Source organism: Schistocerca americana, chromosome 5, assembly GCF_021461395.2.
Source record: "Schistocerca americana isolate TAMUIC-IGC-003095 chromosome 5, iqSchAmer2.1, whole genome shotgun sequence".
Classification (NCBI taxonomy): domain Eukaryota; kingdom Metazoa; phylum Arthropoda; class Insecta; order Orthoptera; family Acrididae; genus Schistocerca; species Schistocerca americana.
Window position 1 is genome coordinate 276,354,699 of NC_060123.1, and position 72,089 is coordinate 276,426,787.

The 72,089-nt window shown below is 43.7% G+C and overlaps 1 protein-coding gene across 1 annotated transcript; it reads left to right on the top strand.

Moving 5' to 3' along the window:
- Window positions 1-13,413: 13,413 nt before the first annotated feature.
- On the top strand, window positions 13,414-50,614 carry LOC124616310. The gene is made up of 2 exons (XM_047144616.1): window positions 13,414-14,034; window positions 50,261-50,614. Exons 1-2 carry the CDS (start codon window positions 13,414-13,416, stop codon window positions 50,612-50,614), a joined length of 975 nt encoding a protein of 324 aa, XP_047000572.1.
- The last annotated feature ends 21,475 nt before the right edge of the window (window positions 50,615-72,089 follow it).

A 72,089-nucleotide genomic window follows, 5' to 3' on the forward strand; every position in this document is an offset into this window, starting at 1 on the left:
ATTTGAGGGACGAGGCTAGAGCAAAAATGCAGGAAGTTATTAAAGACTGTAGTAGCTACAAGATATTTTGTGACTAGTTTTTAAAAGACTTCTGGCCGAAAAGTAAGCAGGACCAGGTTAAGCAAAGCATATTGACGATGCCAAACTGTAACGAAGGTAGTATAACAGATCCAGTGGCGTGCTGTCAGGAAATGCTGAGACGAAATAGGTATTTGGATGTGCCATACCAACCTGGGGAGCTCATTAGGATCTGTATAACGAAGTTGCCAGTGAGATTGCGCAGAGATATAGCGACAGCAGGCAGAGGCTTAGACGATTCTGCGTCATTTCAGCACTTGTTACAGGAACTGGGTAATGAGAAGAACATCGTGAATGGAGACACGACTCATTGGTCAGACAGAGTCGAGGATAGGAATGGCAGAAACTATCAGAATGGCAGGAGAGCATGGAATCAGAGGAATGACGGCAATGGAAGATGGCGAGGAAATAGGGGGCAGAATTCATGGGAATATCGACCGTCAAACCGGGAAAATAGAAGATGGGACAGAGAGGGAAGAAGAAGGGAAAATCAAAATGGCTGGCTCTGAGCACTATGCGACTTAACTTCTGAGGTCATCAGTCGCCTAGAACTTAGAACTAATTAAACCTAACTAACCTAAGGACATCACACACATCCATGCCCGAGGCAGGATTCTAACCTGCGACCGTAGCGGTCACGCGGTTCCAGACTGAAGCGCCTTTAACTGCACGGCCACACCGGCCGGCAAATCAAAATGATGGGCGAAGAGAGGATAGGCAGTCATTGCGTTCACGACAGGACAATCATTGTCACAATTGAGATGATCAAGGGAAAACAACCGTGTGGGCTTCGTCACATTTCTAACATCAAATTATGGAAAAGTTAAGGATAGATCGAAAGTAGGCAATTTATGGTAGATAGTCAGTGTATTTATTTGTGGTGTGTAACGTTGTGCAGGGTCAAATCGAACATAAGAATTTTCAGGCGGGATGTCAGGAAGTATGACGGAATAGACTGGTCGAATGAGTCATGAACAGGAGTCGACAGAGTGGTGTATGTACGTATTTTTTGTCATATGAATAAGGATCAAGCAGAAACGACGTGATGATTAATGAGTGGATAAAGATGGTAGATAGAGAAGCGACGTGATAAACAGTAGTGGATAAAGGTGATATTTAAGGAGAGAAGCGACGTGAAGCAGTGTGATTAGTAAAGAGAGATTCGACGTGATGAAACAGTGGTAAATAAAGGTGAGTAGAATTAATAATGTGGAGATGTCTTAGATGTATGTTTGCGAGGTGCCGGGGCAAGCAGTGTATTTAACACTAAATTCTTCTAGAATCTACATATGTAAATGATGCTCTAAGCCCCCCCTATTCTAACGCCGACTTTTGCTGTTGCACATGGATTAAAAAATATACGCGAACTGACTGTAATCAACCCTGCAAGTGGAGTAGAGAAGAGTTTGGCACCTGCAATAATTTAATTTCATAAATAAGTTAAATAAAGGGAGGTTTCATTAACGTAGTGAGAAATGATAGGTTGCTCTACCGATTAACAGAATGAAAGTTCTGTCCAAAATAACAATATGATTTATTAAGACTAAACACAAAATAATAAACAAAAACACATGAAACATTTATAATACATCAAATTGGCTCAAAGTGGATACTCAAACAAACGCTGTGAAGGTGAAGTTGTCCCTAAACTAGATTGTGAGGTTTATGACAAAGTGGTATGTGGAGCCAATTCCTTGCCACTCAAATCTTAAGAGAGACACACAGCTAACCCAACATTAATTGCTGCTACTCAAGACAGAACAAAGTTAGAAAAAGACGAACAGGCGCGCTCTGCTGAGCTCTGATTATCACCTAGGAAAATCCCTATCTGCCGGTGCTGCGGACATACATTACCAAACTGTCTTCTTAACTGCCAGAACACGATCTGGCGTACCGGAGGCGATGGCTGGTTGCTTCGACGTCCTCGACAGAAAGCCAAGAGCCGACTACCTAGAGCATCCGTACAGGCCGAACACACAACATTCCCGCCCCCACGATAGTGGCCGTGGCTAAACGTTCCAATCAGCAACTCGAAAACCGGCGGAAAATTCCACTCCAATGCCAGAGCACTACCATTCCACCAATGGAGATTCTTGGCGCCAATTTCTGCGCTGATTTTGCTACGTCACGGAGCTATGCCCTGAGCAAGCCAATCACAGTTACTATTTTGCAGAAAGCGCGGGAATTTTCCCGCCACAACTGCCTGGGTACACAAGTCATTCCCAGGCCTCGCTGGTAGCCCGCCAGAAAGTGTTTTCGCTAAGATTCTGCGAAGTAACGGAACCTCTAGCCCAGCCGCTACTTCAGGCCCCTCCGGGCGTGTCTTTTGACAATGTCGGCGTCTGCAAAGCATTCACTCGACTTCCTCACACCCATCGGCTTAACCCTTTCCAGATCAGCAGACCCCGCCTGTCACCGGACCACCCGGGTGACGAGAGACGCTGCGTGGGAAGTCCGCGTGTGAAGGCATAGCGACTTTTCACTGCATGCAATTAGAGAGGAAAATCGTAAGATAGAAATATGAGAGGGGGCTCATGCCACCTCTCATGTTACAGAGAGGCCTGTGTATGCTGCAATAGAGATTGATGCCAATGGCGAAGGAAGACCAGGAAATGATGGAGTAATGGACGGATGGAGAGCCGAAATACGAATGAAGAGATAAGAACAAATGTACAATGTGAAAGGACATAAAGGGAGTATGAGATCCAGATGGTGATCGTTGTGGAATACTGACGTAGGATGTAATATAAGTGTAAATCTAATTCTTACCATAAGATTTGCAATTTGGCAAAAATAATTTTTTTGTTGTTGTTGAAACCTGGTACCAGTATAACTAATCTTAACGGTACCAAGAATGTGTACAGTTATTTTGCAGGATGAATAATTTGTGTATTTTTTGTTCTTAGATGAAATGTCGCAATTCTAAAGTGATATTTAGCAGGATGAATAATCGCTAAAGTGAATGCATAGGTAAGCCGATGGAGAGAGGTGCCAGAGTGAAAGGACGAATTCGGAGACTGGAATGCTATCTCCGAAGCAGCTTCATGTGTTATGTGGTTGAGTATAAGGGAGCAAAGGTATGGTATGTTGTCGTGAGTGTAGTGGTGTTAAGGTTAGCTGACTTCTAGATCTATTCTGTTAGTGTATTAATGGATTGAATGAGAAGGAAAATGTGATGTCTGGTGAGTGAGAGTCGTAGAGTAGTGTGATCAATGCGCACACTCCTGTAAAGGAGATGCTACCGATCGGTAACTAAAACATTATTGTGTATTGTTTGATTTGGATGAACCTCGATGGCAGGGCAGGATCTGACATCATGTGGATGGTTCATACATGTCCTAGAAATGTTGTTATATACTATAAAAAGGTAAAATATATAAAAAGATACTAATTTCAGTCTGTCACAAGCACAAAGATGCATTGTGCGTTGTAGATCTAGAGTCATCAGTTTCTAAAATGATTATTGTGTTAGGATGTTAAAGTAGTTTACTATTTAACAACATGTGGTAGGTAATTGTGAGCTGTGTAGATTATTCCTTATTTTTTTGTTAGAACACTTTCAAGGGGTATAAATTTCAGTCTGTCACAAGCACAAAGGTTCAATGTATGCTGTAGTTTTAGAATAAACAGTTTCTAATATTTTCACTGTGATAGGATGTTAGAGTAGCCTACTATTTGATATTGTAATTATGAGCTGTATAGATCGTTTATTATTCCTTTTTTTTTTTTTTATACTTTCATGTTTTGTATGATGGACGACAGGTACAATCAATAGCACAAGTGTGGGCTGTATATAGAAAAGAGATAAATGTTGATGTTGTATGTGTAGAAAACTAGGGTGTATAATTTTATGTTTTTTAGAACAAAGATTCTTTTATTACCAATGTATCTAATAGATCATAAATGTAATCAATGAGTATTTAAATACTGTAAGAATATCCTTTTGTCTGTAATGTTGCGAGATGCACGGAAGGGTCTGACTGATTGGGTGTCGTAATGCCGATACCGCTAGCGGGGCCGAGCTGACCCCGCCATGGCGACGGGCGACTGAGCCGCGGCACTCCCCACTCCACTGCCGGTCGGGGTACACTCCACGCGCCCTCTACAGCAGGTCAACGGTCTGGAGCGACACGCACGTACCACTGGCCATTCATAAGTTCCGCCACCCTTACGACTGGGGAAAGTATCCTGCGGAGGCAACAGCGGGTGGTTTCTTCTACTCAACGGTTCGCGCGGCGGCGCCACGGCAGAATGAACGACGCGCGGCAGAGTCCGGTGGGAATTTGTTACCAGCAACTATTAACTAGTACTGGACTGTGGCGCCGTGAAGCAAGATGACTGCTCGTATGTCTCCATAAGGCGGAAAGTGAAAGACTGGTGTTACCACGTTGTGAGTGGTGGAAAAGATTTTGTCTTTAGCAGACAGGACGATCGTTTTGTTTTGCCTTGACCACTGAACAGTGGGATCCATAAACTTTTGGCAGTGACTTGTTAAGTGTGCTTTGTGAATTGCATGTGGGACGCTTGATATTCTTGAAGAGGACTGTTGTCGTTTGGTGACTAATTATTGTATGAATGCAAGAAACTAAAGTGGGACATTGACATTTGCGTTTGTAGTAGGAGACATTTCTTTAATTGGTGTGGGAATAAGTGCTGTTTGTTGGAACTTACGACTTATAATTACACCATGAACTGAATGGACAGAACCGTGGTTAATAGTAGTTGTAGGGCCATTTTTGGACGACCAGATTCGTCTGGATTGTACTCTCAGAGTGACTATGACATTTGTGTTTAATGTGAGACACAGTTTACTGTTCAGTGCGTGTTCAAAATGCCGATTTGAGTGACTTAAAGACTTTCGTCCGGGTAACCATAGGAGAGCTTTGACACCGAGACAGTGTTTCTAGGGAACCTGTCAGCAACTTTTTTGACCCCAAGAAACTCACAGAATGAAATGATTCCGTGTGACTCGCAAGATAGGGAATAATGTATTTGTACTTGTAATTGTGTAAATTTTTTTAATATGTTTCATTCCTGAAGGGACAGCAAGTGTAGTTGCATTTCAGTAACATTTGTGTTTACTCGCAAGATAGGGAATAATGTATTTGTGCTTGTAATTGTGTAAATTTTTTTTACATGTTTCATTCCTGAAGGGACAGCAAGTGTAATTGTATTTCAGTAACATTTGTGTTTAGAATAGTTAGTGTTTTTTTTTTTTGTTTGTCCTGGGTTATCAAGTTCACATAGCATGTTTATTAGAATATTTGGTACAATGATGCTTTAATTATTAGCCAGTGGCGTAATAGTAACGTAGCGGCTCTTGTTGCATTGGTCAGTAAGGTTGTCACAGGGGACAAGAGTTTGCATTGCACAACAAATATCGGAATTAACTGATGCATTTTGATGTCGTGGACAGTAATGATCTTGTTGGTGTGTTGACTGAAGCCACTTATTTTCATTATCACAGTGGAGATATTTCACATTAAAGTGTAACGAAGGCTAGTCGAAATGCAAGTTCTTGTCATCTAAATGTGTGACAACAGAGAAATGAGCAGTAGAGTAAGATACGAGAGCTACTGGTGGATTCAAGCACTTATTGCTGCTAAACTATTTACTGTGTGTATCGATCAAAGTTGATGGACTGACTGGCTCAGCAGCAGGTATTTGTACTGGTGGACAAGGATAAGGTTAAATTCACAGTCGAGTAGTGGTGGCAATTGCTTAAGTGATGATAGTTAATGAGGTATGACATGATGTCTTAGACGAACTATATTACGTAACCAGTATGTAACTTGTGGTATATTTCATTGTTTTTCTTCTCAGTTTTTTTTCTCTGTAGGTTTGATGTATATTTTAGAGTAATGGTATGGGGCCTGACATTCTACATGTAACTAGTGTACGCAATGTTTTTCTTTTGTTGATTTTGTTTTGTATTTAGACTTTGCTGTGTAAAGGGTTTTACCTCGCAATTTATGAGTGTCAGATTACTTGCTCTGTGTTTGGACGGTGAGCTATTTAAAATTTCATGAGTACAATTAGCATTTTTCTTATTTGTCATAGAATTAGTGAAGTTTGGATTACTCCTAAAAATAACGGAGATCCCGGTAACCAAGCAAATTTTTATCTCACCATTATTTTTTGTTTTCTGTACGATGTAATGTTTTATTTGTCATTTGGTTTGTTGTAAATTTGTATGTGTACGTTACTCTGGATTGGGGAGAGTACAATAATGCAACAACTGTGTCAATAATTTGGTAAAGTAACAGCATTTGGTCGTCTATTTGAGGTCACCAGGGGCTAAGGTCTCCTCCTGGTTATTTTGATGAATTGCTACGTTTGTTCTAATACAGTTTTCTTTAAAAAATTGTTCGGAACTACCCTCGCATTGCAAGGATAGTACCGTGCCATTTTTTTCTGCATGGGTAGCCGGTGGTGAAAAGGTACAATACCGCCCGACATTGAAAATAGGTACTTCATTATTCTTGTATGAACAACATATTTTTTCTAATAATAACTCAGTTTCAATTAATACAGCGAAGCCGGATACCAGTGTGGGAAAGAATGACAATTTATTTATTTAATTGGTCACATGTGCACTCCCACAAAATAAATCCCTACATCCAGTTTGGTGAGATCTGAGAAATGAATGAATGTATGGTCGTCTGCTAACCGCAGATAGTGAATGTGAGTATATGATCATCTTTGAGACGATCCTTTGGCCACCTTTGGTGGGACCAAACAGATGAAATTTACCTGAGCTTTGAGCGCCTGAAATGTGGCTGACCAATACGGTAGCAAGGTGCTCCCCCACTTCAGCAGAGGTGCGAGAGGACCTGGAGAACGGCCATGTTTCAGCACTCTGCCGCTGGATCTTGTGCTGTTAAGACCTGTTTCATTTGTGCTCCATAATGACAAAAGAGTGGAGACATGGTATGCATGTGGAACATTTAAGAGTAGTTTGAAATAATAATTTCTCTATTTCAGGAACTTTTGTGGGGAGAATTAACTGTTAGGCAGGTAATATTAATGGGATTGTAGTAATCTTCGGAAGTGACCAATGGTCACAATGAAACCACGTGTAGCAATAAGTTGAAATACTTCCGTGTGCTTAAGTTAAGCTGAATTACTAGCGTGTGTACAATAAGTTGAAATATTTAAGAAATAGCGTGTGTACCATAATTTGAAATATTTAAGAAATGGCGTGTGCAGGACTAGAAATTAGAGACGAGTACTTCCACGTGGTGAGTACTGTGTGAGTCTCAAACTGTGTATGAGACAAAAGATAAAGAGAAGTACTCGTCCATGGTATCAGTTGAGGACTCGCGTGTGTGATGAATACATTCTTAATATTACTTTGCGTGATATGATTCCGTGTGACGCTAGATTCAAACTCTGAGAGAGAAGCAAGGTGAGTCGGCCGTCTATCCAGCAACGCCACTTGGCTTGCATTGCACAGGAAGACGTGCGTATATCTCCAGAGTTCATAGTAGGAAAGTAGAATTATAAAGTGGGGCAGTGTCGTGTGAAACTGGGATAAATACTAATTGAAGTGGGAAAGCTGAAAGTGATAATGTTGTGACTATTTAGTGTTTTGTATTTCATGTCGTAGTGTGGTGTATGTCATGTAATTTGGGTATGTGTGGTTTGCATGGGAGAGTAACAAGGTAGTTTCAAAAGAATAGTGGGTTATGCTTGTTCCTTCTGTACTGCTCGGTCTGGAGGATAGTTTCGTGATGATGATTGTGAGAGTCGAAGTGTGAGAAATAATAAAAGATCCACCATCCTATCCAGAAAGTGCACGTAGCATTAAATAATTACGAGTCCATAATATAGAGATTCACCAACGTAAAGCCATGCCCACTGGGCGGAATTTCTCATGTGTTAATGTTGTAGGTTATAGAATTTGTGTGTTTAGGTTAGAGAATTTATCGGAATAAATAAGATAGTGAAAAAAAAAAGATTGGTGGACTTTTCCTTCGAATTGTATGTTGTCATAATGTCCCGAATTTATAATGTGTGCGCCATTCATTTTCAGTGCGGTGGCCACGTGTTGACAAAAGCCGTTAAATAAAAAAAAGAAAGAAAATGTGGTATTGCCAGTGCGTAGTGTACAGTCAGAGTTCTGTAAATTACTGATAGTGAGATGCGTGTTTCCGTTGCGTATTAATCATATAGGAGGATAACTTGTAACTTAAGTGTGAGTAGTAGAGTTCATGTTACTCGATAAATAAGAATGAATCCACTCGCTTGGCAGACCACTCATCTTGCAGGCCTGACTGCTTGATGCCACAGTATGAGCAAGGCATGTGGGTGCCTCTCAGTAGAAACATAATTTTACGAAGAAATAGCTTTATAAAACTTCCCCTGCAATAATATGAAGAAAATATGGCAGAAAACAAGTAAAAGAAAGAATAGTAAGAAAGAAAAAATCTATATCGTTCTGTAATGTTATGTTCACAGCGTGACGTTCCCACGGTCAGCAAAGGGCATGGTCCTGTGTGAATACAAACGATTGGTGGAGCTGTCAGTATCTCTCCTTGGCCAGATGGGTAACGATTCAGTGCAGCAAAGGAAGAGGCTACTGTATGTCAAAAAGAGCATTACCTGAGTGGTGGTTTTTTTGTAATATAGTGTGCACTGTGCTGTGTGTCAGCGGTGCATTGGTTGTATCCACTGGCGCACAACATTCTGCGCGTAAGTTTGTGGTTATCGTGTGACAGGTTGTAATCGTTACTTGACTGTATGAAGGGCATGCGGTCGTGTGTGCTGTGAACAAGAGCAGTGCAGTTTGTTATACTGCATTCTATGACCGTGATTAATTGTTCGCAATCGGAAGTGCTTCTGTCTGAACTACACTGCATGTGTAACAGAGTTGTCAGCGCAGTTTGTACTAAGAATTTATACAGTTATTTAGTCCATGTGAATGAACAATTTCGTGTGTTATTGTGTGAGAATTTATTAGGATGTATGCGTAGGCAGTTTTGTAGAGCGTTGTGGGTAGCTTTTGGTGGAGCTGTAGGCGACAGTAGTAATATAGTAGTAGTAGTAGAAGAAGAAGAAGAAGACTAATTTGTAGTTATGTGTGATGTAACTGATCCTATGTAAGTCTAATAGGTGTTTGGGATCATGTGTTTAATTGCATAAGTTAACGCCGTTATTATTACCTTTTATGAAGGTTCGTATGTTGTAAACTTTTAATTTTCTTCCTCAGTTGTTTATTTAGGACAAAGGTAAAACTATAATTCTGCTTATTGTATGAAAGATATTTTATTTTGTTGATTGAGTCCGGCTGAAGCATCTTTGTGGCCTACAGAAGGGTGTATCGTTTTACTGAAATGGTATTCCTGTTCGTTTTATGTTTAATGAACTAGTTTTCGAACTGAGCCCGACATCTGCGCAATTCCCAGCTCAGATACCTCTCCTCCCAAAATATACGCAACTCTAGTAAAAATGTTTAATTTGTAAGTGTACTGTCAGTGACATACGTAGTATTGGTGAGTAAGGTATTGGATTGGTAAATGTGGTACCTTCCTGCTGCCTGTCGTTGACAGCATATTGTAGAGCTATTTAACCATGTTACTGTCACGTGCTAGCGAATAAATGAAGCCCAGAAAGTTGCTCCACATTTCTCGCCATTACATGTGTTACTGGCAGCCTGCATAAATCTCTTTCGTTCGAGAATTACTGGCTGTTGTAGAAATATCTGCACTGAGTGGAACCACTTACTACATATTCATAGTGTATCTTGCAAGGCACGTGTGAACTATGCCTGATGGAAAGGGACTGATCATCTTCAAGTCTAGAACAGTAATCCGAGGTAATAAATTGCTTATGCTGCAATCTCTACACACAAGTGCACTGATGACCTGCTTTTGTTGCAGAGGGAGCCAGTTCAAGCCTCTGGGCCTCTATATGCTGGAAGAGCTGAGACTGGGGTGACGCATTTGGCATCTCTCATGCTGTGGAAAGTATTCCAGTCATTGATAGTGAAGACAATGAGATAGCCATTTGTCGAATACATATTGACAACATGTTACTGTTGGGGCAGGCTGTTCAGTGAGGTACACAGGTGACAGCTCCAGATGTTGAGCTTCCAAATATGTACTCATTTAATGAACTGAAAATAACTCCACCGTATAAACGCAAGCTCAGTGATGTTATTTTGTCTACTCACATAAGAGAACTGGACGGGAAATGATGGGGATGTATAATCTGTCCCTAAACTGAAAAGTCAGTAACGCTCGTGGCGGGAAAGTTTTGTTCAAAAGAACGACACTACAACTGTTGATCGGAATGATTAACAATCAGTTTTCCCCCGAAAAGTTTAGAACAGTGTGCGAAGATTTACGTAGAATCTAACCATATCTGTTTTTTACTTTAGAATTATTAGTAGGTCAATGCAAGGTGTGGAAAATAAACACCCCCTCCTCCAGGCGTGTTTGCACACTGCGTCGCCACTAATTCGTCAGACGAGCTGAAAAAATGTGGGTATAACATTGTATAGGAACTTGTAGTTTCATCTTGTATTGGTTCTACGCACTTAGATGTGGCACTCACATTAAATAGTTGCTATTGAACCACTTAAATTAAAAATAACATTAATATTACACCATTACAACACTATTTCTTAAATCTGCGACTTTCCAACCTCTCTAATGCGGAAACCCTCTGTCCTAGATAAAAATATGACTAGGACCTTCTTTGTAGAAAATTTAAGTACTTTAATTTTGTACTGGGAAACGTTTTCACTAGGAGCCGCGGTTTTCGAGGCGTTAAAAAAAACTAACCAGAAAGGGATCTTTAAAGTTTCTTCCCACCAACCTCTTCGCCTCACCCGTACTCTCATACCCCATCGGTCAGTATTTTTAGTATGTTGTTCACGAGTTTTTCCCTCTGATTTTCCTTCTTTGATCTTTACATGTAGCCAGCTGGTCGACTTCATATGAGTTAGGTCAGTTCGGACAGACTAAACCGCACAGGTCCTCCTTCCGCATGTTATCATTGCAATGGATCCGTCTTTTCTTCAACTGTATTACCGTCTGCTTATGGTCGTATTTATTGGGTGGTTTGTCGACCTGCCTTCAGTGATATCAAACACAATTACGGGTCGCACCAGAACGTTAGAAGGCACGTTTACCTCAAACCGTCAGCCGAGTTCACCGGCCCGTGATAATGGCTCTGCGTTTATCTAGCCGAAACCTCGAGCTGTGTTTCCTCTTCTATTTTTTTAGCCAGTACTTGCTGTTATGAATCTTCCAGATGTCCTTCCTTGCTTTAACGCCAGCCAACCTTCTTATATCTGCCAGCATTTACCACAGATAAGATTATCGATCTAGGTATCGTAAAGACAAAAAAATGTGGAGCCAGATTGCCTGGTATTGCAGACTTCCAACAAAAAAAAGAGACACCTGGTACACTATGTTAGCACATTTTATAAGCAAATGGCGTTTGTTTTGGACTATTCTCCATTTGATTCCCGTTGTCTGAAATACAATTCTCAAGGACCTAGCATTCCATCTCCAGTTTATCTGCATCTTCCGAGTTAGCAGGCATCTGGGCAGGATTTTTAAAACTGTATCAAAGTCTTCAATAATGCTTAGTATTCCCCACTGATTAACCTTCGCAGTACCAGGAGAGAGAGGGATGGGGGGGGGGGGGGGGCGAGGAACTTTATGCCTACCCTTTCAAAATACTGTAACGTAGTCATTTATTTTATATTTTAAAATTTAAAAAAATATAAATTGGTTTTAATGATTTCTTATTCCAGATCGTCCAGTTATTTTAAATTTTTATGTAAAACCTAATCCAAGCACCTATCTCTTAGTAGTGAATGTGACTTTTGACAACAAATTTGTTCATGAAACTTCCTGGCAGATTAAAACTGTGTGCCCGACCGAGACTCGAACTCGGGACCTTTGCCTTTCGCGGGCAAGTGCAAGAGCAGGAGAGCTTCTGTAAAGTTTGGAAGGTAGGAGACGAGATACTGGCAGAAGTAAAGCTGTGAGGACCGGGCGTGAGTCGTGCTTCGGTATCTCAGATGGTAGAGCACTTGCCCGCGAAAGGCAAAGGTCCCGAGTTCGAGGCTCGGTCGGGCACACAGTTTTAATCTGCCAGGAAGTTTCATATCAGCGCACACTCCGCTGCAGAGTGAAAATCTCATTCTGGAAACATCCCCCAGGCTGTGGCTAAGCCATGTCTCCGCAGTATCCTTTCTTTCAGGAGTGCTAGTACTGCAAGGTTCGCAGGAGAGCTTCTGTAAAGTTTGGAAGGTAGGAGACGAGATACTGGCAGAAGTAAAGCTGTGAGTACCGGGCGTGAGTCGTGTTTCGGTAGCCCAGCACAGTCAGCCTTCGGCGGCGCAGCGGTTCGGACGGTGTTTACGTCCCTGCCGCACGTCTGCGCGAGAGGTGTTTACGTTAAGTGTGTAGCGGTGTGTCGCGGTATACATAGAACAAATCATGGCCTTGTCGTTCCGCAAATCGACACTGAAATTTAGTTTTGTTAACGAATATGCTTGACCGAAGGCTTACGAGATCGAACGTTATTTACGGGACGAGGTGAAAATCGAACCTGACGTTCTAGTTGGAATACACGTATCTATACTCAGCAGCGTGGTCTATGTCAAGCTCATCAATGAAGCGGCATGTGACGAACTACTACTTCGACACCGACAAGGACTTCGTTTCTGTCATTCGGACGGGAATGTTGGAGCGGTAACAGTTGAACACGCCGGCATGGGCCTCTGAACGATCCGCGTCTTTGAGCTTCCACTCGAAGTGCCAGAAGAATTGGTTGGTTGGTTGTTTGGGGAAGGAGACCAGACAGCGTGGTCATCGGTCTCATCGAATTAGGGAAGGATGGGGAAGGAAGTCGGCCGTGCCCTTTCAGAGGAACCATCCTGGCATTTGCCTGGAGTGATTTAGGGAAATCACGGAAAACCTAAATCAGGATGGCCGGACGCGGGATTGAACCGTCGTCCTCCCGAATGCGAGTCCAGTGTCTAACCACTGCGCCACCTCGCTCGGTGAAGAATTGGTGACAGACGCCCTGCGTCCTTATGGAACTGTCCTATCCCACGTGGCTGCAAAATGGGCGAGTTTCAAGACGTATCCTGTCCTCAATGGTGTCAGACAAATACGGATCGAACTCCGAAAACACGTCCCGTCATACTTGTACATCGCCGGTTGTAGGGCGATTGTCATTTACGACGGACAACCAAGGACGTGCTCTGGATGTGGGAAGGAGGGACACGTACGTTCTGAGTGTGCTCAACGAAGGTTATTACAGCTGCCACGGGATGATCCACCCCTCACGCCGCATCCGACTGTGCTCCCCATGACTTACGTCGCCGCATTACGCGATGACGTGGGCCGCGAGACCGACGCGTACCAGAACACACCGACAGCGGCGGATCGTGGCGAGCCACAGAAAGACGACGTTGCGCTGGATCGCCTGCAGCAGTCACAGGACGCCCTCTCTTCGGTTCCGCTTGCAGCCCCTTCAGATAAGGCACTTGGAGACGTCGATAATACGACGGCGCACGATTCCGACGCCCCCCACGAACAGCTGGAGACCATACTGACCTCTGATTCCGAGGCTCGGCCACGTAAACAGCGATCACCAAAACGCCGGAAGAAGCGCCGCCTCACGGTGGGGAACGACCAATCTTATCTAGCAGACAATTCTGAGAAGTTTACGGGTACAGACCAGACGACCATGGATACAGAAGAACTGCCTAGCGTGGATGCAACGGTGGCTAGCGGGACGGCGGCACGATCTACCGCTGACGATGCTCCAGACACAGCGAAGGAGCTCGATAGACGGCAACGAGCTACTGAGGAGGCTACGGCGCCTGCACCGCATGACAACGATGGAACACTAGGGGACTGGTCAGAAGAGCCACCCCCGTGGGGAACAGATGATGCCGGAGGAACTGCTCCCACGCACTCTCCCTGTGTAAGACCGGCAGAGTGCACGGAATAATGATCATATGAGGGGACGGTGGTGGACGTTAGTCCGACAGCAGCCTATGTACGGCAAAATTAGCGACCGTACGGTACCCTATCTACGTTGAGCGCCATGCAACAAGCTTATCGGATAGGGTCTGTTAACATCAATAGCATTGGGACGCCGGTAAAAATTAAGATGCTCAGTGACATGATAAAGGCTGCGGATTTAGACATAGCACTATTACAAGAAGTTCGGGTACTTCCCCCTTCGGACTTCTACGGTTACGACATTTACTGTTACCCGTGTGACGAGAGAGGCGTTGGCACAGCTATACTATTAAAGGAAGGGATACGTGCAGACGAAGTAGAGTATTTGCCTTCTGCCCGTGGTACGGCCGTGACCATAGGTGGAATACGTTTGATCAACATATACGCACCGTCAGGCTCGGGTAAGCGAAGGGACAGAGCAGATTTTTACGCCCTTGAAGTTACACCGTTGTTCCAGGGACGATACGATTGTTGCATACTCGGCGGAGATTTTAATTGTGTGCTCGACAGAAAGGACCAACAACCTAACTATACAACTAGCCAAGAACTTAGGGAGCTGATCAACGGGATGGAATTAGTCGATACATGGGACGTGAAGTATCGCAACCAACCAGGATATACATTTTTTACTAGCCACTCCACGAGCCGTTTGGATCGGATCTACGTTTCAAGGGCGTCGGCAATGTCGATGTTGAACGCAGAAATATGGCCGACAGCGTTTACAGACCACGAGGCATATATTTGTACAGTTAACCTTGCTAGACAGCAGGTATGGAGACGGAGAGGTAATTGGAAGATGAACGTCTCTCACCTGCGTGTTGCAGAATGCCGACGCATGGTGGAGGACTCGTGGCATGGCTGCCTTATAGGTTACGGGGAGGAGGTTTCTCAATGGCAGCGCACGACTACTGAGTTTTACCTTACGGCTCTTCGGGAACTGTTAGCTCAACCACCTACACCAGAACGCCAGACGGCCGTCCACAGAGTTAAGGCGAAGCTGGTACAACTTGCGACGCAGAGGATGGCAGGTACGATGATACGCGCGAAGTCGCAGGATTTCCTGCCCAACGAGGTTCCCTCGATGCATTATGTGATAAAGGAAAGACGAAGAAGACGCAAGAATTTAATACATGAGATCGATCTCGGAGATGGCCGTCGTTTTACAACACAAAGGGGCATAGCACAGGCGTTCACGGATCATTTTAGCAGATTCTATGCGAGCAACGGAAAGGGTCAGAGGGAGCTGGGGAACGTCCTGGAAGAGATCCCAGACGCGACGAGTGTGAACGGGGAAGCGGACGGGTTATCTGAAATTACGTGTGAAGAGCTGAAGGAAGCGATTACACGAAGTGCTTGCAACATGTCCCCAGGTCCAGACGGATTCCCGTTGAATTTTACCGTGCCTTTGTGACCATTATGACACCGATGTAGCTATGTATGTTTAATGAGCTTCTGCGGTAAGAAGTACCGGTTCACATTCAATTCACGGAAGGGCTCATGATACCGATACCGAAGCCCCGTGGTGGCAAACGGCCTTGTGATTATCGCCCCTTGACTACAAGATCTTCATGCGCATCCTGGGGAGTCGTATCAAAAAGTCGCTGGAGAATCGAATACACTCCTGGAAATGGAAAAAAGAACACATTGACACCGGTGTGTCAGACCCACCATACTTGCTCCGGACACTGCGAGAGGGCTGTACAAGCAATGATCACACGCACGGCACAGCGGACACACCAGGAACCGCGGTGTTGGCCGTCGAATGGCGCTAGCTGCGCAGCATTTGTGCACCGCCGCCGTCAGTGTCAGCCAGTTTGCCGTGGCATACGGAGCTCCATCGCAGTCTTTAACACTGGTAGCATGCCGCGACAGCGTGGACGTGAACCGTATGTGCAGTTGATGGACTTTGAGCGAGGGCATATAGTGGGCATGCGGGAGGCCGGGTGGACGTACCGCCGAATTGCTCAACACGTGGGGCGTGAGGTCTCCACAGTACATCGATGTTGTCGCCAGTGGTCGGCGGAAGGTGCACGTGCCCGTCGACCTGGGACCGGACCGCAGCGACGCACGGATGCACGCCAAGACCGTAGGATCCTACGCAGTGCCGTAGGGGACCGCACCGCCACTTCCCAGCAAATTAGGGACACTGTTGCTCCTGGGGTATCGGCGAGGACAATTCGCAACAGTCTCCATGAAGCTGGGCTACGGTCCCGCACACCGTTAGGCCGTCTTCCGCTCACGCCCCAACATCGTGCAGCCCGCCTCCAGTGGTGTCGCGACAGGCGTGAATGGAGGGACGAATGGAGACGTGTCGTCTTCAGCGATGAGAGTCGCTTCTGCCTTGGTGCCAATGATGGTCGTATGCGTGTTTGGCGCCGTGCTGGTGAGCGCCACAATCAGGACTGCATACGACCGAGGCACACAGGGCCAACACCCGGCATCATGGTGTGGGGAGCGATCTCCTACACTGGCCGTACACCACTGGTGATCGTCGAGGGGACACTGAATAGTGCACGGTACATCCAAACCGTCATCGAACCCATCGTTCTACCATTCCTAGACCGGCAAGGGAACTTGCTGTTCCAACAGGACAATGCACGTCCGCATGTATCCCGTGCCACCCAAAGTGCTCTAGAAGGTGTAAGTCAACTATCCTGGCCAGCAAGATCTCCGGATCTGTCCCCCATTGAGCATGTTTGGGACTGGATGAAGCGTCGTCTCACGCGATCTGCACGTCCAGCACGAACGCTGGTCCAACTGAGGCGCCAGGTGGAAATGGCATGGCAAGTCGTTCCACAGGACTACATCCAGCATCTCTACGATCGTCTCCATGGGAGAATAGCAGCCTGCATTGCTGCGAAAGTTGGATATACACTGTACTAGTGCCGACATTGTGCATGCTCTGTTGCCTGTGTCTATGTGCCTGTGGTTCTGTCAGTGTGATCATGTGATGTATCTGACCCCAGGAATGTGTCAATAAAGTTTCCCCTTCCTGGAACAATGAATTCACGGTGTTCTTATTTCAATTTCCAGGAGTGTACATGCCGATCAGACTTGTCTTGGCGGCATCAGTAATATCCACACAGCCTTGGGAGACTATCGTGACGTCGTCGCCCTCGCGGCTGCATGCCGCCTCCGGGGGGCGATGGTTGCAGTAGATTTCGATCATGCTTTTGATCGCGTGGATCATGTGTACCTCGCAGCAGTGAGTGCTCTAGAAGGTGTAAGTCAACTATCCTGGCCAGCAAGATCTCCGGATCTGTCCCCCATTAAGCATGTTTGGGACTGGATGAAGCGTCGTCTCACGCGGTCTGCACGTCCAGCACGAACGCTGGTCCAACTGAGGCGCCAGGTGGAAATGGCATGGCAAGCCGTTCCACAGGACTACATCCAGCATCTCTACGATCGTCTCCATGGGAGAATAGCAGCCTGCATTGCTGCGAAAGTTGGATATACACTGTACTAGTGCCGACATTGTGCATGCTCTGTTGCCTGTGTCTATGTGCCTGTGGTTCTGTCAGTGTGATCATGTGATGTATCTGACCCCAGGAATGTGTCAATAAAGTTTCCCCTTCCTGGAACAATGAATTCACGGTGTTCTTATTCCAATTTCCAGGAGTGTACATGCCGATCAGACTTGTCTTGGCGGCATCAGTAATACCCACACAGCCTTGGGAGACTATCGTGACGTCGTCGCCCTCGCGGCTGCATGCCGCCTCCGGGGGGCGATGGTTGCAGTAGATTTCGATCATGCTTTTGATCGCGTGGATCATGTGTACCTCGCAGCGGTGATGAACAGGATGGGTGTCTCGCCATTATTGACCAATGCTGTGATGCGGCTGTTGCACGGCGCCAGATCAGCGATGGTGGTCAACGGAGGAAGAACTGAGTATTTTAAGATCTTAAGATCAGTGAGACAGGGTTGCCCCTCGTCGATCCTCCTTTATGCGATCGCCTTAGAACCGTGCCTCGCAGGCCTTCGCCGTCTTACCGGGATCTCCCTATGGCGTTTGTCATTCAAATGCAGAGCATACGCGGATGATATTGTGTTCCTCGTACGGAATGAGAGGGAGACTCAAACAGCACTGGATTGGCTACAGACGTATGGGATGGCAGCTGGAAGTGTGATCAACTACCGAAAATCACAATTCATGCATGTAGGGCGTGGACTAGAACCAGGAACGGAAGGACCCTTACCTGCGGTGGAAACCCTCCGCTGTTTGGGTATCACCTTTCATAAAGAGACAGCGAGAACGGCTGCGGACAACTACCGAAGACTGTTACTCAGAGTCCGCACGGCAGTACGGCTAAACCCTACGGTCGATGGATATGCTGCAGCGAGTGTTACTCGTCAACCTTTATCTCGCGCCCATGATGTGCCACCTGACACACCTTCTCCCCTTGACGCGCACGATGGCTATGAGGATTCAGGCGGCTTTTGGGTACTATGTGTGCCTGGGACAACTCTTTAAGGTACAGTACAACACGCTTACCCTCCCAGCGCGAGAGGGGGGCGTTGGTTTAGTGAACGTGCACGAGAAGGCGCGTATATTAATACTATGCTCAAACGGTGGCGCAACAGAAATCACTCGCTTACGGGGACGATCATCGAAGAACTCGTACCAACATCGCATCTTCCTCCAGTCAGTGTCGGCCATATATCGCCCCCTTTAACGTATGTGCGCACGTTCATCGTGGAACACAGTTACGTTCGAGAGCGTTTACCGACGACCCGACAGTCGACGTGTACCATCTGCTTCTTCGACAGATCGCCCGGAATAGGGTGGAACGCAAACATCCAGCTGTTAATTGGCACGTGGTGTGGCGCACGGTCCACCACCCCCACCTACCTACATCAGTCATATCAACATGGTACATTGTCGTGAACCGAAAATACCCTACAAATGATAAAAAGTACGCAATACATTTGGCGGATTCGCCCTTGTGTCACCAATGCGGCGTGCTGGATACGGACGACCATCGGCTGGTCTGCGGCGAGGCATTGGCTATCTGGACTCTCGCAAGAAAGTTAATAGCGTTCATGCGGCGCACTATCTATACAGCAGTCTGTTCTGACATAGTCTTTTTTTCCAGAGGAAACGTATTTTCCTCGTCATAAGACGAACGCAGTGGCGTGGATCACAGATATGACGGTCCATTACATCTATAGAGACACACGTACGGACTCACTGAGCGTCCTGGATTACTGGCAATACTTGCGAGATGGACACACAAAACTATTACGGCTACAAAAGTACAAGGATTGGTATGCCAATTTCCTAGTAACGGTTTTTGCGGACACGCCATATACTTCGGGTGTGCCGGGTGCGCAAAGATGAGCGGCGGTGCTTTCGTTGTGAAACCGACCAAGTAATGTGATCGACTAAGAACACTATGCGAGTATGCGACCTACGAAAAACACAGGCTTGAACAGTTAGCAAATGGATGTACTTCAAATTTTGTTTTCATATCCATAAGTACTTTTCTGTAGGGTGCCGGAGGTGGGCCCCACTTTGATTTTGTTGTTATTTCATGCTGCATGGTAGGACGGCAGCGAGGTTCCTTCCCGGACAGTTATCATGTGTCAGGACGTACTATGTTTATTTTTTGAATAATAAAAGTTTCTGTTTCTCCTAAAAAAAAAAAAGGCAAAGGTCCTGAGTTCGAGTCTCGGTCGGGCACACAGTTTTAATCTGCCAGGAAGTTTCATATCAGCGCACACTCCGCTGTAGAGTGAAAATCTCATTCTGGAAATTTGTTCATATTTCCAAGTTCCATATCCTTCTTAGACATCTGTGTCTGTTTAAAAGTAGCGGTATGTTTGAATAAAGGTCAATGACAACCAACAAAATTTGTACTTTTTTAAACTTTTTGTTATGGCTATAAAGTAATCTTCCTGTTAGTGTGCACATTATGGAAAATTCATTGGTATTTCCAATATTGTTCTAAAAGATACTTTCAAATTCTGCACCCTTGTTATACATCAGTACCTATTTAAAAATGTTTTGTCAATAACATTTCACAATAATTAACAAAATTTGTTTTTTTCTTCTTATTTTGGGCGTAAAATTCCCCCCTTGGTATTACACGTTATGGAAGATGCGTTGGGACTGCTAGGGTTAAAACCATCAATTGCATATTCAGGTTCGCCGTTTCTTCGCTTACGTAAAAGAAAAATGATTCATACAACGTTGGACTGCATTCTACAACGAATACCAATACATTTATAGTCCTTGGAGTATTCACTGAAGAGCCACAGAAGCCGGTACACCTGCCTAATACCATGTAGCGCCCCCACGAGCACGCAGAAGTGTTGGAACGCGACGTGGCATAGACTCGACTAAAGTCTGAAGTAGTGCTGTAGGGAATTGACACCACGAATCGTGCAGGGCTGTTCATAAATCCGTAAGAGTAAGAGAGGGTAGAGATCTCTTCCGAACACCACGTTGCAAGACATCCCAGATATGCTCAATAATGTTCATGTCTGCGGAGTTCGGTGGCCAGCGGAAGTGTTTAAATTCAGAAGAGATTTCCTGGAGCCACTCTGTAGCAATTCTGGACGTTTGGGGTGTTGCATTATCCTGCTGGAACTGCCGAAGTCCGTCGGCCTGCACAATGGACATGAATGCATGCAGGTGATCAGACAGGATGTTTATTACGTGTCCCCTGTCTGAGTCGTATCAGGAGTCCCATATCACTCCAACTGCACACGCCTGACACCGTTACAGAGATTCCACCAGCTTCAACAGTTCCTTGCTGACTTGCAGGGTCCATGGATTCATGAGGTTGTCTCCATACCCTTACAAGTCTATCCGCTCGATACACTTTGAAAGGCGGCTCGGTTGACCAGGCAACATGTTTCCACTCATCAACAGTCCAATGTCGGTGTTGACGGGCCCAGGCGAAGCGTAAAGCTTTGTATAGTGCCGTCATCGAGGGCACAAGAGTGGGCCTTCGGTTCCGAAAGCTCATATCGATGATGTTTCATTGAATGGTTCGCACGCTGACACTTGCTGACGGCCCAGCATTGAAATCTGCAGCAATCTGCATAAGGTTTGCTCTTCTGTCTCTTCAGTCGTCGTTGGTCCCGTTCCTGCAGGGTATTTTTCCGGCCGCAGCGAAGTCGGAAATTTGATGTTTTACCGGATTCCTGATATTCACACAGTACACTCGTGAAATGATCGTACGGGGAAATCCTCATTTCAACGCTACCTCAGAGGCGCACTGTCCCATCTTTTGTGCACCAACTATAAAACCACATTCAAACTCATTTAAATCTTGATAACCTGCCACTGTAGTAGCAGTAACCGATCTAACAACTGTGACAGAGACCTGTTGTCTTATATAGGCATGGCCAACAGCAGCGCCATGTTGTACCTGTTTACTTATCTTTGTACTGGAATACGCTTGCTTATACCAGTTTCTTTGGCGCTTCAGTGTATAAATAACAGCGTGCATATTTTAGAGCTGTTAACAAGTACACTACTGGCCAGTAAAATTTCTACTCGAGAAGAAATGGAGATGATAAACGGGTATTCATTGGACAAATATATTATACTAGAACTGACATGTGATTACATTTTCACGCAATTTGAGTGCATAGATGCTGAGAAATCAGTACCCAGAACAAACACCTCTGGCCGTAATAACGGCTTTGTTACGCCTGAGCATTGAGTCAAACGGACCTTGGATGGCGTGTACAGGTACAGCTGCCCATGCAGCTTCAACACGATACCATGGTTCATCAAGAGTAGTGACGCGTATTGTGTCGAGCCAGTTGCTCGGCCACCATTGACCAGACGTTTTCTGTTGGTGTTAGACCTGGAGAATGTGCTGGCCAGGGCAGCAGTCGAACATTTTCTGTATCCAGAAAGGCCCGTACAGGACCTGCAACATGCGGTCGTGCATTATCCTGCTGAAATGTAGGGTTTCGCAGGGATCGAATGAAGGGTAGAGCCACGGGTCGTAACACATCTGAAATGTAACGTCCACTGTTCAAAGTGCCGTCAATGTGAACAAGAGGTGACCGAGACGTGTAATCAATGGAACGGGCACCCCAAACCATCACGCCGGATGATACGCCAGTATGGCGATGACGAATACATGCTTCCAATGTGCGTTCACCGTGATGTCGCCAAACACGGATGCGACCATCATGATGCTCTAAACAGAAACTGGATTCAACCGAAAAAATGACGTTTTGCCATTCGTGAACCCAGGTTCGTCGTTGAGTACACCATCGCAGGCGCTCCTGTCTGTGATGCAGCGTCAAAGGTAACCGCAGCTATGGTCTCCGAGCTGATAGTCCATGCTGCTGCAAACGTCATCGAACTGTTCGTCCAGATGGTTGTTGTCTTGCAAACGTCCCCATGTGTTGACTCAGGGATCGAGACTTGGTTCCACGATCTGTTACAGCCATGCGGATAAGATGCGTGTCATCTCGACTGCTAGTGATACGAGGCCGTTGGGATCAAGCACGGCGTTCCGTATTACCCTCCTGAACCCACCGATTCAATGTTCTGCAAACACTCATTGGATCTCGACCAACGCGAGCAGCAATGTCGCGATACGATAAACCGCAATCGCGATAGGTTACAATCCGACCTTTATCAAAGTCGGAAACGTGATGGTACGCATTTCTCCTGCTTACACGAGCCATCACAACAACGTTTCACCAGGCAACGCCCGTCAGCTGCTGTTTGTGTATGAGAAATCGGTTGGAAACTCTCCTCATGTCAGCACGTTGTAGGTGTCGCCACCGGCGCCAACCTTGTGTGAATGCTCTAAAAAGCTAATCATTTGCATATCACAGCATTTTCTTCCTTTCGGTTAAATTTCGCGTCTTTAGCACGACATCTTCGTGGTGTAGCAATTTTAATGGCATTTTCGAGGAGGATGCTGAGACAGGGGGTAGGCAGATAGAAAGATTTTGGCACGATCACAAACGACAGTAACGTTAAACGCCATGTCTCGGAGAGAATGAGAACAGCCTTTCTGGTTTAAGTGGAACGGGTCCTCCCAGGTACTGTCGGTCTAGTAAGCTCGTCCGAGCCTCGTGGCCAGTGGTTTAGGAACAAGTAGGCGGGTCCCAGCTGGAGAGAGCCGCCCAGTGGACACGCGCAGCCAGCAGCCAGCGCGGCGCAGCACGTGCCGGCAGCATCGGCCCGGCCCTCCTGGTGCTCTTGTTGTGTCGCCGCCGGCTGGCCCACTTACTTCTGGAGATGAGAGACACTCCACGCGCCCGGCCGCCCATCTGCCACGCGGCAGTCCGACTCACGTTCTACATCGAACCTCGCATCAGGCACGTGCGTCCCCGCAGTGCGCGTGTCACGAGCGGCAACCAGCAGCTGCGCTGGTAACACACTATATTAGTGTGCAAAAGAGGGCATCAGTGTGATTCGTCCTCCACAATGGGCGGAGAATATTTTGAATATGGGCTGCGCTACTGCAACTGTTACAGCAGGTGTAATACACAGCCATAAATGGTGGTTTTCAAATGATGACGATGATGTCCCATACTCCGTGACGGAGCGTAGGGAAACGATGCGGGAGACCCGCACCGCCGTACTAGGCAAGGTCCTAGTGGAGGTGGTTTGCCATCCGACCGTAATGGGGATGAATTATGATGATGAAGACGACATAACAACAGCCATTCTTCTCGAGGCAGGAAAAATCCCTGACTCCGCCGGGAATCGAATCCGGGACCCTGTGCTCCGGAAGCGAGAGCGCTACCGCGAGACCATGAGCAGCGGACGGTTTTCAAATAACCTTTACGATTGTTTAGACAGGTATAAACCCGTCTTCCTTACAGGGGAACCTCCCCATCGCACCCCCCCCTCCCCTCAGATTTATTTATAAGTTGGCACAGTGGATAGGCCTTGAAAAACTGAACACTGATCAATCGAGAAAACAGGAAGAAGTTGTGTGGAACTATGAAAAAAATAAGCAAAATATACAAACTGAGTAGTCCATGCGCAAGATAGGCGATATCAAGGATAGTGTGAGCTCAGGAGAGCCGTGGTGCCGTGGTTATGCCGGCACGGTAGCTCAGCGTGTTCGGTCAGGGGGTTAGCTGCCCTCTGTAATAAAAAAACTGAGTGAATGGATTAATAACGAACTTCAACGGGCGTCTGGGGACTTCCGCCACGAACAGTTGCACCGAACTCTAAAGAACAAAATGAGATCACAAAAAAAAAAAATGTGATTAGCGTGAGCAGCTGCGGAACGAGAGGTCCTTGGTTCAAGTCTTCCCTTCTTTATTTCCGCAAAGTTATGATCTGTCCGTTCGTTCATTGACGTTTCTGTTCAATGTAATAAGTTTAGTATCTGTGTTTTGCGACCGCATCGCAAAACCGTGCTATTAGTAGACGAAAGGACGTGCCTCTCCAATGGGAACCGAAAACATTTGATCGCAAAGTCATAGGTCAACCGATTCCTCCACGTCTGATATATTCTATACGACACTGGTGACGTCATGTGCGTCACGTGACAGGAGTATGTTGTCGACCCACCTAACTTGTCTACTTGGCGAATGGGTTAAAAGATTCTTCTACCTTTCCCGATTTAGGTTTTCTTGTGGATGTGATAATCACCCCCAAAAAAGTGATGATAACATAAGAGTTTGTCACATAAACTGCAACAAATGAATGCAACTGCCAGCCAGGGAGCCTCGTTAGCAGCAATACTCTCTGTTCCGTGCGCTGTAGTCGACTGACGTCGTGTGTTTCGATGTTTGTTTAGGTGTAGCGTCCCCATACTACGGCGCAGTTACCTCGCATCGGACGGACGGACGGACGGACAGATAATAATTGTCTGAAAATAAAAAATTAAACTTTTCACTCGAGGGAAGACTTGAACCAAGGACTTCTCGTTCCGCAGCTGTTCACGCTAATCATGGAACTACGGCGCTCCTGCGCTCACACTTTCCTTGATGTTGCCTATCTTGCACATGGACTACTCCGTTTGTATATTTTGCTTCCTTTTTTCATAGTTCCACACAACTTCTTCCTGTTTTCTCGATTGATCTGTGTTCAGTTTTTCAAGGCCTATCCACTGTACCAACTTACAACTAAATCTGAGGGGGGTGCGATAGGGAGGTTCCCTTATTATAATTACAAACGAACTTCATTTTAGCAGTCAGTCAGTAAAGCTGTCTCTACATGATATGTGTCGGCTACGGCCTGTATGCCCATATGTAAAAGATAAGGCTTCAAGAATCAAGGGCTTGACGCTTCAGTAAAATCAATATCTTAAAATAACAGACAAACCGACATTCGTTTTTCTGATGTGGTAAGCCCATAATTCTAGGGACCTTAACTTTTACATATGGAAACAAAGCGTATGCCAACTGACTGCCAATATGAAGTTTGTTTGTCCTTCTGAGGAAGACAGGTTTAAATATGTCGAAACCATGGTGAAGATTACTTGAAAACCACAATTTATTCCAACTGGTTGGCTGTCTATTACACCTTCTGGGCGAAGAACACTTTACATCGGTATCTGTACCACTCAGCGTAGATGGTAGCTATGCAGAACCCGAGTTCGATTCCCGGTACTGCAAAGAACTTTTCCTTCTTGGGTGGACTGTACCGGGTGTACTCAGCCTCGTAATGCCAGGTGAGGAGCTAGGTAATGAGAAGTAGTGACTCCACGGTCTGGAAAGTCGCAAAAATGTCGCAAGAACGTTGTACTGGCCACATGCCCCTTCATACCGCACCTGCGTGGTGCCACAAGGCAGAGGGTGACGCGGTGGCCGGTTGACATCTCTTGGGCCTTCAATTTCTGGACAAGGAGCTCGTTAATCTGATGCACGAGTCACTGCCCAGACGTTGCCTACTCTGTTAACTGGCACTGCTGAGGTAGCCACATTGTGTCACTGTTTCTGCTGCTGGCTCTCCCTAGACATATTTGCATGCTCGCCTGGCGTTTTGTGTATGTGGGCTTGGTAATGTATGACTCTCTTTGTATCAGCTCCTTTATTAGGTTAGTACCTCCATTTTTATTCCACACAGTCCCACATTACGGTTCGAAGGCTATTTACATTCCGGTTGTAAGGCCCTCAAGTCAACTGATAACTCTGGAATATGAAACAAATAAATTAAATTTTGTAAGGGTCGCCTCTAGGCTTAACTGCTTATAAAATAAGGAATTTAAGTACTGCTCCTCTTTATGCCTAAGTCAGGACAACAAATCAACTTTCGTATCAACTGGAGGAGGTTTAGAACACTTACCGACAAGTTACGATTCTCTCCTATCATGACGGACAGTACACTCATTGACATTTAATTTAGTTTATTACCATATACTGATAAAAATACCTTACAAATAGTAAAAGATAAATTAATATTTTTTTCTAAGCAAATCCTTATTACTTCAGATCGTTCACTGCGCTAATAATTCGTAATTTAGGACTCGCTACTTCGCTCCGTAGCCTCTTCCCAAGATTTCTTTGTTCGTTCAAGAACACCTCGTCTTGAAAAATGTGGAGAAGGGCGATCCTTGTTGTGTAGCGGTTCCTTTGAGGAATAAAACACCTCTGTACGCTGTAAGTCAGACAGAAAATGAGGCATTGACATTGGAAAGGTAGTAACTGCCAAAAAGAAAATTTTTCAGGGGAACGAAAAAAAATTATGAATTGGTTTTCACTAACATTATTACATAAAATGCGTATAGTGTAAGGCATACACCCACGCTTTATGTTACATAAGACATCTGAAAAATGTGACATATTTTTGTCTATGATATCTCACTTGCTATTTATATAACGTTCACAATCACTCCTTATACAAAATCAGTATTACAGTTTTTTTGGATTTTATGCACCGATTTTGCTGTAAAATGCAAAATACTTCTCATCAAGACTTTTTTTTTACATTGGAATGAGTGGTCGCCTTTCAACGTTGCAGGCACCGCAAACTAGTGATTGACCTGAATGCCAGTCCTTTCTTAAACATTCTGTGCTCCGTTCAGATTTCAGTGTCATTCACTGACTGTCTTGTTTTTATGACGGGAAAATCATTTATTTACAGTATTAACCAGCTGAGCGAACTGATTTTTAAAGGTTTCAAAAACTTTTCACATTCTGCAGAAAATTCAAAGAAGTCCTCGTCCTTCATCATTATTACATTATTAGGCCTTACATCTTTAACACTTCGTTTTGTCCCTGCTACCTCTTCTGAAATCACTGTCTTGCATCTCTCTTTTCTTTACTCATTAACGCCAAATTCCCCATCACAAATCGTGTAGCAATGCCTTGAACCTACAAATTTCAGCCGGCCGGAGTGGCAGAGCGGTTCTAGGCACTACGGTCTGGAACCCTACGACCGCTACGGTCGCAAGTTCGAATCCTGCCTCGGGCATGGATGTGTTTGATGTCTTTAGGTTAGTTAGATTTGAGAAATTCTAAGTTCTACGCGACTGATGACCTCAGAAGTTAAGTACCATAGTGCTCAGAGCCTACAAATTTCAACTTGCCATTCTAAATGTGGAAGAGGTTTTAGCGGCATACTGATTTATAAACAAAGATCTGTGTCACTATAAACACTGCTACTTGTTACCGGTATGTCTAGATACGCTCTGTTGGCAAGACACTGCAAAAGGAGACATTACCTTGTCCGTGCCAACATCTCTCCACATGTATCTTACGCTATTTAGTGACTAAGTTTTCAGCTAAGTTTGATTTTACCTAGACATATTTCCTTCTCTGTGCCGCTGGTATGGCCACATACTACCTCCTCGGTACAAAACCTCAAAACTAGAATTTTTGGCAGTTACGATCTCTCCCAGGTCAGTGTCTAAATTACCCCGCGAAAGTCTACTTATAAAATTTTAAGAGCCAGTATTAATTGAAGAATCTAGGCATACACTTCGATCTCCTACCTATCTACCCCGTAGGGATCGCGAACTAATTACAGAGATATCCAGACGGTCATTACTCCCGCTCTCCAAACGTGAACAGAAACCCTAGAATATGTAGTACAGTGCGAAGAACCCTCTGCCACGCACTTCACAGCGTAGAGTACGCATAGTGAGCAGTATGCTACTGAGAGAGTACGATCGTAAAACTTTACGCACTTGGAGGTGGTCGGTAGGTCAAGGAAAGACGAAGATGAGAGAGAGGGAACGACAGTGTCTTTCCTTGTGCTCCACCATCTTCACACCTCTCCGACCTCTCATTCTAAGCATTCGATTCCCATTCCTTTAAAGTCTCTCAGGCTCCGTCACAGCGCAGCATTCCGATAGACATTCCAAGCAGTGTATCTCTTCGTCCGAGCCGCAGTGACGTTAATGAAGAATACAGTCCTAAAGTGGACGAGGCGAAGTTTACAGGCTGCTAAATGCTACGCGTTACGTGTTAATGCCTGCATCGCACGGGAAATTGCATACAGGAACTTCTCGAATGACAGAAAGACTTATACGTCCCCACCAAGTAAGGAGTCCCAGAGAATGTCTTTTACCAAGGTTGTCTCTCTTCTTTTGTAATTTCACACACGCTGATTATCAAGAACGCCGTTGGTACGTAACGCTGTTGCACCACGTCATGACATTCTACAAGTCTTTACTACGTAATTATAAGAATATGCAGGCCATTTTCTTTTTAAATGACGTATTGCCAGTTGAAATTATGCGACGTTTGTAAACGTTTCTATAATAATTTATTACGTCTCGATTGCTTCGATATATGAATAGACAGGGTGTATCAGAGTTCCACCGACAAAATTTCAGTGCTGCTAGTACAGATCAAATGAGAAAAAAATGTATGGTAAACATGGGCTCTAAACTGCATGCCTATGGCCGTTTCTACCTTAGGCTAGGGCGGCAAAATTTTACAGGGCGCAAAGGGCGGAAGAAAATTAATTTCAAATCACATACCGAAGAAATTGAGGTAATGGGGAGAAAAAAAATGAAAAGAGGAAAACTTAAAACATCGAAAGCCTTTACATAACTTGACGAAAGTAAATACATTGCCTCTACCTACTTCGAACGAGAGCAGTCGTTACGGATTATGAAACGGAAACAAATATGACTGATTCATCTCTGTCGAGCGCTGGAACAGGGTAGGTGCCCTGCCTTGCCGAAGGTTAGTAAGGAATTTATGATTATTTGCTTGCTTTGTTTGTGGACCGTGACTGTGTGGGACAATTATTTATTTCAAGTTTCTGCTACCAGTCACTTTTTATTTTATGTTATGCTTATCTTACATAATGCAACGCGTTTCGAATATGTTCTGTTCATTTTCAAGCGTTAATACATACATACATAGAGAAATGTTACTTAAAAATAAACAGTCTTAAACTAGATTAGTCTAGAACACTGTGCCCATTGTTTTTTTAATTTTTTAATGTGGCTGCTGGTGTGGCATTTGGGGGGAAATTTCCATGTCTTCCATGATATCCATTCTTTTACTTTTTCCTATTTTGTGTAAAATTTCGAGGTTGTCTTCGGTTTTCGGAGGGTGGTCTGTGTCTTTAATGTGAGTTGCTACTGCTGATTTGTTACATTTATCAAGCCTGTAGCAGTCTAAATGTTCTTTGAATCGGGTTCTGAAATTTGTGCCTGTTTGGCCGATATAGCAAGACTATTCAAAAACACAGAAGTAAAAAATTAGCTTCAGCACCGACAACAACCTTATTCACAATATAAAACCACCAGATACAAGTCTTGATGCATCTGGCATTTACAAAATTACCTGCAGCCAATGTAATAAATGTTATATCGGCCCGATTGTACTAAAAAAGAGGGAGCGTCGTTTTTTTAGTTCTCGTCTAGAGCGGCAAGACACCTGCCAAAGGGCCTGTACATACTTTAAGAGCTATGAGCACTTGTTCAATCTGTACAATTGGAACATATCTCTTTTACTGGAATATATTTGCTTTCCATAGTTTGGGAGGGGGATTATGGACCCTAACAAGATAAAATGTCGGGTAAACATGGGCTCTAAAATGCATCGCTTAAGAGCTACGAGCACTTGCTTAGTAGATCAGAGCAAATATGAACAAGTACCCATAGCTCTTAGGGTATACATTTTAGAGCGCTTGTTTACACCAAACGTTTTTCTTGTTTTGCTCCATACTACTCCCTCTGTAAGTTTATCGGTGAATTTCTGGTTCACCCTGTATATGAACTGACATATTTCCAATTGGAAGTGTACGACCTTTTTGAATGTTAGTGTAGTAATTTACTATGTCACTATCGCTTAGGTATATGACTATTTTCATATATCTCAGCGATCGTGACGTAGTAAATTAGTACACAAATATGGTGTCCAGGCGTAAGCCACTCAGCCACGTCACATTATACTGCAAAGCATTAAAACCACAACACTGGAACGGTAACAAATAACGAAAATTTTATGGGAGCGTTCAATAAGCAATGGAACGCTTTTTTCCGGAAGCAGGTTGGTTTCATTCAGGATTCCAATACCCCATAGTATTCCCCATTCTTTTGACTACAAAACCATATTTTCCAGCCGAGCGGTTCTAGGCGCTACAGTCTGGAACCGCGCGACCGCTACGTTCGCAGATGCGAATCCTGCCTGTGGCATGGATGTGTGTAATGTCCTTAGTTAGATTTAAGTAGTTCTAAGTTCTAGGGGACTGATGACCTCAGAATTTAAGTCCCATAGTGCTCAGAGACATTTTGAACATATTTCCCAAAATAATCTCCGATCAATGCGACGGCCTTACACCACCGCACTGAGGGTCTGTATGACCACCATCCCTTTCGTTGACATGGGAGCGAAAGTCTTGCTGCATGAATGACCTCTCCGTCATCTACGTACTGCTTGCCGCGCTGTGCATCCTTCATTGGGCCAAACACATGGAGTTCGGAAGGTGCGAGATGAGGGTGGGTGAGGAAGAACAGTCCCGTAAAGTGTTGTGAGCTCCACTCGAGCGCAAAGGCTTGTGCGAGGCCTTCCGTTGCCATTGGAGAAGGAGTCATTTGCATTTTTATCTCGACGAACATGCTGAAGTCTTTTCTTCAACTTCCTGAGGTAAGTACAATACACTTCATAGTTTATCGTTGCACCATGAGGAAGGAAATCAAACAGAATAACCTCTTCAGAATCCGAAAAGATCGTCGCCATGACTACCGATTGAGGGTGTGGCATTCGAGTTCTTCTTCCGAGGAGAAGTGGCGTGGCGCCACTCTATGGATTGCCGTTTTATTTCCGGTTCGAAGTTACGAATGTTTCGTCACTAGCGATAGCATTCGACAAAAAATTGTCACTGTCAGCCTCATAACGTGCAAGCAATTCCGTATAGATGATCCTTGTTGGTCTTTATGATCTTCTGTTGGGCTACGCACCTGACACAGGCCTCTGAGTACCCCAACTGGTGGACGAATGTGTCAGCACTACCAACAAAGATGTCCAGTTGAGCAGCGGGGTGTTTGATGGCGAACCGCCCTTCACCTCGCATGAGAGTGTCCGTACTGCAGAAGTTACAGCTGCGCTTTTGTTCACTGACAAATACCCGTAGATAATCTACAAGCGCCTATGACTGTCTGCGATACTCTGGTTTATCGCCAAAATAAACTCAGTGACATCTCTCTGCTTGGATCTCATCTCCGTTACATATGCCGGCCGAAGTGGCCGTGCGGTTAAAGGCGCTGCAGTCTGGAACTGCAAGACCGCTACGGTCGCCGGTTCGAATCCTGCCTCGGGCATGCATGTTTGTGTGTCCATAGCTTAGTTAGGTTTAACTAGTTCTAGGGGACTAATGACCTCAGCAGTTGAGTCCCATAGTGCTCAGAGCCATTTGAACCATTTGAGCCTCCGTTACAGATGCCACTTAGAAGGAACTTCATGAAACTGTAGGGCCCGAAGCGGGAATATTCCACAGTTCCCACAACAAGTTCCGCATTTTTTCAACCGGAAATGGCCGAGAAAAAAATAATTGTTCCATTACTTGTTGAACACCCCTCGTACACTACTGGCCATTAGAATTGCTACACCACGAAGATGACGTGCTACAGACACGAAATTTAACCGACAGAAAGAAGATGCTGTCATATGCAAATGATTAGCTTTTCAGAGCATTCACACAAGGTTGGCACCGGTGGCGACACAACGTGCTGACATGAGAAAAGTTTCCAACCGATTTCTCATACACAAACAGCAGTTGGCCGGCGTTGCCTGGTGAAACGTTGTTTTGATACCTCGTGTAAGGAGGAGAAATGCGTACCATAACGTTTCTCACTTTGATAAAGGTCGGATTGTAGCCCATCGCGATTGCGGTTTATCGTATCGCGACATTTCTGCACGCGTTGGTCGAGATCCAATGACTGTTAGCAGAATATGGAATCGGTAGGTTCAGGAGAATAATACGAAACGGCCTCGTATCACTAGCAGTCGAGATGACAGGCATCTTATCGGCATGGCTGTAACGGATCGTGGAAGCACGTCTCGATCCCTGAATCAACAGATGGGGACGTTTGCAAGACAACAACCATATGCACGAATAGTTCGACGACGTTTGCAGCAGTATGGACTATCAGCTCGGAGAACATGGCTGCGGTTACCCTTGACGCTGGATCACAGACAGGAGCGCTTGCGATGGTGTACTCATCGACGAACCTGGGTGCACGAATGGCGAAACGTCATTTTTTCGGGTGATTCCAGGTTCAGTTTACAGCATCATGATGGTCGCATCCGTGTTTGGCGACATCGCGGTGAACGCACATTGGAAGCGTGTATTTGTCGTCGCCATACTGGCGTATCACCCGGCGTGATGGTACGGGGGTGCCATTGGTTACACGTCTCGGTCATCTCTTGTTCGCACTGACGGCGCTTTGAACAGTGGACGTTACATTTCACATGTGTTACGACCCGTGGCTCTACCCTTCATTCCATCCCTGCGAAACCCTCCATTTCAGCAGGATGATGCACCATCGCATGTTGCAGGTCCTGTACGGGCCTTTCTGGATACAGAAAATGTTCGACTGCTGCCCTGGCCAGCACATTCCCCAGATCTCTCACCAATTAAAAACGTCTGGTCAATGGTGGCCGAGCAACAGGCTCGTCACAATACACCAGTCACTACTCTACATCTACATCTATACTCCGCGAGCCACCTTACGGTGTGTGGCGGAGGGTACTTATTGTACCACTATCTGATCCCCCCTTCCCTGTTCCATTCACGAATTGTGCGTGGGAAGAACGACTGCTTGTAAGTCTCCGTATTTGCTCTAATTTCTCGGATCTTTTCGTTGTGATCATTACGCGAGATATATGTGGGCGGTAGTAATATGTTGCCCATCTCTTCCCGGAATGTGCTTTCTCGTAATTTCGATAATAAACCTCTCCGTATTGCGTAACGCCTTTCTTGAAGTGTCCGCCACTGGAGCTTGTTCAGCATCTCCGTAACGCTCTCGCGCTGACTAAATGTCCCCATGACGAATCGCGCTGCTTTTCGCTGGATCATGTCTATCTCTTCTATTAATCCAACCTGGTAAGGGTCCCATACTGATGAGCAATACTCAAGAATCGGACGAACAAGCGTTTTGTAAGCTACGTCTTTCGTCGATGAGTCACATTTTCTTAGAATTCTTCCTATGAATCTCAACCTGGCGCCTGCTTTTCCCACTATTTGTTTTATGTGATCATTCCACTTCAGATCGCTCCGAATAGTAACTCCTAAGTATTTTACGGTCGTTACCGCTTCCAATGATTTACCACCTATGGCATAATCGTACTGGAATGGATTTCTGCCCCTATGTATGCGCATTATATTACATTTATCTACGTTTAGGGAAAGCTGCCAGCTGTCGCACCATGCATTAATCCTCTGCAGGTCCTCCTGGAGTACGTACGAGTCTTCTGATGTTGCTACTTTCTTGTAGACAACCGTGTCATCTGCAAATAGCCTCACGGAGCTACCGATGTTGTCAACTAAGTCATTTATGTATATTGTAAACAATCAAGGTCCTATCACGCTTCCCTGCGGTACTCCCGAAATTACCTCTACATCTGCAGATTTTGAACCGTTAAGAATGACATGTTGTGTTCTTTCTTCTAGGAAATCCTGAATCCAATCACAAACCTGGTCCGATATTCCGTAAGCTCGTATTTTTTTCACTAAACGTAAGTGCGGAACCGTATCAAATGCCTTCCTGAAGTCCAGGAATACGGCATCAATCTGCTCGCCAGTGTCTACGGCACTGTGAATTTCTTGGGCAAATAGGGCGAGCTGAGTTTCACATGATCTCTGTTTGCGGAATCCATGTTGGTTATGATGAAGGAGATTTGTATTATCTAAGAACGTCATAATACGAGAACACAAAACATGTTCCATTATTCTACAACAGATTGACGTAAGCGAAATAGGCCTATAATTATTCGCATCTGATTTACCACCCTTCTTGAAAATGGGAACGACCTGCGCTTTCTTCCAGTCGCTAGGTACTTTACGTTCTTCCAGCGATCTACGATAAATTGCTGATAGAAAGGGGGCAAGTTCTTTAGCATAATCACTGTAGAATCTTAAGGGTATCTCGTCTGGTCCGGATGCTTTTCCGCTACTAAGTGATAGCAGTTGTTTTTCAATTCCGATATCGTTTATTTCAATATTTTCCATTTTGGCGTCCGTGCGACGGCTGAAGTCAGGGACCGTGTTACGATTTTCCGCAGTGAAACAGTTTCGGAACACTGAATTCAGTATTTCTGCCTTTCTTCGGTCGTCCTCTGTTTCGGTGCCATCGTGGTCAACGAGTGACTGAATAGGGGATTTAGATCCGCTTACCGATTTTACATATGACCAAAACTTTTTAGGGTTCTTGTTTAGATTGTTTGCCAATGTTTTATGTTCGAATTCGTTGAATGCTTCTCTCATTGCTCTCTTTACGCTCTTTTTCGCTTCGTTCAGCTTTTCCTTATCAGCTATGATTCGACTAATCTGTGGTATCGTGTTGAAACTGCATGGGCAGCTGTACCTCTACACGCCCCGCAAGGTGCTTCCCCCCCCCCCCCCCCCCCCCCCGGCCAATAACTCCAAACGCTCATTTCCATTTTTTTCCTGTAGAGCGAGGAACTTTTGAGTGGATACCATGCGATCTGGTAGTGGAGCAGAGCGAGTCTCAGTTGAGGATACTTAGAAGCGGGTTCCTAGTTCCGGCATTTGCACTACAATCGCGGGAAAACTCCATAAAACCTTGATTGGGGATGGGAACTATCTTTAATTCTGGAACAATATGCCCCATAAATCTGGAATACGCGAAAGAGTATTTCTTTACAAGTATACAGAGTAAGGTCGACGATTTACGCGATACATACAGTGGGTTTATGTCGCTACCAACGGCAGTCGATGTTTTGCAGTCACTTTGTTATTTGTTTCCCATGCTCTACAGCGGGCTATTTGAGATCCGGCCCAATGCAGACTTGCGGTTCTTTTACCAAATTACCAGGCCAGCTGGTAGTTGTACAGAGGGGTATCTAACAGATACATCTTTTTCTTTGATTTGAACTGCGATAGTGGAATAACCAGTACGCAATATCAAATATCAAATTTCACTGAAACCTAACAGACATATCTTCTGAAGTAATAACGAAAGAAGAGCTCTAAGAACGGGTGTATTAACGCAATTCAGATATATTCGACTGAACGCAAGGAGTATCGAAAGTCACCAAACTCACTCTTATCCGTTTCATTATAATCATTTCTACACAGAGAAAGGAAAAACTGAGTGTAATAGTGGACAGCGATTTGCTCCACACAGGTTCAAGACGTAAAAAAAAAAAGTCTTTCGAAGTCACCTTCCTCGCAGCAACTATTTTCGGTTTGAAACGTGACAGACGGTTATCTTGATAAACAACGCGCACGCTTTCTGTTCCTATCCTGCGTCCCACAAACATCGGGCTATTTGAAGAAGATACAGCAGTTTACCGCAGAGGCAACGACCTCTTACCCACTCGTAACAAAATCCGACTCGTATTTGTGAAGCAAAGATGGCTAACACATGGAAGGAGGCACGAGGCCCCTTGTATGTCAAAACTGTTACAGCGCAAAAACTGTTATCACCTCGCCCACACGCCCCACGTGTTCAGCTGAAATGTTTCATTATCGGGCGCGTGCTGGTGTAGGTGTTTAATAGCACATAAACATCGGGAAGTACACGCAAGTAGTTACAACAGGGAGTTACTAACCGAACAGCTCATAAAGCTATACGTCTTCAATGGGCCAAACAACACAAAAACTGTGCAGTAACTGGCTGAAGGCACGTGTAATATCGTCCGACATGTCATAGTTTTGCCTGTGCATAACGATACCTATTGTCACTTGCTTTTAAAATGAATTTTTGTTGTTGTTTCTAACAAAAGACATTTTAGTCATCTTCAGTCGTCTGCAAAGAAATATAGCCCGCAGCTCGTGGTCGTGCGGTAGCGTTCTCGCTTCCCACGCCCGGGTTCCCGGGTTCGATTCCCGGCGGGGTCAGGGATTTTCTCTGCCTCGTGATGGCTGGGTGTTGTGTGATGTCCTTAGGTTAGTTAGGTTTAAGTAGTTCTAAGTTCTAGGGGACTGATGACCAGAGATGTTAAGTCCCATAGTGCTCGGAGCCATTTTTTTGCAAAGAAATAAAAGAAATATTTGTTTCGCTATAAATACCTTGTTTTTAAGCTACAAAGTGTTTCCATGAAACAGTATGTAGTTCCAAAAAAAAGAATCTCTAGCTTAGCAAAAATTATTTATTTTATTTTCTGTAGAGCTCGGAAGGTGCTACAACAGTTATGTGAAACGCTTTTGGTTGGAATAATAATAATAATAACACAGCTAAAAAAGGTGAATAAATTATTATTCTAACCTACAAAATGAACACCATTAAAATAAAGAGATGAATAGAGAATGAGGATCAGGATTTATGTAGCTTATTCTACCACAGAGAGTATATTCATTACATTTTAAGAAGACTCGATTTATTAAATACGTAGCGGAAGCATCACATCAAGGAAAAGATAATAACCCGTACAAAGAGTGGTGAAGAGTAAACTATTCACCTGTTGACCGCTGACAAGAATTTTGAAACTCCGTCTTTGCAAGACAATTGTGCAACCAGTCGTAACATATGGGGCCGAGACATGGGCACCGAGCAAGAACATGAAAAAAAAGTATTACCTGTGAAAAGTACGTGCTTAAAAGTATTTTTAGACCAGTCTTTGAGCGTGGAAGCTTGAAACGAAGAAGAGACACAGAAATCCATGCACTGCACAATGAGCCGTACGTAACAGGTAATATGAAGCAGGAGAATTGAATGGGTTTCCTAAAAGGAAAACCACAACAAACATTAACAGTAATTTGGGAGATAAAGATTGGTAGAACAATAGGGGTGAAATGGGTTGGTGTATAAGAAGAAAATGAATAGTTTTAGTACTGAATCCTGCAGAAGACGTCACATTGCAGTGCTCTTGTCGGGTAGTAGGTGATTTCCTGAAATGTGAGAATGTAAGTCGACATACAGCTCAGGTAAGACTGAAATCAACTGAATGGCATTCCCTTGATTCCATAACTCCTAGTCAATTTAACAACATATCGTGGCATACACATTCTAAAGCCGTTTTGTCACAGAAAATAGGAAGCTGACACAGGTTTTTCAATACCGTCAACCATCTCGTGCAAGAATACACTACTGGCCATTAAAATTGCTACACCACGAAGATGATGTGCTACAGACGCGAAATTTAACCGACAGGAAGAAGATGCTGTGATATGCAAATGATTAGCTTTTCAGAGCATTCACACAAGGTTGGCGCCGGTGGCAACACCTACAACGTGCTAACATGAGGAACGTTTCCAACCGATTTCCCGGCGTTGCCTGGTGAATCATTGTTGTGATGCCTCGTGTAAGGAGGGGAAATGCGTACCATCACGTTTCCGACTTTGATAAACGTCGGATTGTACGACTAGCCCATCGCGATTGCGGTTTATCGTATCGTGACATTGCTGCTCGCGTTGGTCGAGATCCAATGACTGTTAGCAGAATATGGAATCGGTGGGTTTAGGAGGGTAATACGGCCTCGTATCACTAGCAGTCGAGATGACAGGCATCTTATCCGCATGGCTGTAACGGACCGTGCAGCCACGTCTCGATCCCTGAGTCAACAGATGGGGACGTTTGCAAGACAACAACCATCTGCACGAACAGTTCGACGACGTTTGCAGCAGCATCGACTATCAGCTCGGAGACCATGGCTGCGGTTACCTCTGACGCTGCATCACAGATAGGAGCGCCTGCGATGGTGTACTCAACGACGAACCTGGGTGCACGAATGGCGAAACGTCATTTTTTCGGATGAATTAAGGTTCTGTTTACAGCATCATGATGGTCGCATCCGTGTTTGGCGACATCGCGGTGAACGCACATTGGAAGAGTGTATTTGTCGTCGCCGTACTGGCGTATTACCCGGCGTGATGGTACGGGGTGCCATTGGTTACACGTCTCGGTCACCTCTTGTTCGCATTGGCCGCACCTTGAACAGTGGGCGTTACATTTCAGATGTGTTATGACCAGTGGCTCTACCCTTCATTCGAGCCCTGCGAAACCCCTTCATTTCAGCAGGATAATGCACGATCGCATGTTGCAGGTCCTGTACGGGCCTTTCCGGATACAGAAAATGTTCGACTGCTGCCCTGGCCAGCACATTCTCCAGATCTCTCACCAATTAAAAACGTCTGGTCAATGGTGGCCGAGGAACTGGCTCGTCACAATACGCCAGTCTACTCTTGTTGAACTGTGATATCGCATTGAAGCTGCATGGGCAGCTGTACCTGTACACGCCATCCTAACTCTGTTTGACTCAATGTCCAGGTGTATCGAGGCCGTTATTACGGCCAGAGGTGGTTGTTCTGGCTACTGATTTCTCAGCATCTATGCACCCAAATTGGGTGAAAATCTAATCACATGTCAGTTCTAGTATAATACATTTGTCCAATGAATACCCGTTTGTCATCTGCATTTCTTGGAGTAGCAATTTTAGTGGCCAGTAGTTGTTGTTGTCTGCACGACTAAAATTGATCTGTGAATGCACAAGGGTCTGCTAAGAAGAAATACCTGTCAATTTTTCACATGGAAACTCTTCAATCTTTTTTAAACAATACAAACGTTATTAACATTCTACATCTTTCTCCTTCATGGCTACATATTTGCAACCTTCTGCTTCTAGAGGTCTCCGAATTGTAGCGTGTAACATTGCGATGTGTAACGTAACTATGTCGGCGAGCTGTAATCGAGTTTCGAATTAGAAGAGTTCTCCTCCAGCATGACAACGCTGGACTGCCAGGCCACACACGAGCGGTGTGACATCTATGACAATCGGACGCCTTGTGTTCATTGTCATCGATCATCCTCTATACAGTCGCCACTTGGCCTCATCCGATTTTCATTTGTTTACAAACTTTAAAGAACACCTTAGAGGACTCCACTTTGATAGTGACGAGAGCGGTACAAGCAGACATCGGTTTGTGACCCGACAGTAAGTTAGAAATTCCTACAGTGACGGTAACAACAAACTCGTCTCTCGTCGGGAGAAATGCGTTCGTCACCAGGGTGACTATCATGAGAAATAAATACGTGACACGAAGAATAAAGATGTAGAATGTTAATAGCGTTCGTTTTACTTAAAAAGCTTTAAGAGTTGTAGTACTAAAAATTCGAAGGCATTACTTGTCAGCACGCTTTCGTATTAGATAGGATGAATCTTACTTACGTTTAAGAACTCCGAAGCGAAGTAATTTAATAGAAGACTCATGGAACCGCAAATGTCTGGAAATATGTACCCCAAAGGGCATGTGACGTCACCAGATGATGTACCTCGCTGCAGGTTCAGCGGTGGAGCCTATCCGTCTGTCACACCTGATCATCCCAACCCAGGTCAAGTAAGTATTCACGTCGATGTGTGGCTCCTGCCGTAAGAGAGCAACATCAGCACGTGAGGCTCAGGTTTCGAGGCTTGCATCTGGCAGGCAGTATTTTTTTAGATTGCGTTAGGTAATTACGCCTTCACACGGAGGTAATATTTATTATTTTATTTAGCAGCTCCCGGTCTCCACCGGCTAATCGCAATGTACAGTGCAACAGAAACCTGCTATAATGCGTCATAAGTTAATTGCATCGCTACCAGTAAATGACCTATGTATCTTTTACTAAAAAAAAGTATGTAGACAACAAAAAGAAGAAACAAAAGGAAAGAAACACAAAATAAGAACAGATTTTGCTTGGTTATAGTAACGTTTACGACAGATCACATTTAAAAAAAGATCCTTGGAAACAGAGTAGCCTAGCGAAGGGATGTGTAGCACTGCCCCGTACCGGCGAGGGTACGATCAGCAAACCCAGTCGCTGCACGTACGGTGGTGTATGTCACCCGCTGACGTCACATGTTCAACATTTGCTGCCAAGGTTTTGCATTTGCAGTTCCATGAGCCTTGTATTAAATTACTTGTTTCAGTGTCATCTACGTCGCTTCACGCGTTTTTAACTCTTAATAAGTATCACCCTATACATCGTTCCCGGAGAATTCGCAGCAACCCTAGTGCATACATCGTTCGAAAAATCTAAAACCACAATAAACATTATCTCTCTCTCTCTCTCTCTCTCTCTCTGTCTGTCTCTCTCTCTCCCTCTCCCTGTCTCTCTCCTCCTCCTTTAACACTGAGCGAGGTGACGCAATCCAAAGGCACTGGACTTGCTCTCAGGAGAACTGTGGTTGAATCTCCCTTCTAGGCATCCAGCTTTAAGATTCCTCTAAACGAGTTACATTAGATGCAGGGAGAGCACCTTTGAACAAGAAGAGATCATTGTCTAATCCAAATTGATGCCAAGTCACTAACGACTTCATCGTGACGAGACGTTGAACGTTAATCCTTATTCACTTTCCTAAAATGTAGCTTCTGCAGAAGAGTTCAGCTACAATGTGCGCTTGAGACACACTTATCGAGAACTTCGTAAAAAGTTAAAAATGTCGAAAGGGTGGAAGCAAAGCACAGATCAGTCAGGGATGTGTTAGCATTTATGTTCCAGTCTATGAGATTACGCCAGATAAGGTCGATGAATACCACGTTATATACGACTGCATTTCACGTCAAATTCTTTTGCGCTGTCACTGATATCTGGCTTTAGCGTCACGGATGTGAACTTCTTGATACTAGCGCTTGTGCAGCTGGAGTCAAGTCAAATGAGAAATGTCCCCAACGTTGTCAGATGACCGTATATAACACAATTTTTTGTAGCGTCATGTCAAAGACCACGAGCGCAACCAGAGAGAACAACTAGATGAAGACGATGTGACGGACGTAACACTGATGAGGAACTTTTGAATGAAGTGTCGGGAAAAGTTTGAGACGTGGAAGCTGTTTCATTGGGCGTAGGCTCTACCTCACAACCAGCTGCTTGTAAAACGTTTATTATCTATTTGACAAAATAGCTATGGTGAATTTTAACATCATAAGCAGAACGGACAAGCCTTCAAGGACGGTTCGGTTACGAGTGACTGCAGTGGCACCGAAGCAAAAGGAGGCAGAAAAGACAAATTTTCCCACTATGCGTAGAGGGCCGCGGAGAGAGAGGAAGACAAAAAATACCGAATAACACATCTGACTTTTATCACAAAAATATATTTCTGAAATAACGTTTTCAAAGAAAATAAGTAGTCTCAGACTTGTTAACTAAGCAACTTCATACTCTTAACATAAAAAAACTACGAAGAAGGTTGTCGTTACATATGTTGCAAAAAAACGTAAGAAGATAGTCCTCTTTGAAATTTCAAAATACCGTGTTTTTGACTTAATACGTTCTCTGGTATGTCTGCTTTATTTCCAAGTACGCCAGAAATTCCGTTATCGAGCAGCGAGCGGAGCAGCGGATGACAAAAGCTGCCAAGTGACCCACAGGATCACCATGGCCATGAAGAAGATGGAGGGGGAACTCCTTTTGGACCTGGAAGGACTGCTGTGTGGTCCAAGGATTCCTGACCGGAGGTATGTTTAACTACAAATTAAGTGACCCAAGATTTGAAACACATTTGTCTCGAAGCCGTATTTTTCACGCTGGCGGGAAACAACTTCAGAACGGTACACACGATTTTGATCGGAATTCGATGCCGATGTTGTAAACTGAAATCTCTATAAGCGATGACTTCAAAAGCCTATTTCCGGTGCATTCTTTTGTCTGGATGTTGTGAGCGCAGAAAACGACGTTTGTTTCATAGTTGGAACAATATTTTTCAGTTATCTTATGTATGCTGATTGAAAGTACACTCCTGGAAATGGAAAAAAGAACACATTGACACTGGTGTGTCAGACCCACCATACTTGCTCCGGACACTGCGAGAGGGCTGTACAAGCAATGATCACACGCACGGCACAGCGGACACACCAGGAACCGCGGTGTTGGCCGTCGAATGGCGCTAGCTGCGCAGCATTTGTGCACCGCCGCCGTCAGTGTCAGCCAGTTTGCCGTGGCATACGGAGCTCCATCGCAGTCTTTAACACTGGTAGCATGCCGCGACAGCGTGGACGTGAACCGTATGTGCAGTTGACGGACTTTGAGCGAGGGCGTATAGTGGGCATGCGGGAGGCCGGGTGGACGTACCGCCGAATTGCTCAACACGTGGGGCGTGGGGTCTCCACAGTACATCGATGTTGTCGCCAGTGGTCGGCGGAAGGTGCACGTGCCCGTCGACCTGGGACCGGACCGCAGCGACGCACGGATGCACGCCAAGACCGTAGGATCCTACGCAGTGCCGTAGGGGACCGCACCGCCACTTCCCAGCAAATTAGGGACACTGTTGCTCCTGGGGTATCGGCGAGGACCATTCGCAACCGTCTCCATGAAGCTGGGCTACGGTCCCGCACACCGTTAGGCCGTCTTCCGCTCACGCCCCAACATCGTGCAGCCCGCCTCCAGTGGTGTCGCGACAGGCGTGAATGGAGGGACGAATGGAGACGTGTCGTCTTCAGCGATGAGAGTCGCTTCTGCCTTGGTGCCAATGATGGTCGTATGCGTGTTTGGCGCCGTGCAGGTGAGCGCCACAATCAGGACTGCATACGACCGAGGCACACAGGGCCAACACCCGGCATCATGGTGTGGGGAGCGATCTCCTACACTGGCCGTACACCACTGGTGATCGTCGAGGGGACACTGAATAGTGCACGGTACATCCAAACCGTCATCGAACCCATCGTTCTACCATTCCTAGACCGGCAAGGGAACTTGCTGTTCCAACAGGACAATGCACGTCCGCATGTATCCCGTGCCACCCAACGTGCTCTAGAAGGTGTAAGTCAACTACCCTGGCCAGCAAGATCTCCGGATCTGTCCCCCATTGAGCATGGTTGGGACTGGATGAAGCGTCGTCTCACGCGGTCTGCACGTCCAGCACGAACACTGGTCCAACTGAGGCGCCAGGTGGAAATGGCATGGCAAGCCGTTCCACAGGACTACATCCAGCATCTCTACGATCGTCTCCATGGGAGAATAGCAGCCTGCATTGCTGCGAAAAGTGGATATACACTGTACTAGTGCCGACATTGTGCATGCTCTGTTGCCTGTGTCTATGTGCCTGTGGTTCTGTCAGTGTGATCATGTGACGTATCTGACCCCAGGAATGTGTCAATAAAGTTTCCCCTTCCTGGGACAATGAATTCACGGTGTTCTTATTTCAATTTCCAGGAGTGTATGTTGAAGCTGACTTCTGCAAAATTATTTTCTTACGGTCAAATGGCAGGGCTTCGGGTTGGCCCATGTTCCGACTCCAAGGGGTCCTTCCACCTAGTGCAGCACTCACAGGGAGAGTGTGGACACCGAAATTATTATTTAAGGGCAAACTGCAAGGAATGAGATTTGGCGTTATTTTTTATTTTACTTGAAAAAAATTAAGAAACTCATCTATTTTTCATGCGTTCAAAGAAGACTCCCCCTCAAATGAACCTCCTCCTCACATTCTGTAACATGTATACCCCTATCTTTAATCGTCTAAAGGACTGAAATACCTTTTGTGTATCTACAGTATCGAAATCTGGCTGATTTACAATAAGCCTATTCCATGTATGTGACTCACACCAGGCTGCACAAATTCCCATTCTGACTCACATTTAGTTATTCGCAGTTTCAAAGAACATATATGCTAAAATTTTTCCCTAATTCACTCGCAGTTTCAAAGAACACACATACTAAAACTTTTCCCTAATTCACTCACGCAGCAATAAATCCAAGATAATATTATCAAACTTGTTGAAAAAGTAATTACGTTTTGGTAGCTGAAATCGTTGCTTTACACTGTTAAACAAAATGGTGTTTCATTAATTACTGTCAACAGATATTGAATTTAAGTTGTTGTATGATATATTTATAAAATCATTGAAGCGTATGAATGTTGAATGTAACGGGAAGTTATAACCTTTAGTTTTTCAGGTAATTTGAAATATTTCCTAAATTTCTTCTTCAAATAGTTGTAAAATAGTTGATTATTGTTGTTCTGAAAGACTCCATAAAATTTTATGTCGGTTGGTGTGAGAAAAGTCTGTATTCATTCCCAAGCTGATGTGTAATTTAAACAATCTGCAAAGCGTACGTCACCAGCCTAGGTCTGCAACAGCAAGTGATAGTGCCAAAGAATATGGCTACGCCATAAATGCCAATAATCTCTCTCTCTGTAATCTTATTCGGCTCCTACGTCTCTGCACTATGTGCAGCGCTACTGTGAACAATGTATTTATAGTCGGTAAGTACCGTCTTTTTTATGTTCCTATTACAGAGATCAGAGTAGAGTTGTATTACATTTTTCCCTTGGCCATTTTAGCTATTAATATATCAAATGTGTTTCTGGCATTGGATGACAGCAATACTAGATACTGTACCTGCACTGAGGTAACAAAAGTCATGGGATAACTCCTAATATCGGGTCCTCCTTTTGCCAGGCGTAGTGTAGCATCTCGACATGGCATGGACTTAACATGTCGTCGGACGTCCCATGGAGAAATATTCAATCATGCTGCCTACCTCTATACCTGTCCACAATTGTGGAACTGTTGCCCTGTGTAGGAGTTTGTGCGCGGACTGACCTCTCGATAATGTACTATAAATGTTCGATGGGATTCGTGTCGGGCGATCTGGGTGTCCAAATCATCTGCTTGATGTGTTCAGAATGATCTTTATACCAATCGTGAACAACTGCGGCCTGGTGACATGGGCAATTTCATCCAAAAAACACAATCGTTATTTGGGTCCATTAAGTCCGCAAACTCCTCCAAATGGTCTCCATGTGGCCGAGCATAACTATTTCCAGCCAATGATCGTTTCAGTTGGACCAAAGGACCCAGTCCATACAATGTAAATGCAGCCCACACCGTTGTGGGGCTACCACCAGCTTGCTCATTGCCTTGCTGACAGCTTGGGTGCATGGCTTCGTTGGGTCTGAGCCACACTCAAACCCCATTATCAGCTCTTACCAATCAGGACTCGTGTGATCAGACCACGGTTTTCCAGTCGTCTAGGGTCGGTCGTCTGCTGCCATAGCCTATTAACGCCAAATTTCGGAGCACGTCGCACGTCCCACATTGATTTCTGCATTGTTGCTTGTCTGTCAGCAATGACAACTTGCGTAGGTTACATGTGTTTCGTCACGCGCTCATAACTGAATTTCCATGTTTTGGAATCAGCGCAAAGCCTCTGGGGTTGCTAGCAGTACCTTCTTCAGTACCGTGATATACTCCCGACAGTTGCTGACATTGTAATCTATAATCTGGCTTGAAGCTCCACAGCCACAATCTGGGTTGGGAACCCCTTTTTCCATCTGTGGAGTGCCTCTTTGCAGCTGCTGTGGCCCTTCTGGATTCTATTCACGTGAGTCTAGGTCTCGCACGGTAGATGAGATCCGCTTGCAAGATAAAGTTGTTCACGTCCGTCGCAGTCTTTAAAGTACACATGTCTCCCAGATAGTGCTAAATGGACAACACAGTACATGCAGTCGAACCATGTACTGGATCTGCTGGCAGTCGCACACAGTGTCTCATCAACCAAACAGCAGAAACAGTTCTTCTCAGAGTTCATTAAGCAGCGGCAAAGGACCAGCTATCCGACTTCTCCAGCAGAATGTCGAAAGCGTCAGTAAGGGAGATTTTGACTACTTGTCAAATGTAGCCATGTACTGCAATCGTACGAAAAGTGAACGTAATCGTACATCCACTCAATGTATGTGTTGTGTACATGCTTCCGCGTAGTCAGCGCGTACTCAATTTTCCCACTAGAGCGCGCCCCGCTAAGCACAACAGCGCAGGCGCAGCGCTCGTCCGTCTCCGCACTACGAGATGGCGCTGCCATAGAGACGGACCAAATTCTGCTTCCGACGATCCGCGTATTAATATGTAACGCGGCCAATGAGATTGCTGCTAATGTAGAACCTTTTCTCCTCGCAGATCACACTCACGCAGTGATACATGAACGCACGAGGTATTATAACGAGTGTACAAACCTCCAATTAGTCAGTCTGCATTTGCCTGCACCAGTCTGTACCAGTCTGCATTTGTCTGCAACAGTCTGTACGAGTTCTACATTTGTCTGTACCAGTCTATAGCCAAGTTTCAGTCTGCGCCTGATAAGATTACCATATTCCTGTACATAGCCATGAAGATAAATGTATAGACACTTTTGTCAAGTATCAGAGATATATGTGAGAATAAGATTAACGTACCAACACCAAAGGAACTTCAGATTGTCAATTGTAAATAGCATCCAGAACCAAGTTAAGTAATTTTTATGCTTGTTATTATTTTAACAAATGTGTGTGAAAATTAATCAAGTTCTGTTTAAAGTTGGTCACCGTCAATCTGCTACTCTAAGCGTGCAAGTTGCATTTCTATCGTCTGACCTAACAGCAGAAGATAAACACACCATGATAAGACCACGAGACATACTGCCGACACTCTCCTGCTTCGTTAGAGCGACAAGTCAAATAATCTGCTGGTGTGTGTACTGAAGGTCGTACGGTATGCACACCACAGTATGCTTCCCGTGAAAAATGTAAAGGGCCAGCTGTGACCCACGCTGCTTCAGGTCAGCTTATTAATCATCTGAGCTATGTCTGATAAAGCTGACTTTGGACCCCTCAATAGTATGCCTGTATCATAAGAAACCATTATGGTTTCTGAACCGTCTGCTTCATCTGCCCCTACGAAACTACCATGAGCTGCCCCCTTCCTCCATCCCCTCTTAGGTCAAAAAGCGTCCACATGGCACTCGGATTTTTTCAATTCTTTTTTTTATATTTACTGTCGTGTACCAAGTCATATACAACAATAAGGAGAGGTGGGCTACAGAATGGAACAACAACAGTTGTCGTAAAAAAGCTTGACAGGACCAGAAATGATTAGTGAACAAGTTACTTAACTTGTATTTTTCCAAATACTCATTACAAAAGATGCAACAATAAATAGAGTCCAGCTGATACAATGGCAACAATGAAGATGTAGGAGCCGCCGGTCATCCTGTATCACAGCAGCAGAGAGCGCTCGTGGTACCGAGCCACTAGAGGTGGGCGTGCTCCATTGGGTCCGACGGATCCCGCACGGCCACTACCAGCGTCTCACAGAAACTTGCAGTTCCGTTGTTACGACGCCGATTTGGTGGTATCGATACATGACACACATTTACAGTACGTGATATTCACCATTCAAATGTCAACCACTTCAAGCCGTTTAACGCAACTCTCAAAAATTCTAGAACACATCGACTTCGAAATTTTCCGAGCGTCCTCAGTACCTTGGAGTGAAGGCAGTACTCCGAATGGTAGCGTGGCGCTGTTTCAGAATGTTCACTACCGTGTAGGCGGCATGGATTGAGTTCCTGGCTATAGTAAACTTTTAAAGAAAACTGCATCTTCCACGAGCATATCTGTGAAGATTAAGATGAAAGAAAAAATTTAATCTTTATTTTTTTGAATTCAAACAGGCCATATTAACAATCTTTTATAAACGATTGGTAATTAAGAATTTATATTTAAAATGAATACTGAATTTTTAGTTCCATTTGTAATTATTAATAAAAAGATGTGCATTTTTCACGAAAATAACAATTAGAAATTTTTTGAAGGATATCATCTTTACGCCAGTGACTGTTATAAGTTCACATAACACAATTGCAGTTTCGGCCTTAGGCCATTATCAAGTGCTGATATTATGGCTTTAAGCCATGTCAATGTAAGCTGACACATTTGTATGTCGTTGTCAATACCGTTAAATACAAATGTGTCAGCTTACATTACGTTGATATGGCTTAAAGTCATAATATCAGCACTTGATAATGGCCTAAGGGTGAAATTGCTGTATGTAATAAAAACTTATAACAGTCACTGGCGTAAAGATGATGTCCTTAAAAAAAAATTTCATGACTGTGAATCCCAGCTACACGCTTATTCAACAATTACATACTCGTTAATTAGCCTGTAATTGAAGGAATTCGTATTTAAATGATGTAGGTATTAGAACAACGCAAAGCACGAAAAAAATAATGACCGAAGGAAGACTCGAACCAGCTTTGTTTTCTTGCATTTTACCCTTCTCGGAAATACTGGTAGACCATCCATCTTTGTTCAGTAGCTGCGTCGGCTGAGAATCGAACTCCACCACGAAGCAAGTGAGCATTCTAGCATAGCGCTACGCTGCATTTTCCTTGACTTCCGAAAGGCGTTCGATACAGTTCGGCACTGTTGCCTGATAAACAAAGTAAGGGCCTACGGTACATCAGACCAGCTTTGTGGGTAGATTGAAGGGTTTTTAGCAAACAGAACACAGCATGTTGTTCTCAATGGAGAGACGTCTACAGATTTTAAAGTAACCTCTGGCGTGCCACAGGGGAGTGTTATGGGACCATTGCTTTTCACAATATATATAAATGACCTAGTAGATAGTGTCGGAAGTTCCATGCGGCTTTTCGCGGATGATGCTATAGCATACAGAGAAGTTCCAGCATTAGAAAATTGCAGCGATATGCAGGAAGATCTACAGCGGATAGGCACTTGGTGCAGGCGTGGAAACTGACCATTAACATAGACAAATCTAATGTATTGCGAATACATATAAAGAAGGATCGTTTATTGCATGATTATATGATAGCGGAACAAACACTGGTAGTAGTTACTTCTGTAAAATATCTGGGAGTATGCGTACGGAACGATTTGAAGTGGAATGATCATATAAAATTAATTGTTGGTAAGGCGGGTGCCAGGTTGAGATTCGTTGGGAGAGTCCTTAGAAAATGTAGTCCATCAACAAAGGAGGTGGCTTACAAATCACTCGTTCGACCTATACTTGGGTATTGCGCATCAGTGTGGGATCCGTACCAGGTTGGGTTGACAGAGGAGATACAGAAGATCCAAAGAAGACCGGTGCGTTTCGTCACAGGATTATTTGGTAAATGTGATAGCGATACGGAGATGTTTAGCAAACTCAAGTGGCAGGCTCTGCAAGATAGGCGCTCTGCATCGCGGTGTAGCTTGCTGTCCAGGTTTCGAGAGGATACGTTTCTGGATGAGGCATCGAATATATTGTTTCCCCCTACTTATACCTCACGAGCAGATCACCAATGTAAAATTAAGAGAGATTCGAGCGCCCACGGAGGCTTTCCGGCAGTCGTTCTTCCCACGAGCCATACGTAACTGGAACAGGAAACGGAGGTAATGTCCGTTCAAAAAAAAAATGGCTCTGAGTACTATGGGACTTAACTTCTGAGGTCATCAGTCCCCTAGAACTTAGAACTACTTAAACCTAACTAACCTAAGCACATCACACACATCCATGCCCGATGCAGGATTCGAACCTGCGACCGTAGCGGTCGCGCGGTTCCAACTGTAGCGCCTAGAACCGCTCGGCCACTCCGGCCGGCGCGGTAATGACTGTGGCACGTAAAGTGCCCTCCGCCACACACCGTTGGGTGGCTTGCGGAGTATAAATGTAGATGCAGAAATAGTGGTCTTAGTTTACATTATGTAAAACACTCGGAAAACTTGAAGGTCGATTTTCGGTAGAATTTTTGAAAGTTGCATGGAACTGCTTTGGGAAATTGATATTTGAGATCTGAACTTCACGTACAATGCAAGCAAAAAGTTAAAAAATTCCAACTACCGTGTCGTCTCCTTGTCAGATCCTCGGTGCGCTCTCGGTGCCTAGCGAGTGCTGTGATCGACTGATCGATCTGATTTGCAGTGCTCGGCACCGTGTCCACGAGCAGTAGCAGTTACAGTGTACTGCCCTCACTTGCCGGTGCTGCGTTCATCCGAAACGCAAGACGCGCAGTCTGCCGCCTTATCTGCGGCACCTGATAGTCCGCCGCCGGCGATAGCAGGCCACGTGTCGAGGTCACGCTCGGCCGCCGCCGTCAGCTGCCCGCTGGCCCACTCGTCACCTTCGGCGACCCCTGGGCCGCCTCCCAGCGGTAGCAACGACAGCTCGGTTGATCAACAGCGGGAGGCACCCACGCGCCCTCCGAGCTCACAGATCACGCACGAAGTAAAAGCTGATGGACGGTTGAGCTGCGCGGGCGTATCACATCGGCGATAAGCGATGGCTCTCCGTCCTGATTAGCAGCGCTCCATCTGCCGAGCGCGTGTAAGGCGCCCTCAAATAAACTGCGCGAGCGCCTGTTGAGATAGCTCGATGTCATTGATCTCTCGAGAGTGCTGTTGACCGTTCATGCTTTCGAGTGTTGTGACATTGTCGCTGGAGATTTAAGGTCTACCTACACTACTGGCCATTAAAACTGCTATACAGAGCAGAAATGCAGATGATAAACGGTATTCATTGGACAAATATATTATACTAGAACTGACATGTGATTACATTTTCACGCAATATGTGTGCATAGATCCTGAGAAATCAGTACCCAGAACAACCACCTCTGGCCGTAATAACGGCCTTGATACGCCTCGGCATTGGGTGAAACAGAGCTTGGATGCCGTGTACAGGTACAGCTGCCCATGTAGCTTCAACACGATACCACAGTAGTGACTGGCGTATTGTGACGAGGCAGTTGCTCGGCCACCATTGACCAGACGTTTTCAGTTGGTGAGAAATCTGGATAATGTGCTAGCCACGGCAGCAGTACAGGGTCGTGCGTTATCCTGCTGAAATGTAGGGTTGCACAGGGATCGAATGAAGGGTAGAGCCACGGGTCGTAACACATCTGAAATGTAACGTCCCCTGTTCAAACTGCTGTCAATGCGAACAGGAGGTGACCGAGACGTGAAACCAACGGCACCCCAAACCATCACGCCGGGTGATACGCCAGTATGGCGATGACGAATACACGCTTCCAACGTGCGTTCACCACGATGTCGCCAAACACGGATGTGACCATCATGATGCTGTAAACAGAACCTGGATTCATCCGAAAAAATGACGTGCCATTCGAGCACCCAGGTTCGTCGTTGGGTACACCATCGCAGGCGCTCCTGTCTGTGATGCAGCATCAAGGGTAACCGCAGCCATGGTCTCCGAGCTGATAGTCCACACTGCTGCAAACGTCGTCGAACTGTTCGTGCAGGTGGTTGTTGTCTTGCAAAAGTCCCCATCTGTTGACTCAGGGATCGAGACGTGGCTGCACGGTCCGTTACAGCCATGCGGATAAGATGCCTGCCATCTTGACTGTTAGTGATAGGAGGCCGTTGGGATCCAGCACGCCGTTCCGTATTACCCTCCTGAACCCACCGATTCCATATTCTGCTAAAAGTCATTGGATCTCGACCAATGCGAGCAGCAATGTCGCGATACGATAAACCGCAATCGCGATATGTTGCAATCCGACGTTTATCAAAGTCGTAAACGTGATGGTACGCATTTCTCCTCCTTACACACGGCATCACAACAACGTTTCGCCAGGCAACGCCTGTCAACTGCTGTCTGTGTATGAGAAATCGGTTGGAAACTTTGCTCATGTCAGCACGTTGTAGGTGTCGCCACCGGCGCCAACCTTTCGTGAATGCTCCTGTCGGTTAAATTTCGTTTCTGTAGCACGTCATCTTCGTGGTGTAGTGATTTTAATGGCCAGTAGTGTAGTTCATGGCAACAAATGCGCTTTCTGACATTCTACGGAACTTCTACGTTTTTAGGTTCTATCTTTTGAATCATGTCTTCTGTGTGGTTTGATGCGCCCCACCACGGATTCTTCTCCTGTGACAACCGCTTCATTGCAGAACAGCACTTGCACCCTACGTCCTCAATTATCAGCGGGATGTATTCCGATCTCTGTCTGCCCCTACAGATTTTATTTTCTAAACATACCTCTAGTAGGTTACTCCCTGATGCCTCAATACATGTCCTATTATCCTGTCCCTTCTTCTCGTCGGTGTTTCCCATATGTCCTCTTCTTCGCTGATTCTGCGGAGAACCTCCTCATATCTTATCAGTCCACCTAATTTTCAACTGTAGCACATCTTAAATGCATCGATTCTCATCTGTTCGTTTTTTCCCACAGTCCATGTTTCACAACCATACAATGTCGTGTTCCACAGGTTCAATCTCAGAAATTTCTTCCTCAAATTACGGGCTATGCTTGATAACAGAACACTTACCTAGCCTGGAAATTCCGTCTTTGCTTGTAATAGTCTGCTTCCCTTGTCCTCCTTTCTTCGATTGTCATCGGTTATTTTGGTTTTAAGGTTCCAAAATTCATTACTTCGTGACCAATTTTGATGTTAGGTTACTCGCTGTTCTCATTCCTTCTACTTCTCATTACTTTTGTCTTTTTCCGTTTACTCTCAATCCGTATTCTGTGCACATTAGACTGTTCATTTCATTCAAAAATCCTGTAATTGTTCTTCACTTTCACTGAGGATAGTAACATCATCAGCAAATCTTATCGTCGATACTATTTCATCCTCATTTTTAATCCCAGTCTTGAACCTTTCTTTTATTTCCGTCATTGCTTCCTCAAAGTGTAGACTGAACGGTATGGGTAAAAGACCGTGTACCTTACACGACTTTTAATCGAAACACTTCTTTCCTGGTATTCTCTTGCGTCTTTTAACATTTGTTTCTTTACAGTCAATGTGATGATGACCCACCGCATCAAACCTCAATCTGGAGGACCAGGTAATTTTTATTCACGGTTGTCTTCCTTTAGGTTTTCATTAGCAAGTACAAGGTTGGAACTTTAATAGTGGCAACTATTTATTTACAGCTTTTACAAAATGGATACGTGTTTCAAAGTTTTACTGACCTTCAGAGTAGTCACCAGCATTGTGTGTAACCCGTTGCCAGAGATGTGGAAGTCGTAGGATACTCCTAACAGTGCCAGCTGTTCTGACAGTTCGAGCGGCGCGGTCTATTGCCCGACGAATTTGTAGCAGTTCTGAAGCGAAGGCCGTGAACTGTTTCCTTCAATTTAGAAATCGATTTGAACTCACGAGGGCTTAAGTCAGGGGAGTGCAGTAGGTGGTATAAGACTTAACTGCACCATCAGTCAAACAAATCAGTAACAGCTTGCACTGTACGTGCTTGAACATTGTCCTGCAAAATGATGGTCAGGTCCTGCAGAAAGTGTCATCACTTCTGTCTCTATGCTGTTCATTTTTGGAACACAACCTACGACCAGCTTCACGACATTCGCTTCAGAACTGCTACAATTTCGTCGGGCAATAGACCACGCCGCTCTAACTGTCAACACAACTGGCACTGCTAAGGATCCTACAACTTCCACATCGCTGGCAACGGGTTATAGACAATGCTGGTGACTACTTTGAAGGTCAGACAAACTTTGAAACACGTATCTATTTTGCGCGAGCTGTAAATAAATATTTGTCACTATTAAAATTCCAACCCTCGTATCTAACTACAAGGTAGCAACTAATATTAATCCTATCACAATTCAAGCAATTCAAAAACTATGTGAAAACTCTATATCAAGAATAAAAATACAAAATCATCTCTCAACTAGATTTAAAGCAGCTTATTAAATGGCTCTGAGCACTATGGGACTCAACTTCTGAGGTCATCAGTCCCCTAGAACTTAGAACTACTTAAACCTAACTAACCTAAGGACATCACACACATCCATGCCCGAGGCAGGATTCGAACCTGCGACCGTAGCGGTCTCGCGGTTCCAGACTGTAGCGCCTAAAACCGCACGTCCACTCCGGCCGGCAAGCAGCTTATTACCGACACTTTATAAAATACAAACAGATAAAGCGTTGGAAAACTGGGAGAAAAAATGTAACAACACGGGAATTCCGATAAATGATAGAACTATATATTCGCTACAATTTGGTGATGACCACCTAGTTTTGTCAGCAGGAAATTAATAGAGGAGTACAAAAAATGTCTTTAGGTCAGCGTGAATAAAACAAAATACACGATAGCGGACGGGACAAATCAAGATTTGTCACTGGAAGGGACGGGAACGATCGCATATACAAAAGAATAAAAATATTTAGGAGTAAAAATCACCCGAGATGGTCAAGAAAGTAAGGAAATTAATTCAAATATAAATGATAGGATGTTCACTATTGGAATATTAAATGGTGTTTTATGGGATCAACAGATTAGAGAGTAAACAAATGAAAAAAATTCAATAAAATTGTTCTGGGTTTGTGACCGTGTTGCCGATACATATAAAACTACCGACGTTTCGGTCACTGTTGCAAGCGTCCACACTGAAGATCTGTTGTAACAGGGACCGAAATGTTGGTAGTTTTATATATATCGACAGTGCGGCTACAAACGCAGAAAAATTGTATTGAATGTGACAGTGGCCGCGGTGGTCTAGCGGTTCTAGGCGCTCAGTCCGGAACCGCGCGACTGCTACGGTCGCAGGTTCGAATCCTGCCTCGGGCACGGATGTGTGTGATGTCCTTAGGTTAGTTAGGTTTAAGTAGTTCTAAGTTCTAGGGAACTGATGACCACAGATGTTAAGTCCCATAGTGCTCAGAGCCATTTGAACCATTTGACAGTGGCCGCGGAAGCCTACGTTTATAAATAATCTTCAAAATAATTATTAGAACCATTACGACAAGTGGGTCAGAAGTATTGATAGTCGAATCGTAATTAATGAAAAGATTAATGACAACTGAGATGGACTTTTCGACACGATGTGGGGGAATATCCAGACAGAGAAGGTGAGAAATGAAGTCATCAGGGAGAAAATGGCTGTCACAACGCCGATTATTGATTTTGTGAAAGAGAAACAGCTCACGTAGTATGGATGTACGAAAAGGATTTCAAAAGAGAGAGTGTCACGATGGATCGTGGTTTGGAAACCACAAGGAAGGAAGAAAGAAGGCACAACACCGGATACAAGAAATTCAGACTTTAGAAGAAGTAATATGACAGCCTATTTACTGAAAATGAGAATCTAATTTCTTGTGTAGTCTTAGGTTACCAGAAAATGTAAATTTACTGTGTAAAATATGGACTAATAATAATAATATGTAACACTACTGCTGAGTGGCACTTATTATGCGAATAAAGATTACCGTCCTATATCCTATTAAATTTTTAATAGGGTAGGTTTCACTGACACGAAAAAAATTTTGGTACTCATCTCGTTTTTGGGTGGCAATGGGAAAATTATTCGGTTTTTGTTATTATGTTTTTCTTCTTCGTTTAAAATTTAAGTAATTTTAAACAAATCAGTAGTATCCGTGTCTTGTCACTGCGATAGGTAGGTGCAAAGTTCTGTCTCCCAGTCTGTTATGTGCAGATAGTTAGGAAAGCGAAATATTAAAATTTTACGTTCAGTTTCGTATGTAGTTGCGTGTGGTTCTCAACAATGAATAAAAGACGGAAATAAAGTTATTTGTAGGGGTATTTTTTTGTAAGAGGAAAGAAACAAAGCATAAAACTGCCTTACTTGCGGCCAACCTTTAGGTTTTTAGAAGACTGTGAGAAACCTGAGCAAACATTTGGAGCAAAGGCATCCAATTGTAAAAGTACTATATCACAACTAACGACGTATCTGCTTAAACAGGAAACGTATAACGAGTTTATGTGTCTTAAATGCGATTTGTTATTTTACGAAGAAAACATGACTACGTTGTTTAGAAGTAGACTACACTCCCTTAGTGTTACTGAGATCGTTGGGAGAGTCAGCCACGACAAAACCATTCCACTTGGTGTACGAAATACATGAACCAGGCGAAATACCCTAGGACTTCAAGATGAATACAATACTCCAATATCCAAGGAAGGCAGATGCTGACAGGTGTGAATACTGCGGAACCATCACTTTAATATTCATGGCTGCAAAACTCTAACACGACTGATTTACAGAAGACTGGAAGAACTGGCATAAACTAGCCTCGGAAAAGATCAGATTGGGTTCCAGAGAAATCTAAGATCACGACTGATCTTAGAAGTTTGGTTAAAGGAACGCAAATCTACTTTTACAGCATTTGTATATTTAGAGCAAGCTTTTGACAATGGTGAGCGTAGTAGACTCTGAAATTATGAAGACATAAGGGAACGAAAGCTTATTTACAACTGAACAGAAACTAGAGTGTAGTTATAAGAGTCGAATACATGAAAGGGATGTAGTGGTTGCGAAAGGAGTAAGACCTGGTTGAAACCTATCACTGTACATTGAGCAAGTAATAAAGGAAACTAAGGAGAAATTTTGTAAAGGATATTAAAGTTTGCTAGAAGAAATGGAAAGTATGATGTTTGCCGATGTCAGAGACAGCAAAGGATCTGGGTGAGCAGATGAAAGGGATGGATAGTGTCTTTAAAAGGAGTTATAAGATAACATCAACAAACGTAATACATAGGTAATGGAACCAGCAACACTGTCCACCGAGAAAGCCTGCATTCGGATATTTTCTAGATATATTGTACAAATAGTGAGATTACTTAATAAAACTTTTTCGTGACCACATCTGTAACACGCTGATAATAATTACCGTAGTCTCGTAGCAGAGTCACATATTGCAGTCACGTCTTCCTTGAAACAGGCCTAAGGATCAATGGAATCAATTATCTGACAGGTACTCCCAGATTGTTGTAGAACGACGTGTTCGCACCAGAATTGAACACGAAGAGTTGCACACTTCCAAAGCGAAATACAACGAGAGGAAATCTCATTCATCTACAGATGCATTTAATTACACATTTCTTGGCATACAACTGTCAGGAACATTGAAATACCGACTATCGAATTTCTGCAGTGTCATTATCATCATTGTTTACAATTGCCGATTTGTCTTCTTAAGTATTTATATTTGTTGTATTTTATAAATTCGGAATGCGAAAAAAATCAGACACAGTTGATTACGTATGCTAAATGACGGCAAGACAATGCTCGTAAGAAACAGAAAAAGCCCAATAGTATACAAATGCGTAGAACATTTCCGTAGTCCACCACATCTTTTAAATATTTAAGAGAAATACTAAGAAGTGGTGTGGAACTGGGCCGATTCATACAATTAGTAATAGAGTTGGTGAAGTGAAGATTTAGATTTGTTGGAAGGATTCTCGGAGAGTGTAGAGCGTGTATAAAGTGAACTACATACAAGACTACAAGGATTCTAGCATACTACCTCGGCATTTGGAGTTGTTATTAATTTGGACTGGCAATAGATATCGAACGAATTCAAAGAGGCGCTGCTAGGATCGGAACAGCTCGGTATGGTCCATACGAAAGATTAGGGATACCTTGAAGTACGGTGGTGTATGCCTGTTGGATTATACGGGAGCAAAATGTTGGTCTCGGTGGATCCTCAGAAGGGCTAGTTGTTATTGGTTTCATGTTGACACTCTTTCTGGCATCAGAGATGGAGGAGGAGATTAGTGTTCAACGTCCGTCAGCAACGAGGTCGTTAGATGTGGATGATTAGGGAAGGATGGGGAAGGAAATCGGCCGTGCCCTTTCAAAGGAACCATCCCTACGTTTGCCTGAAGCGATTTATGGAAATGGCAGAAAACCTAAATGGATGACTGGGTGTGGGTGTGAACCGTCGTCATCCAGAATGCGTTGGCATTAGAGAGCTATATTCACTACCTCTCATCCTACCGCTTGGATTCCAATATCAACTGCCCCGTTTTTTCCTTAATCTAACTTGTACTTCAAAAGCATGTCGTCGCGGTAGAAAATATTCGTGATGGTTTTGGGATTTGGCAACTGTAACGTGACGGCGCTAGTTTTTTTGGAAGTTGTTAATGATTCTCTTCAGTTCAGTATCGATACAAAACAAATCAAATGTATTAGAATAGGGAATTAGTACTCGTGAGAACCGCTGAACGCAGTGGCTTCTCGGCCTGTTGCGAGCTTAGTCATGAAGTTTCTCATGATGACATCCTTGAAAATGTTCTCTATCTTCTTGCTTCGGCAGACCAGACTTAAAACTCGACTTTTCGGTGATTATCACCATGGCATCAGCTAATTTGTCTTGACATATAAAAGCTGACGTCGATCAAAGAACGTTACTTACCTTGTTTCAATGTTGCTCATGCCAAACCAGTTAAGGTAATTTCATAGAATACAGTTCAGCAAATTGTTTCTGCCACATTTCTATGTCAGTACGAAATATCTTCCTCTAATATACCAGCACACTTGCAGCATTTTCAAACGAGAAACAGTCTTCGCCAAGGTCTTTTTTTAGTACCGAGAATTGTAGAACAGTTTCAGGCGAAAGGTGAGTATTCCTGGACGATATTTTATGTTGCTTAGTAACTAAGCATTGTTTTGAAAGAAGTATTGCGAAAGAATTGTCAAACTGATGCCACAAAAAGTCAGCTACAGCGTAACGGGATTAGTCGATATATATCAGGTAACAGCTGATGATAAGATAGAATCCGTAATGAATGATGGGAGATAAGCGCCGTATCGAGGTATGGTCTTCGGGAAAGCCGAGCTGATATGTTTCTGGGCTGCTTTCCGTTGTGCCCAGGCAGAATATTTGAAGTATAACTAAACCATTTCCATGAACACTTCTCAGCTCAAATGGTGATCATGAAATCATCTCCGGAGACGGCAGCACTGATCTTGCGTATCGTGTCACATTAGAGCAAACATGAGACAAACAGATAACTTAGCATGTAACATTTCTAGCTATTTTCTTTAATTACTGAAAATACAGCACCAATATACAAGCACCAATTGAACATCGCGAACCTCATCAAAGCAACTTCATCGGTGTGTTCGGAAAATACTGTATCGGTACTGAAATAAGTTCAAAATGCACTACTCAAGCACCACGTACGTCATCAAAGCAACTTCACCGGCGTATTCGGAAAATTTCGTATTCTGTACTGAAATTCATTCAAAATGCCCTACTCTAAAATGCTACGTGGTATCCAAATATTTGATTTGAATCTACAGTTTTGTACGGAGGTAAACTTGTTTAACTATAATTGAAAACACTACAAGAATGCATGAAAAAATCTCACGGGCCATCAGCAGGCGTCATTAACAACAACCACATGTTAGTCGTTATGCAAAGAAGTGTGACACTGAAAAAGTGAAGAAAGCGTACATGGAACTTAGAAAGAACAAGAAAATAAATAGTCAAAACAACGCTGAAGATAGCTCAAATCACAAAAAGAGGACAAAAGAAGAAAGAAAGAAGTAGAGGAAAGATGAAGAAAATTGAAAAGTGCTATAGTCAAAGCAGCAGAAATAGAAATAGGAAACGTCCAAGGAAACAGAGCAAAGAAATCATGGGTAACAACAGAGATGAAGAAAATATTTAAAAAAAGGAGACGTGAACAAATTGTACGAAAGACCAAATGTTCAAATGAGAAGGGAAAATAGAAAAAGCGAGGAACAGTGGTTAAAAGAAGAATTTGGAGAGAAAAGGACAATATGACTTGCTTCATATGAAGGTGGAGAGAGGTACTTCACGTAAGTAGACAATAAACTGTAGGGCAAGAGAAACTGAAGATGCAAATGGTAAGATACTGTACGAGAAAAAAGTCAGAAGGAGGTGAAAAGGGTGCATGAAAAATTTATACAGAGCCAAGGAAAAACCAGATCTAGCCATTGAAATGGAAGGTGAGCTAGACGCAGAACAAAGAGGAGCTTCAGTTTTGACTTTTAAAACAAAAAAGAGAGGTAAAGTTGCTGGATTCAAGGCATACGAAAATGCTGCATGGCCAGAAGACCTTGTTAAGACAGTGATGGTTCCAATTTGCAAGACAGTCAGGTACCAAGAAATGTACGGAACAATGAGCATAATCCCTCATGCTGCCAGAATTATGTTGAGAGTATTGAATCATACGTTGGCATTATAATAGAAGAGAACGTAGGAAACAGCAGTCTGAGTTTGGGAAAGGGAGAGGCATTGGAGATGCTATGGGACTAATCAGAATGACTGATGAAAATCTGTATTGAAAGAGGAGAAGTAAAGAGTTTGTGCTTCGTGGATCTCGAAAAGGCCTTTAACTGACTGAAATGGGAAAAGATCATGGAAATTATAAAGCTGAAGAAGGTGATACGAAAGACAGGAGACTGGTTATTGAGTTATACACAAGACGAAAAGCAATCGTGGAGCTAAGAAATGGTATGACTGACTGGTTTGAAATGGGGCGAGGAATAAGTCAATCGCGTTGTCTTTCACGAACTCTGTTTACCAGATAAATCGTAGACTTGACAACAGAAACAGAGAACGAAGGAATAAGCACTGGAGGCTAGCAGAGCAGCTGCATCAGATCAGCTTATGACTTTATACTGTTTGTGGATAAAACAATATCTCTTCAAAGAAACACGTTGATTTGAAGAAGGATACCAGGAGTACAGAACGAAAATAAACAAAATGAAAACTAAGTTAACAAGAGCATTTAACGAAGAAGATATTAAAGTGCGATCAAGGAAAAGTGAAATTGAATAGGCTGCGTAGTATAGACATTTGGTGAGCAATGTAACGGGTATCGAAGGTGCCATGTGAAACGGTTCAGGATGGCTGGAGTGTTTTTTTATCCTATTGCAGGTCAATATGACTGGTTAGCGGGGGAGCAGGTATGTAGAGCCTGTTGAACGATCGTAGTAAGTCATAGAAGCAATGAAAAACAGTAGTTAATATAGTCATGGCATACAGTACGGCAGTCGATATATCGTCTTGCTTTGGTCAGCGCATGCTCGCCCTGGACGAGAATATGTGCTTAGTTCATCAGGCAATCTCCGGAGGTTGCCAGCACACAGTCACTACGCCAGACTGGAGGCAGTGGTGAAGGAGTCCCGTTGTCAGCAGCTTTGCGACTGTTGCTCCGCGTCATGTCCAGCTAGGAGGCAAGCACACAGTGGCGACAGATGCTGTAAGCAAGTCTGCAATAGCACAAATCAGGAGAGCAGGGCGGATTCTAGGTTTAAAGGGATACATATCTCAAAAGAGCGGGATTCAAAAACACACGATTTAAAGGGAGGTGATTTAAAGGTAATGACTTCCGGTGTCAGGTTACACATTTGGGGGACTCCACCCAGGGAACCATTGGCACAAGTATGTGGTACACTCGAGGTCATCCAGGAGTACCCCTGTACGCCTCAGGCAATTGTGAGCTGTATTCACCCTCTTGCAGGGGGAACCCTTGCCTTACCCATGCACCTTAGGCAAGTGGACTAGGTTATGATGTAACTCAGTATTAGTCACGTGATGCAAAATTGGTAAGAAACCCTGACCAGTGGGAGTACCTTGAAATGGTGGAAACCTCTCCCCATCGCACTGGATCCCCAGATTCGAGCTCCCCTCCCCTTCCTCATCCATCATAACTGCTTCAGTCGTGCAGGATTCTTCATTCAACTGTACACGATTCTAGGCATCACGAGGATGGGTTCAGCTTTGTTATAAACAAATTAACAATAGTTCTATAGTGAGAGAAGTTGAAAATATTAGCAATGATATAATAAAGAATATTGAGTTATGATTTATTATTACCAAAAATTTCTTTGTTGCAATACAATTTTTTACTTATTTTTGTTTTTTATCAATATTTTTTCTTTCATTTACAAAGATACATGTTTCTCATGACACACATACACAGTAGCTTTTTTATAAAGTTGATTGTTTTACATACAATACTTTGCAAAGCTAATTATTTTTACAACTTTTTTGTGACTGTATTTACATACTCACTTCTTTTTCTTACAGACACACGTTGGTTTTATTCACAAAGTTATTTTCTTCTCAAGGCTGTGCTGAAAAGAAATACTTCCAAATTTTTTATGTAAAAACTCGTAAAGCAGTTTAAATAAAACGAACATTATTAATATTCTGCATCTTTATTCTTCACGTCTATAAATTGGCAGCTCTGTGCCACTAGAGGGCTTTGAATGTAGCGTGTAACATGGCGGTCTGTAACTTAATTATGTCACTGCTTGAGAGACAGCATGCTGTGATCGAGTTTCAATTTCGAAGAGTTCGTCCACACATGGAGCACACTCTCCTTGCCGGCCGGTGTGGCCGTGCGGTTAAATGTGCTTCAGTCTGGAACCGCGTGACCGCTACGGTCGCAGGTTCGAATCCTGCCTCGGGCATGGATGTGTGTGATGTCCTTAGGTTAGTTAGGTTTAATTAGTTCTAAGTTCTAGGCGACTGATGACCTCAGAAGTTGAGTCGCATAGTGCTCAGAGCCATTTTAACCATTTTTTGAACCACACTCTCCTTCAGTATGACATTGCTAGACCACAAAAGGACGCTTTGACATCTGCAGCAATCCGCCATCTTTGGTTCACAGTCACCAATCATCCTCCATATGGCCCGACTTGGCCCCACCCCATTTTAATCTGATTCCAAACACAAAGATCTTCGTAGACTTCACTTTGATGGTGCTTAAGTGATGCAAGCAGAGGTGATGCTGCTCCAACAATGAAGCCAGTCTTTCAACAGTTATGGTGTCAAACGTGTTCGTCCGGAAGGTGACTATGTTAGGAAATAAACTTGTAGACATGAAGAATGAAGATGTTAATAACTTTTGTTATGTTTAAAGAGCTTTAAGAATCGGATTCATTACTTCGGCACGCCCTCGTTCATTATTAATGCTGTCAGATACACTATAAATTTAAATACTATGCTTCACCCTTTCACTTGTTCCTTTTTCATTGTGTGTATACAATATTTATATTTTCTTTATGATCATTCCATATACCTGAAAACACTTTTTATAGTCCGCGTTAAGTAATATTTACTAATGATGACTAGTTTTGACAATTGAAACTGTCATCTTCTGGTCGTCAAAAACTGCAATACATTCTTCACCGCAGTGATGTCATGGCATGAGTGAAAAACTCTTAATGTAACACCATTTATAACCAAAAAACTTTTTGAAGATCAGAAGGTGACAGTTTCAGCTGTCGAAACTTATCATCAATAATAGATAATAATTAATGCGTCCTTCCTATAAAAAGATTCTTCAAGTTTGAAGATCAGAAGGTGACACTTTCAGCTGTCGAAACTTATCATCAATAATAGATACTAATTAATGCGTCCTTCCTATAAAAAGATTCTTCAAGTTGAGTATAGATTACCCTTTGCATTTTCTCAATGGGAGAAACTTCACTGATTCTACAATATTTACATTTCAATCATTCTTTTCTGATCATTTTTTCCTATGTGCAGTGTATTGGGAAATAAGAACTAGCAGCAGCAGATGAAGAAAACCCAGCCGCCCACCCACCCACCCACCCATACACACACACACACACACACACGAATAAACACAGGATTTTTCATGCTCACGTAGATGTGCACACATAGAATGCATTCAGGCATTCATACTCACACACACAACTATGTCAAGCGGTTCATCCAACTATTTCGCACAGACATCCACTACTTACAACTAAATTAACCAGCTTTGCAAAAATGGTTCAAATGGCTCTGAGCACTATGGGACTTAACTTCTGAGGCCATCAGTCCCCTAGAACTTAGAACTACTTAAACCTAACTAACCTAAGAACATCACACAAATCCATGCCCGAGGCAGGATTCGAACCTGCGACCGTCGCGGTCTAGCGGTTCCAGACTGTAGCGCCTAGAACCTGTCGGCCACTCCGGCCGGCCCCAGCTTTGCACTCAATGTTAGCAAATTTGTCTCTTCAGAGACTCTTTTCTTGCCATTGTCAGTCTACTTTATATTTTGCTGTCCAGATAGCAATCATTTTATATCCTCCTTTCAAGACAATGACCCTCCGCCCAACTGCTCTTCCAAGTCCTTTGTAGTCTCCAACAGAATTAGACTCTCAATATTTACATTCCTTTAAAAATATTGAAAGACAAATTTCTGTTTTGTTAAGTTAAAATGTTCTGTGCTATTGTATATGTGTTTATTCTTTTATTTTATTTGAAGGCTATACCTATTCTACTAACGGGTAGATTATTTGTGCACTGTTTGTCTGTTACTTGAACTGTATGTGTATGAAATGAACATGTTTAAAAATATCTTGTGTAATGATGAAAATTAGTTTCCTTAAACCAGTCTGTGGATGAAACTTACTGTAAATGCTTTATTTTGAAAATGTTTTGGGAAGAAATGTATGAAGTTGTTAGATTATATACTGTATATCTGTAATACGTATTTTTTTTGTCCCAACTGAAGTTGGATGGAAAATTTTTTCTGTAGCCAACACCACTTAGGTGTTATAGATGTTTCCTTGAAGTATCCCTTACAGGAAACTTCAACGAAACATGGGGCATGTGTAACACCATAGCTCTAATGCTCTACTGATTTATTTTGCTTTTGTTTCATTTAATATTACATCGTTACGCTTTTGTAAATGTATTTGATTGACTAGATAACACAAAATTGTATACTCCTTTCTTTGTAAAAGCTTTGAATCATGGTCTGATACTATGCGATGTAGTATATCTGTCGTTTAAATGCTTTGTCCCATTTGGAGGGAACAAAACTTACTGTATATGATTGTAATTTTGTGTGAATAATTTTTTGTAGAAATGTCAATATGTGCAAATGTTCTGTTTTATGTAAAATGTTTGTTTGCTGTTATGTAAACTGCTGATCCTCACTTAGGGTTCTTAGTTAGTTTGTATGTAAAAGATGTAGTGGTTCTCCTCGGGTACGGAACTGTGTAGCGCGCGCAAATTGTGGTTGGCCTATGTAGAAAAGGTGGAACTGATAGTCAGTCGGGGACGAGACGAGCTACGAGTCGGGGACGAGCTACTAAACTGTGCACTGCCATGTAAAAGATGCATATTGTGTTGGTTCCGGATGCCTCGGATGGATAGATAAATAGCTGGAACGATTCTGGATTTGGTATTCATCATCGCCACCAAGAAGGGCCAGAGTCCAGCAATTCTGTCTGCGAATCCACCTACCAACATGCAGTTGCCACCACGTTGCGCAATCACTGTAACGTAATACTATAATGATGTACAGTGAAGGATCACCTTAATGGATGTGCTAATGTGCTCAAATACAAGGTAATTTATATCTGAATTTATGTACCTACCTCGATTTTTCTCCTCATCATAACACCTCTAAGGTTCCTCTCCGTTTGAACTAAAGTGATTACCGAGTGTCCCTACTGAAATAACAATAAATCCCAGTGTTTTGCTAATCGATGCCTCTTGAACATAGTAAAAAGAAAGTTAAAGTGAATGTGGCAAGAGAGTGGGTTAAAGTTAATGATGCTTGCTGAAAATAATTTTCCTAGTAAAACTGCTTATTAATGTGTTGTTCCCTACTTCAAAATTAAAAGTTCTTAAGATTGAGGCTTATAAAGTTTTGCTTAGTGAATGATCACATTACTGCCTGTTGTAAATCGCAGAAGGTGAGTCAGTATCTTACGTATATGTTAATTTTGTGTTTCACTGTAGTAAAAATGGAAAACTGCAGTTGTGAAACGTTATATACTTATGTTTGCTAAGTGTATGTTTCTCTTGTGTATAGGAAGTGCATATTAATAACATAACAGGATCCACAGTTTGTCTATTGTATTAATGCTAGGTAATTAGTAATGGAAAGACCACTAATTATAAAAAACCGTAATTTCTTTAAAGCCTGAAAGTAATTGGGTGTTTCGGTATCTCTTATAATTTTGCAAATAGTTTCTGCTGCTCTAACTGTTAGTTCCAATCTTACCGTAAACATATGTATGTGTCAGAGTTCACTGCACTCGCGTGTGACAAAGTATAGGTTGTGTTTATCTATTAAAGTTACTAATAATTATTTTCTTGATCGAGAATGTTAATCATTCTCTTGCCTAGTTAGGCTGGCGACCGTTTTCTTTATCAGTTAAACAGTGCAGATAGTCAAAATTTTGTTTGTTACTGATCAAATATTTACTTAATTCTGACTTTCATTTCCGATAAGCCACCTCCGTTAGGTACAACACGGTCAACATAACAAAATTCCTCTCAGAGGGTAACACTGCTCTGTTGCTTTATACCATTATCACTCTAACAAAATAATTCTGTTTTGCAAACTGCCTCCAGTTTCGAGGTTATGGTGTAGCAGTAGCAGACAGGAGTGTTATAAGTGGTGTTAGTTAAAGAATTGTTGAGAGAGTCGTTTACGAGATATCGCATTTGGAAAGTTCCCACACTGACACCAGTACAATACCTATGGCAGTACATACTAAAGAACAACACAGGCGCATACACTAGTTATGTGGATTCTGACCAATAACGAGACAACTGACCATCACGGATTGTGTTCAAAATTACCGACAGCGGCGGCAAAGCGGCAACACACGTTTCCTGTCCGGTATGGAACAACTGCTGCAAGAGAACTAGCTTTTTAACAGAGATGTCCGAGCAGGCTGCAGTAACACGAAGTTGCATATCATCGGGTGTAGTTGGTATGTCATTGTACACAGCATCTTTCAGCATTCACCACAGAAAAAAGTATATGGGCGTAAAATTCGGGGAACGGGCCGGTCAAGGTACAGGTCTTCTATGTCCAAACCAACTCTCCATACAGTATGCGCATGTCGGCTTTTTCTGCGTTGGTACGTCCCATCGACCACTCACGACCTGCTGCTTGGACTGTCACACAATGTGCAAGTTGTAATGCACCCAAGGAACACACAAGCACACTGTAAGTGAACATAAGAACATCGCGTCTGGCAACTACACAGGGTGAATGCCACAAACAAGGTCAGTATGGGACCTTTTCAAAATACGATATCTCATAAACAACTTACACTATAACTCTGCAACAAACACCATTGACATTCTAATTTACCCCACTTTTGCAGTGCAAGTGTCAGCTGATTCACCCTGTATAATGTTTCAAACCTTCCAGTGTCTCCAGGTCTCTTCCATATATACAACCTCCTTCCATGATTCTTAAACCAAGTTTTAGCGTTGATTTAAACTGAGCTTTGTGGAAAATTCCATAGACGATTTCCGCTTTTATTCCATTCCCCCAGGCCATATTGACCTAATACATTTCCTTCTCTTTCTCTTCCTACTGTCGAATTCCAACTCCGCATCACTATAAAATTGTCATCCCTTGACTATCTGAATAATTTCGTTCATCTCACCATACATTTCTTCAGTCTCTTCCTAATCTACTTAGCTAATTGGCATGTAAACTTGTACTGCTGTGGTGGGTGCTGGCTTCGTGTCTATCGTGACTACAATAATGGTTTCACTATGCTGTTCGTAGCAGCTTACCCGAATTCCTATTTTCTTATTCATTATTAAACCTACTCCTGTATTGTGTATTAAACCGGGGACCTAGAAAGGGAGGAGAGGCTTCATTCCGCCGTAGCCCAGAGTGGTTCACAACCCTACAACAGGCCACAGCAGTCCACCCACCTCACTGCCGCCCCACACACCGTACCCAGGGTTATTGTGCGGTTCTTGATGATAATTTCATGTACTGACTCGTTCCATCACGGTGGAGATTTGCTCCTCAACTAGGTCTTACGAAAATAATCGCGTAAAATAAAATAAAAATGAAAATAAAAACAAACAAAGCCTCCGATATTTCTTAATCCGGTAGTTTAAATCTAATGTGTGTTTACAAATTTTGACTTATGATACTGAGACGTGGACTTTTAATGTGAAAACCGCTGTGAAACGAGGGTTGCTCTGGGAGCAACGGACAGGCGCATGTTTGAAAGTTATTGGGAGAGACACGAATAGAAACAAGTGGGCCAGGGAATTTACTGAAGTGGAAGGCGTACTTGGTGGCTGCAGCAAGGTAATTGTTTACTGGATTTCAACAAAGAAAAGAGTGACACGATGACCTTATGGAAGATTGCAGAAAACACGCAGGAGCGACAAGCTGTAACGCATCTAAAAGACTAGAAAAGGCCTTTCTTCAATGTATAACACGGTCATCGGGATACACTAGCTAAATAGGTCTTCCCAGTCAGGAATAATGACAGTGAACATATCGGACCGCCAACACCATGTTACAACTCAAATTTTGTAAGCGCTCGTACTTTCAAGTGCAGAATTTTGAAAATGAAGTTACAGGATAAAAATAATTATGTGTATGAACTGTAAATGTACATTAACATTTTTGACGTCTTTGGAAATGTCATTTTCGACTTTGTTATGTTGATTTGAAAATGGGTCTCGGCCCGAAACTAGTCATCGAATGAAAAGTGAAAATATTTGCAACTTGGTCTGGCTTTTCGTTCTATTGATTAACAGAGTTGTTCTCCCAAGTTACTCCAGTATCCTCGAAGTTCGCAAAAATAATTTTGTTCTTACGACAGCTGGAAGGTATGGTCAATGTTTATCCCCCAGCACTGCAATAACAAAGCATATAATCGAAAAAAACTCATACACATACTCGCCCTAATTACATTATTAATCATGCTTGAAAATAACACTACAAACAATCCTAAATGTATTCTACAGCTAGGCGTATTCTCTGACGTGACTCTAACGACTTTTAAATATTAAATATTGTCGAGGAAAAACTGTAGAGCCAAACAGAATTACTGAAGCAAATGTCTACTTCGATTTTAGTGTTACAACTACTATTGTTTTAATATTATGGGTTAAAAATGATTAAAGAAAGGCTTCACTGAAATACTTTTGATTGGTGAAATTAAAATTAAAAATAAAAATTCTTGAGGGCTGCTCTGTACAGCCTCCGTTCATCGACTTCCTGAAGTGGGTACTCTGACTTCCGTGGCACATTAGCACCTTCTCTCTCTCTCTCTCTCTCTCTCTCTCTCTCTCTCTGTGTGTGTGTGTGTGTGTGTGTGTGTGTGTGTGTGTGTGTGTGTGTGTCTCCATGGCGATTTTCCTCTGTCATCTCAACACATAGCAACAGTAACACAATACATACACTATATGATCAAAAGTATCCGGACAGCCCCAAACCATACTTTTTCATATTAGGTGCATTGTGCTGCCACCTACTGCCAGGTACTCCATATCAGCGACTTCATTAGTCATTACACATCGTGCAAGAGCAGAATGGGGCGCTCCACGGAACTCACGGACTTCGAACGTGGTCATGTGATTGGGTGTCTATTGTGTCATACGTCTGTAAGCGAGATTTCCACAGCCCTAAACATCCCTAGATCTACTGTTTCCTATGGGATAGTGAAGGGACACGTACAGCCAATAGTGTACAGGCTGACCTCGTCTGTTGACTGCCAGAGACCGCCGACAGTTGAAGAGGGTCGAAATGTGTAATAGGCAGACATCTATCCAGACCATCATACAGGGATTCCAAACCCATCAGTACCCACTGCAAGTACTATGACAGTTAGGCGGGAGATGAGAAAACTTGGATTTCATGGTCGAGCGGCTGTTCTCAAGCCACACATTACGCCGGTAAATGCCAAACGACGCCTCGTTTGGTGTAAGGAGCGTCAACATTGGACGATTGAACAGTGTAAAAACATTGTGTGGAGTGACGAATCACGCTACACAATGTGGCGATCCGATGGTAGGTTGTGGGTATGGAGAATGCCCGGTGAAGGTCATCTGCCTGCGTGTGTAGTGCCAACAGTAAAATTCTGAGGTTGTTTTGCGTTCTACTATCACAGCACAGGCCTACATTGTTGTTGTAACCATCTTCTTCCCTCCCACTATTGAAGAGCAATTCGGGGATGGCGATTGCATCTTTCAAAAGGTTTGAGCATCTGTTTATAATTCACATCCTGTGGTTGAATAGTTACACGAACAATAACATGCCTGTAATGGACTGGCCTTCACAGAGTCCTCACCTGAATCCCATAGAACACGTTTTTGGATGTTTTGGAACGCCGACTTCGTGCCAGGCCTCACCGACCGACCGGCATCGATACCTCTCCTCAGTGCAGCACTCCGTGACGAATGGGCTGTCATTCCGCAAGAAACCTTCCAACACCTGACTGAATGTATACCTGCGAGAGTGGAAGCTGGCATCAAGGCTAGGAGTGGGCCAACACCATATTGAATTCCACCATTACTGATGGAGGAAGCCACGAACTTGTAAGTCATTTTCAGCTTGGTGTCCGGATACTTTTGATCACATAGTGTATAAAGCATGCACTTCTAAATGCAAAGCGCTCTTACTCACTCAGCAACAGACTGTATCTTATCGACTCTTTCAGCGACGTGTAATATATTCGGTCTATCCAGTGCACTTCTCTTTTACAAGTTAACAAAAATGTTTACATATATATTTTATTTCCCACCACACACGCCATTGTTTGTATATTAAGTCTTTAAGAAAATGTATAGGAAATTAAAAAATTATACGTTTGCACGGACAGAGGAAAAGTATTTACACAAGTAGTTCCCCACGCCACTAACAGGTAGCATAACTTGTTACGTTTACATAACAATGGCGTTTTATCGGTGCGCCTCCTAGTGTGTTTCAAAATGCCGCGCATCAAAATGGAATTTTTTTGGACCTCAGACCTCGAGTTCTGTTGGTGATACAGAGGTAGCCCTTGGGCTACAGACCATTTGCTTACTCAAAGACAGGATCGTTTTACTGTAACTACCCTACAGTACAGATTCAAAGTTTGAATGTTACACACTTCTCCGCCCTTAGGCAATGGAGCAAATCGGTTGGTTCCTTTTGCTTGAGATGTAATCCACGGTGCGCCCCAAGGGGTTTATGGAGGCACCACTTAGTTCAACGGCGGTTCCTGAGAAGACCCAAGGAAAATGTTTTGGTATCAAAACCGAGCCGCGGGTTCCAAGACGCCCATGCACAGTATACGGCTGACATTCTTACAATATACTAAGATCTTGATTTCGAATGACCTTGAAAGTTTTCTTGATATTGTTATCCGTTTTCTAGATACAGCGGTTCAAAGTTACCCTACGTCTACATGTAAAATTCAATGTGAGGCGCAATCTTAGTAATGTATAACCGCAACGAATCGCTCAGATTAGAAGTGCTGTCTTACCGTTTTCAAAATTCTTTATTGACTATCGAGGAACACCCAAAAAAATATAGTTTTCGTGAACAAAAAGATGCCGCGGATTCCAAGCCGACAATGCGTAGGAAATGGCTGCAAAGTTTACGATACATTCTTAATATTGCTAGCGCGAAAAACTTTGAACTTTTTCTTAATATATTAACCCGCTATGTTCAAAATTACCCCACTACACCTACAAAATCCGGTGCGAAGTGAAAATTAGCTTACAAAGTGCTCTTACACTTAAAAACATGCAGTAAAATGTCTCCGTTATCAATGGATGGGTTGTGGGATTCTCATATTGTTGTAGTGCCGAAGCATATATAAAATATTTGTGAACGTAAAATCCTGTCTGAAGTGTAAAATACATGGTTTTCCGTTACTTCAATTTCACACAAGTAAACTATCAAAATTTTACTGACCCGTGAAGTTCTTGTCATATGAGTGACATGCCCTCCTGTTGCAGGGAAAAGAAGAGAGGCAGCAGAGAGAAAGGTTCCTATTGGAGATGCAAAAAAGGCAACACTGTTTGTGTTTATTAAAAAACTCTGATTGAAAAGTAGGGTTCTGAGTCCCTCATTCTACCTTCCTCAGGACCTTTAAAAATATTATCCAATATTATTGGCATCCGAACGTATTCGGTTTTTTATGCTGAGAGAAAAGGAGACAGTGGCAGCAGAAAAGAGACGGAAAACTAATCAACACTTTAAGATAGTAGACAGTAGTTATACAGAAAGAGCAAAGGAGACAATGGACGTATGAGAGAAA

Excerpts from the sequence above, each read along its gene's own strand:
- LOC124616310 (XM_047144616.1), top strand. The coding sequence starts at position 13,414 with ATGACTTACGTCGCCGCATTACGCGATGACGTGGGCCGCGAGACCGAC. Across the intron at positions 14,035-50,260 it reads CTCCCACGCACTCTCCCTGT|TGCTCGGCACCGTGTCCACG; the intron begins GTAAGACCGGCA and ends TCTGATTTGCAG.